Below are 72,089 nucleotides of genomic sequence, written 5' to 3'. Positions count from 1 at the left end.
GAGCAAAGACACACAGGTAGGAAAAGGCATGGCATCTCTGGGGAAATTCAAGCCATTTTCATTACAAATAACTGGTATTTCATAATATTATTTCTAGTGCTGATGACTTACGATTTCATTTCTTTCCATTGGTTGTATATCTGTGGACACGCCAATAGAGATCATCTATAGAGAGCCCCTGTTCTGTAGGAGGTATTGGCTTTGGGACAACTGTTATCCTTCCTACTCTGGTTTTCTCAACATTGCTCAGGGGAAGTGTGCAAGAGGAAACCTGGATTCTAGTTCTGGCTTCTGACATTCTTTACATCCTATTGCAACGCAAAATATTCATCCATGCATGCATGCATTCCATTAGTACTTCTTGAATACCTACTCTGTGCCAGGCACTGTGGTAGGCACTGAGAGTACCTAGGTACCTAGGTGGATAAATCATAGATTCTACCTTCAAGGAGGTCCCCATCTAGTGGAAGATATATGCCTTGAATGTAAACACCCACAAGCACAGCTACAAAACCACTTAGTCCAGTTCTTAGTGCCTAGAAAGCATTCAGTAAATGATCGTTGTGTTTAAGTTCTATTGGGCTCATAGGGCGAAAGCGATGCATCTTTCTGGAGGGCATCCACGAAGGCTTCCCATTGAAGATTACTTCCTTTCTGATTCGCACTCTCCACAACCATGACACAACAGGATTGAGACTAAACTCCAGGTTGTCTCAGACATCCTTTCCTGCCCTTCTACGTCTCTACAGATTTGTGGTATGGTTTAAGGTAGAAGGATGGGTGGTGTTCAGTAAAAGGTTAAGTCATCAGGCCTGGGGCACCCAAACTGCACATTTCAAAAGATCTCCAAGACCGACCTTCAGCCAGCTCCTGGGCAATGATCTCTGAGCCCCCGGGACACCCACCGCTGTGGCCTTGGGCCGCAGCGGACAGTTTATGCTAACAAGCCGACTCAGGTTGCACGCCTGTTTTTGGTCTGCCTGGCACTTTGAGCTATAGTGTCTCAATTTGAATTTTAGGGGGGGTTGGAATCTGAACTGCTGAGGTCATTTGCACAGCTGTTCCATGCCTATGTGGCTGACCCTCCCATAAAAGCTCTGGATGCCACGTCTTGGGTGAGCTTCCCGGAGTGACAATATTCCATACACGTCACCCGTCATTGCTCGGAGACTGAAGTGAGTTCTCTGTGACTCCGCCGAGAGAGGACAACTAGAATCTGGCACCTGCTGATGGATTCCATGCTATGTGCCTCTTTCTCTTGCTCATTTTAATTTCAGTCTTTCCACGGAAGCTGTAATGTATAACAGGTTGCCTTTTTGATCTGTGAGCCCTTCTAGGGAATCATCAATCCTGAGTGTGTTCTTAGGGAGCTCCAATGTAAGTGACTAGTTTTTTTTCTCATAAAGCCTTCCCCCGTCCTTTAATCCAAGTTGTTCTCTGCTTCCAAGCTACTCGAGAACTTAAAGCATAGTCTACGACACATGTATGAATTTATATCATTCAGTTTTTTAACTGCTTCACCACTGGGTACTTTATCCACCAAAGCCTTAATTCTACAAGGCCTAGCTTATATCTTATATTTTGCGTAAGTCCCACACAGCCAGGACTGGACACACAGCACCCTCCCAAAGCATACTTGCTACAATGAAGTGAATTGCCGGGCTGTATTTGAGAAAGTCATCAGCAGAGGAAAGGAGGACTCTTGCAACTTATCAATTGAACATATTAAGGAGAAACAAACCAGAACCTTTGCTTTGGTATAGAAGGTGAACAAGTTGGAAAGTTAAAGGATCAAGGGAGATGAGGCAGGTATGAGAAGAAATCTGCCTAGAACGGAAACAAGGAAAACAAATAGGACACGTGTAGCAGAGAGATGACACGAAGATTATGTCGGAAGTTGCAGGATGAAAGGGGAGGTGAGAGGAATGAAGTCACAACAATAAGCCAGGTCCTGGTGGACACAGCTGTGCCCTGGGTGGGGGGGCAGGGATGGTCTCTGTTTTTAAGGATTAGCAGGCAGGAGACAGGGACAAGGCCAGGAAGCATGATAAGCCTGAACTGTCTTGGGGCCACAGCTGGGTCTGGTGCTATTGGACCTTCTACTACTGTGGGTGAGATAAGAATGGATTAAGCAGAGGTGGAAAGAGGTGAGGGGGTTTCTAGCAGGTACACATTCTAATAGGGTCAAGTCTGGGGTAGAGGGAAGACTGTCACAGGCCAGAGAGGTCTTCAGAGGCTTCCACATCCAGCCCCAGGTGCAGGCTGACCGAGGGACTCCCCGTGCCTGCAAACACTGTGTTTCTCTCACAAAGCTCCTATGTGTATGTCTGACCCTGCCAGCCTACCCAGGGCTCCGGAAGTTAAGGGACTGAGGGACCAGCATTTTTTTTCTTTACTTGGGAGCCTTGCCCTGACCTAGTATTGATGTCCTATTTCTGACTGCCAATGCCTTGGACAAACCCTTAGATCTTCCTGAGGGTAACCACAGGCAGGTCTCCTACACCATCTCTGCCTGAGGGTATTCTCCAGCAGGGGACATGCTTAGGCAGCTCACAGCACAGCCTAGTACAGGGGAATTAACTCCTAGGAGCCAAGCTTAACAAATGTAGCTTTCAAGTTGATGGATAAATGCTCCCGCTTCCTTGACCCTCAGTGGGACAGGTCTGAGGTGGGGTCTACTGCATTTAACACAACCTGCACATTGCCATACCCTTTAATACTTTTAATCTTTTCCTTATCTCAGTCTCCATCCCTAGCAGTGCTCTCTGGGATTCATTCCCAAATGAACTACTTTCACTGTAATCCTTGACTCAGGGGCTATTTTTAAGAGAAACACAGCTAAAACAGCATGCCTGGCATGAACGATAAGAGAAAGAACACAACAATTTTTGAGTGCTTACTGTAGCTAAAGACTTCACAGGTGTGACCCCCATTTAATCCTCACAACAACCTGTCAAGGTAAGTGTTGTTATTACCCTTATTTTATAAGTGAGGAAGCTAAAGTTGAGAGAAATGGGATGGCTTGGCTCAGAGTGCTTGCTAGGAGCTGGCAGAGCTGGGGGTCAAATGCAGGCCTGTCAAATTCCCAGTCACACCCCTTTCTGCTGCATTACACAACGTTTCTGGTCAGTGGTGCCTTTGTGAGACTGGTGGTTATTCAAGGTGATATTCAGGGTGGATTAGAGGGGAGGACACCACAGGCCAGAGAGCCGTTCGGAGGCTTTTATAATCAGCCATTGTAGAGGAGCCTGAATTAGCCGTGTCATGAAAGTGTACAGGGAGGGGCCGACTCCAAGATCAGGGAGGCAGGAGTGTCTGAATCTGACAATACACTACAGCTCACAGTAGTCACATCACGGCACCAGCCCAGGAAACCTGCATCGCTGACCCCCTGAGGCAGAGCCTTACGCATTGCACAGAGCATGGGGTCATGAGAAATTGGGAGTGGAGAATCATTAGTGATGGTCAGCAGTTACATCCACATTCTGCTGAAACGGTTCAGACCCGAACGTGGACCTATGGAGGTTTGTGTTCATTTGGAATCTTAGCAGGGTGTCAAGTTTCTAGCCCTCTTCAAAAGTCAGAACAATGGGTCAGTATTCCAAAAGCCTCTGTAGTGAGTCTGGATGGGATATTGCCAGTGTAAACCAGAGACCAGGAGGGAGCTGGACCTGCAGAGGAGTTCCATGGAGGAAATGACCAGCTACTGGGCCATCCCTGGTTGGGGCAGGGGACCATCTGGTCAACCCATGTGCAGAAGTCACCTGAACGTAGTTGCAAATCAAGTAGTTGTTGGAATATATACTTCAAGGACCTGTCCAATGAGTGGGATATGGATAATATTCCACAGGGAATATTCCATGCTGGGTAGGTAACTATGACCCCAAGATAGCATGTCTGTTTCAGAATGTGACCAAAACCAGCAATGGAGAAATAAGGGTTCTGAGGAGAGGTCTTGACAAAACTTATGTAGGCAAGACGTCAAGAATCCTGCTGTGTCTAAAAGGCATGAGGAAAGGGATCCAATCCCAACGGCATCATTGGAGTGAAAGCCAAGGCCCTGAGTTTAGCAAACAGTGCACATAGAGGGTGACTTAGGTAGAAGGGGACGCCTAAGTCAGATCACAGCAACCAGACAATTGTTACTGATCCTCCTAGTACCCTACCAACCTCAATGGGTTCAGTTACATGGACCTAGGGAAGAGTAAAGGTTGAAAACTGCAGCAATGACCCACTCGCCATTCCACTTTAAGCAGTAAAGTCTCAGCTAGGGTGACATGGCATTAACTCTCAACCGTATAGCATCCCTACCTCTATAGAGCTTGTATGTACTACTTCAGGAGAGGGTGCAGGTCTGAGATCTGGTCTGCCAGCAAATCTGAAGACTATTATCATTCAGTATGTGCTCATATGAGATTGAATGTGAGATGAAATGGCTTACTCGTTCATTCCTTTGTCACTATTTTTTGATTATCCCTCTTCTACCATGAATGTTGCTAGATACAGTAGTCCCCCTCATTATTTCTGGTTTCACTTTCCATGGTTTCAGTTATCTATGGTCACCTGTGGTCACCTTTGGTCTCAAAATATTAAATGGAAAATTCCAAAAATAAACAATTCATAAGTTTTTAAATGTCACACTGTTCTGTGTGGTGTGATGAAATCTCATGCTACCCCACTTCACCCTGCCTGGAACGTGATTCATTCATGCTGTATATGCCCCCCTTTCCCACCCACCCCCTAGTCACCTGGTAGTTGTCTTAGTTATCAAATTGGCTGTCACAGTATCACAGTTCTTGTGTTTAAGTCACCTTTATTTCACTTAATAATAGTCCCAAGGTTAAAAAGTCCTGCTACTGGCAATTTGAATATGCCAAAGAGAAGCTATAAAGTACTTCCTTTAAGGGAAAAGCTGAGTGCAGTACAATAACATATTCTGAGACAGAGCAAGACCACATTCACATAATTTTTATTACAGTATATCCTAGTGTCACGGGGACATTCATACTTTGCAAAAATCATCTCTGAAAGACTGTCTCCAAAATGACAGGCTGATTCTTGGAAAAGTGAAAGTTAAACTTCATCGCACCATCTGGGATATTTTCAAGACCCCAGAGGTTAAAAGTAGAGGAAGACCACAAGAGCTTCAAGAAGGGGACTAGAGTTCTTTCCTAATCTACTTATCCTTAAAGCTACACAGCTCAGGGACTTCAAGATCAAAGGAAGATTCTCAGGAATTTACCAGAAATGTCTTTCTGGACCACCGTTTGGGAACCATTGATATACAGACATAAGAACAAGACTGGAAGATGTGCGATTCGGGCTCTGACTGTGACATCTGCACTTTCATCTCCACGTGACATTGAGCAATTTAGTCACCTTCACTATACTTGGCTTCCCTACCCTTGAAAGGATCTGGTAATGTGAAGGCTGTCCAACTCACAACATCTTTGTGAGGACCAAGGAAATAAAGGATGTAAATCTATGCTGTAAAATAATATGGTTCGTATATAAATATGCAAAAAATATGGTATCAGTATCTCCCTTTTCCCTTAAGACTGAACAATTTTCCAGTTTTTCAGTTTTTAAGGTTTTTAAACTCATTTTAATTAGAAATTTAAATCACCATCAAAAGAACCAACTATGCATATAGTTGCTCAAGGTTAAAAGCAATTTTTTTAGTGAGGACCCTGGGAGTGAGGGGGCATGGGCTGGGGACTATTGCATTTTATTATAGTCCTTCAGAACCTTTGATTCTTCTTATAATGCACATTTAATTCCAAGTAAACCATTTATAGACAATTAAGTATCAATTCACACCACCCCATTTTCCCTTTCCCCCAATATACTTATATAACTATTTTTCTAACTATTGACTTTTGTGTTTAAACACTATCTTTGATCCTTTGTTTTTTATTCATCAAATATTATTAGCCATAAAGCAACTTTTAAGACAATATATTAGCAACCTTGCCCTTTCTTTGCCTTTTTCACCCCTGCACCCCCACCAAGTTCCACTCATCAATTCTGTAATTTGGTTTTATATTGTCAAGACCGATAGCATTTGCATTTTGTATCAACATTGTTCTAAGCATTAATTACAGTGGAAAAAACAGCCCTAAGACTCAACTCTTTTAGTATATTGGGGATTCCTAGGCATCTGTTAACCTCAGCAGGTATCCAATCAAAGGACAAGACAAAAGAGGAATGGGATTTACACTTGCCCTCCATGGAGTGTAAAATGTTTTAACCAAGAAAGCTGCATTACAGATGTGATATTGAGGGGAAAATTAAACACCAACAACATTATTTTCCTCAAGAAGTTTAGGCCGGGACGTATGGAGTACTCTTCTGGAACAATAGCACTCTACAGATTTTCCTCTGGGTTGCTTGCCATGAACCCCATCCATGAGCACCAAGTGTGTATGGATTCGGTCAGAAGGCACCTATCTGCTCACCTACACTTTCCTGTTTGCACGGTAATGACAGGTAAATAGCACACATCAGTTAAACTCCTTGGAAGTTGGCTCTTCCCAATCACTGATGCCTTAATTTTTCCTGGAGAAGTGACCCACCCGAAAACAGTCACCCTGTCCCATAGTAAGTCCTATAATGTTTAATCACTGGGGTGTACACCTGAAACTCATATAATACTATATGTCAGTTGTAATTGAAAACTAAAAATTATTTAAAAATAAAAATAAAAACAGTCACCCTGGGCTCCATGTCAAAACCCTCTGTTTCTCTCGTCACCCACAGCTATGGTTTTTCTAGAAACAGCACCCGTACGGAGTTGTGTCATCGGCATTTGCAAATTTGTTAAGGATTAAGTTTTCATCCGATGTAATCTTAGCAAATGTATATACGTAATTCTCCACTGCTTCATGATCAACGGAAGCTTTTCCACCACAGATTATCAAATATTTTTATACCATGACATTTGCTAAGTTTCTGCATCCAACTTTCTGAATATTCATACTCACCTTGAATGTTTACTTCTTCATGGAATAGCCTGGCTGGTTCTAGGATCAACAAGCAAGTCAGCAGCAAATATTCACTTTATTTTTTTTTTCACTCTAAGAAAGAGAGAGAACATTTCTTAATGGACTGCTTTTGTGTACATGTTATTTCAAAGTATTTTTAGTAGTATATATATTTTTTGTTTATTAAGTGACTGAGTAGATAGCTCTGCTCTGTTTTTTGTTGTTACCGGGGTGACTCATTTCTAGCTAGATCCTTTCCACAGGTCTCTGGTATGTCTCTTTTGAAAATCTCTAAACGTATACATTCATCTCTGCCCCTTCTAAGAATCCTATCTAAAGCTGTAAATGGATGAGACACAACCAAACAAAACAAACCATGGACACACAGGGAAAAGAGAACACGCAATAACAGCATCAACATTTGGAAGCTAGAAAGGAAAACGAGTGATTGAGCAATACCCTTGATAGCAGGCTGGGAAAAGCTGAATTCTTGCCCAACAGTGGGTAAAACCAAGAAGCAGCCCTCTTCATTTCTAAGAATCTTGAGAGGGTTTTAAAAAACGGTTGCACCAAATACCTTTGAAAAAGAGTTCAAGAAAGGAAGATTACTCGAAAGTCCAGCTATAAAGTAGCCAAACTGTATGATACTGTTTGGTCCATGCTCCATCTGAACCCAGCAGAATGCGGAAGTCCTATTCTTAAGATGGTAGACTGAACCCACTGATTTAATGGCTATCAATGAAATGGCAGTAAAGGAATGTAACAAGGTAATACATGCCTGCCAAGATAATAAGAATGGACTCATCCCAGCACAAGGGAATGGGAACAGACCCCTCAAACAGTAAGAGGTTTCAAAAGCATTCAGGAAGGTGGAAAGCAGATGGCCTACATAGATGAAAGGGCCCTGGGGTGCTGCGACCTGTAATGCGTTTGGAGAGGGCTGCCCTGACGTCCGAGAGCAACACCTTTACAGAACATTGCAAAGGCTCTGGCCTTGGCCACAAAAGGTGCAACCGAAGCTGGTTGTGTGCACTAGGGCTAAAAAGAGGGGGGCTACACAAACATCCATTTGAGCAGCAATGAACCACACCCCAAATGCTCTGAACCTAGAAGAACAAAATGCCATACCTGTTCCTCTTAGGAAAACAATAAGATGGAATGGGGAGGTACTCAAGCCTGGCAATAGCATGAACTTCTGGGAGTTCTACAGACAGAAGCACCTCTGTGGCTAATGGCTGCATGCTACATCTCCAGGAGCGAGGTCATGGGTACCAGGATCCCCAGACTCAGGAAAGCGTCAGGTGCCCGTAAAAGGAGCAGAGCTGTGAACATCAAGAAGCAGTGTGGCCCTGGAAAGTGCTCATCAGTAGGGTTCAAAGCCTGGGAGGTCTCCCCAGAGGTTTTCTCTCTTCTTAAGACCCCGAGGCCTCTGCAGGACCTTGGAATTAAAGATAAAAGGCCCCATAATGGCTGTGATTGAATTTACTGCCAGCCAACCCGGCTTGTGTTTAGATTTAACCTGAGCTTAAGAAAATAGGTATTGACCATACATTTTTTTACCACTCTTGGTAATTTTTATTTCCTGGGAGTTTATAATTTTCTCATAACTATAACATATATTTCATGTTCTCTATATAACATGTAGTTTATGTTCTATAACATAAAATGTGTCACTGTATTATCTTATGGGTTTTTAATGTCTGCATGCTGAGCAATAATTTGATATTTCATTTCTTTTTTGTGTTTACTTTTATTTTTAAATTACAGTTTACTTTCCATATCATTTTGTGTTGGTTTCAGGTATATGGTATCGTGGTTATATAATCATATACTTCGCAAAGTGTTCCCTGTGATGTTTCTGGTACTCACCTGTTACCATACGTAGTTATCACAGTATTTGTTAGTATATTTCCTGTGTCATACTTTACATCCCCATGACTATTTTGTAACTACCAATTTGTACTTCTTAATCTCCTCACCTCTTTCACTCAATTACCCAAACCTCCTCCCATCTGGCAACCACCAGCTATGTATTTTAAGTCTACAGTGCAAAAACAAAAAAGAACTGTACAGAAATATTATATTTCAGTTAGTGACTTTTTAAAATAGGAATATTGGTTGAGTTAAATACAATTGAAAACACTAAGTATTGACTATATGTTCTAAAACTGAACCCAAAAAGAACTGTGCACAAATATTGTACTCTAGTTAGTAGGTCCATTTTCACATGGGTATGTTTGACCATTTTGCAACTACTTCTGTGTATTCTGGGGTTGAGCAAATAAGTTAATATATCATAGATACAGAGAGCCAAGTTGGTTACAGCTGGAGAAAGGAGTTATAAATAAGGGAAGAGGGAAAACTCTCGTGAATCCTGTGCTGTTCCACCGGAACTGGATGTATCAGGATAAACACATGGTTTTTAAATACACAAATACAGCTAGATATAGAAGTAGATGTAACTTTGTCCACTGAGAGGAGTCCAAGCAATGACATCCTAATAACCAATGAGCATCTCTTGATTTCCAAACATTCTTCTCCAAGGCTTCGAGAAGTGGTTGACTCCAGGGGCTGGTGCAGGGAAAGGACATGGTGGGTGACTGGTCACTAGGACGGGGCTGGGTTTTGTTCACCTGTATATGTCCAGCCCTTAGCACAGTACCTGCCTCTAGTAAAGACCCAATAAATACCTGTGGCTCAAATCAATGGATTTTAAACCATGCTCAACACGCAAGATTTGATTAATGATTATTGATATGTGATTAAACTTTCCTTCTTCTGCTCTGGCTGGCGTAGCTCAGTGGATTGAGCACGGGCTGCAAACCAAAGTGTTGCAGGTTCGATTCCCAGTCAGGGTACATGCCTGGGTTGCAGGCCACAGCCCCCAGCAACCGCACATTGATGTTTCTCTCTCTCTCTCTCTATCTCCCTCCCTTCCCTCTCTAAAAATAAATAAACAGAATTTTTTTAAAAAAAATTTCCTTCTTCTTCAGGATCACAAGCAATATAAAAAGACTAATTGAGCCTCTTTGTAGGCCAGCATCCAGCTTACAAATGTACCTTTGTCGCCTTCCTGCTCTCCTCCTGCAGAAAACAAGAGTCCTGACTCGGAGGAGCCTTGCACCATGAATCAGCATGTTGATGGTTAACCTGAAACCCAGGCATGTTCCCATCTCATTATGTGCTGGAGAATGTGCGTTTTTCACAAGGCTATCAAAGTGAGCCGCAGGAAAGCTACCAATGTGTTTCTGAAGTGATTTTTGGCAATCTTATTCCCATCAACTTCATGTGGTTCTGCACCTATTAACACATCCCTTTGAGATTCAATTTCCTTCCAAACTCCATCAGTTCAAAACCACACGGATCAAATGAAACACCAGGACCTTTCATCAAAATACTCCAATTAATTTCAACTAATTTCATTTAAGCTAGACAATTTCAAACACCGACGTCAATGGCATTCTTGCAAGGACACATATGAACTGATTTTGCACCCATCAGATTCTTTGCTTTTTACTCCTCTTACAAAGTGTCTCTCAACACGGTTACTATCACACCTCTGTAACTACTACAACATGTTCTCAATTCCTAATAATTTGAGAGGGCCAATGTGTTGCTATGACCATCTTAATCACCTCCCCCCTAGCAGCTATGGTTCCTCTGCTATCAATATTGTAACAGAGAAGCCAGAGCGGCCTCGGGACATTTATGGACGTGAGAGCAGAGGAGAGCAGACATTGTGGCTCCTCAGGTCTGGCTCAGTGCAGCGTGCAGGGCCTTTTCCCCCCATTGACATCTTTTCCCATCCCCCCCCACCTTAACGTAACCTTCTGCCATTGTAACAGTCCACAGTCTCTGATGAATAGCTTGACCCAGTAGTGGACATTTTCAGGCTCTTTGGCTTGGTGTGCGGAGGAAGTCTTACCTTTGGAATTCCTCCGCATTGAAGAAGAGGCCATACACTTACATTTCCTGCCTCCCCCGTAGCAAGCTCGAACTAACCTAGGCTCCTTCCGTCACGTGCATCTGGATGGCAATGTGGTTTGAAGGAGAGTGAGGGAAGAAGGTGACACACCACACCCACCACAGATGACAGGCAGCATCCTGAGGCGGCAGTGGAGGACACCCCGGAGGCTTTGCTTCCTGTGCAGCATCATCCATGAAAGATACGGCATCTGCGTCCACTGGATGGGCCTCAGCAGTCAGGTCTCAGTGGGAACATCCAGGGAGGGCCATTGGAACATTTTCCACCTGTATGGTCCCCGATCATTATTTTCTGACCTCCCAGAGGTTGTGTAAGACACATGATATCCTTCAAGAATTTCTTCATTTCCTTAAATTGACCGGAGTGAGTAAATCCTGTTGTGTGTGCTCTAAATCCTGACTGAGGCAGATCTGGTATCCCCACGTCTAACAATAAGGGTTCACTGAAAAACCATGTATGTGCCAGCCATTGTTCTAGACTCTAGCTAAGCATTACTGTCTGACACTGTATAGAACAGACATGGGACCTGCCTAACTAAGCTTGTGTTCTCATAAAGAATTGAGCAGAAAAGTTTGTCATTTTTCAGAGTCTGAGATTTCATGGGAATGAGTACTCACCCACCTTATACAGGTGGCACTTTGCTATAGTAAGCGCAACAAACACATTTTTTTCAAAAGGGGGATATCAGAGCATATGAGGACCGAGACACTTTGTGAATTCGGCCAGATGGAAGAGGTGCACAGGGCCAGGTATGGGGGAAGAGGCAGGGAGCCTCTCTGTAGGGCATTGCCATCCCCTCAGCACCTCTGTGTGCTCACCAGCTCCAAGCTCTGAACCCCTCTCTTTAGGGTTTTCATGAGGTTTCAGTTCAAAGACTCGACTGATTGAATCACTAGCCACTGATTAATCCTCAAAGGTGGAAGACGGGGGGTGAAAGTTCCAACCCTTTAATCAAGTCTTGATCTTTCTGGTGACCAGCGCCCCTCTTGAAGCTGACTAAAGTACCCCAACACCAGCCTTTAACATACAAATGACACTCATCACTCAGAGATTCCAAGAGTTTTAGGAGCTGTGTGTGCCAGAAATAGGGAGCAAAGACCAAATATTTATTTGTTATTATTCTACAGTGTTTTAGTAGATAAAGAAAAGGTTTTAGGAAATGAAAGAGTGAAAGCAACGAGGCACCAGCCAGGAAGCTACTGGCATAATCCAGGCCAGAGACGAACCTGTAGCACCTGGGCTACAGGCGTAGCAGTAAAACTGATCAAAGGGTCTCTGATTGGACATTCCTAAGATGGGTGACTACTAAGGATATGGAAGCAAAGGGTCCATTCCATTCTTGGGAAGTCTAAATAGAAGATTCTTTTTTAAGCAATTTGAAAAGGCATATCCATATTCTCTGGTTAAGAAATCCTACTCTAAATAATGTATTTTCAAGAAATATTTTAACCAAAAAAAAGGGAGAAAGGAAATGTGTGGAGCTATGTATTGTGCCATTAATTCTGAGGGGGAGAAACCTTAAAATCTGGTCATAGAAAGATGATAAATAATTATGGTACTCTAACTCTGTGGGTTTATGCAGCATCTAAAAACTTAGAGTATGAAGAAACAGTTCATCCTAGGAAATGTTTGTGTAGAATATAAAGCAAAGAAGATGACTATAAAAGGTAGGTCGGCATCTTAAAATAGGTCAGAACGTGAGCATGGCTTGGAAAAAAAAACATGGGGAAGTAATTGATGTGCTAAAGGGGTGGAGGGTATTTTTCTTAAAAACCATTTTCCATGAATTTTACAGGCTACTGGTTGTGATTTTGGCCTCTGAGAGATTTCGTGTTCCCTTGAGAGTGGTTCCAGGCCAAGGAAATCAAATGGCTCTCAGGTAAGTAACACATAAACTTGCCCAATAAATTTAACCCTAACCCTAAATGAATCAGAGGGAATTGCTCTTCTTTGGCATCATCAGTCTTTCTGCAGAACCCAAGGCCAGGGATGAAAAGGTACAAATATAAATCTGGAAACAAATCTTGAGGCCTGTATGTCATTTTAATGTCTCGGAGCAAAGAATGCACCGGTCCAACACTTTTCCCTTCTGTAATTCCCACTTCTCGACAGAGCAGAAGAGTCAGCTCACTAGGTGACCCCTCTCATTCTTCTCTGGTGCGTGAATAGCTCTAGCTTGGCATAACTAGCATTTCAAAGAGAAGTCAGTGAGGTCTGTTGGGTGTCTTGCCCTACAAAAATCTAAGTACAAGATCTCCTCAGGAACAACCAAGGCCACTACTATAAAACGATAGAAAACAGAGAGAAGCCTACAACCCTGAAGTTAAGAGCATATGACACAGGCCATTTTCAAACAGAATTGGAATGCTCTTTGGGAGAGGATGTTCTTATAATAAAATCAAGAAGGGACTTGATAAAACTTAATTTTATCACAATTTTTTTCTCAAATCCAAATGGCTTCATCAACTGCACGCCCTTGCTTTGTTTAACCTTGTAACATAAGCAAAGCAAGTATTTATTAAGCACATGGTGCTCTTAGAAATTGTTCTTTGAAATCAATGTGTTAGCTTGTAGGCATAAGAGATTCACACCAGCATCAATTAGAGAACGCACCAACACATATAAAATGAAATCCTGGACTTAATGGTGAAGGTGCATGGTACAGGGGACAGAACTCCCTTCTGAATCACACACTTGGCTTTACATTCCAATTCTACCAAGCACTAATGAAGTGATATTGGACGTGTCATTTTAATTTCTTTGAGCTTCTGTTCCTTTTTGTAAAACAGAAATAACAACAATAATAATCGAGCCTCCTATGTGTGAGAGAGTTGCCTCCTGCAGTGAAGTTCAGGTTTCAGAAAAATGTCTGGAATGAATGCCTGTGGTTTTGAATTTCAGGCAGAGACAGCTGAATACAATTATAAAGGTAATTGGCATATCCTGAGGCCAAAATAACTGCTTTTTTTTTTATAACAATGGGAGTGGAGGTACAGGAACTGACAAAGGGAGTATCCCTGAGTCCTTTTGTCACCACAAAGAAGCAGGTGACAGGAAGCAGTTTGGAGGAGGCTCTTGAGTTGGACGCCACTCTGTAGGTGTTTTTTGTTTGTTTGTTTGCCAAGGATCAGCATAGCCTGAAAGCATTCACTGTACACACAAGCTAGTGTCATAGAACCAAGGTAATCTTTGTTCTCCTGGCTAAATGCTATGGCCTCTCCCCACATGCAGAGAGGACCAGTCTACAGAAACTTACCACATTTAAAAATTGAGTATTTATTTTAAAAAAGTCACCCTTCCCAACATGCAATAGTTACTACATAAAAAAAGAAAAAAGAATGAATGACAGTAAGCTTCATGGCAAAGATCACTCGCCAGGAAAATATGGCCATGAAAACTGTAATGGTAGATAAAAACTCTAATCAGATTTAGCACCATAACAATGAATGAAACAATCGTCCCTTTAAAACAATGGATGTAAATGCTGGCTCAGCCTTAGCTCACTGGATGAACTGATGGTTCCCACAGCTGAAGATCCATTTCAGTTATCAAGCAACAGCAAAGAGACTTACTCTGACTTCAGATGCTAGAGAAAATTGAGGAGTTTCTCCAGGACCTCCCTGAGACACATGCAGCAAGAACCCCTCCGGCACCAGAGTCAGAGCTCCATATGCCTCTGCCCATGGGGTGGTGGGGGGGGCAGCCAACATGAGCCATTTCAGAACCAGGGCATGACTCTCTTGAAGCCCACAGTGATGATTTCTGCATGTTCTAACATCCCTGGGGACAATCCTTGACCAGAATTCAACAATACTCCCTGGTAAAGCCCTTGACATGCCCCTTGGAGACCTAAATAAGACTTTTTTCCATGGACCAGAAGGTGATCTCCTTTGATCAGGGAAAACCCACAGCAACTTCTGGGATGACAGATGTCACTGACAACCCAAAGTCATCATTCATGGATTGCCAAAAGACAATTGTCACCGCAGACAACATGACAATCTCCAGTGAAAGTAGCCAGGTGAAAATCCTCAGTGGTGAACCCTCTGGGGAGGCCAGGTGACTTTCTTGGGGTCCAGACCTGCGATGGAAGCCAGATGACCTTCAGAGGAGACCAGTCCTCTATGGGATCCAGATGAAGAACCTCAGTGATGACCAGACCTGCTATGGAGGCCAGATGACAGCTCTTAAAGGGAGCTATACAGTGACCTTCACTGATGACCAGATCGTCACTGAGGGCCACATGGCAACATACAATGTTGACCAGATGGTCTATGGGAGTTAGATGGTGACCATTAAGGAGGACCAGCTGGTAATCTTTATGGATGACCACACTCTATGGAAGTCATACAATGCCATGTCAATTGTCATCATTGCCATATCTCGGATTCCTGTACTTTCCAAGTTTCCATTTGAGCAAAGGACAATCCCTAGAAAAGCAAAAGTCAAAACTCCAGACCCAGAGGTGTCAGTTCCAGAAGAACCTTGACATTTGAAACCCTGCACTTGCACATATGAGTACCGTGAGAAATCATATTCAAAGTATTACCACCTCCAAGTCCAGGAGCACAAATACACTGGGGAGAAGCCCTACAAACACAAAGTGAAGGGAAGCACGTGGGAATTCTCCCTTTCGGATGAACTCAGCAGACACAACAGAACGCACAGCGGGGAGTGAGCCTACCTGTGTGCTCTGTGCAGCAGGAATTTCGCACAGTCTGGTCACTCAGGGCAGCATCGGAGAGTCCACAGCCTGGGACTACGAACCCACCAGCCCATGAGGAAATGAGTACAGTCAAAAGACTCTCCCTACTAAGCCTTTGTGTGTTAGGTGCTCAGCACTGTGCCACCACATAATATGTACTTAATATTATTTGTAAACTTAAAAATGGTATGAAGATTCAGTAATGCAACGTGAGTAAGTTCTCAAGTTCTTAGGAATATGCTTAATGAAAAGTCTTTAATATCTGTAAGGAGAAACTTGAAAACATTTCTAAGGGCATACACACACAAAAAACTAACACCAAGAAAAAGTATGATGTGTTCTCACTATAAAGAGAAGATATAATAAATACATTCATTTTTCCCACTTATTGTATAAATTTAATGCAGTCTAGATAAAAATGTATAAATTCACATTACCACAAATTTCAAATAGGCACTCTGGCTCTAGAGTCTCTATGCAAAGAGAGATTTTCAGTACATTTTAAAAATTAAAAGTAATGAAGTAGGAGCTGCTCGAATCAGACACTGAAATATTTTATAAAGACCACAAAAATTAAAATAGCATTCTATTGCCACACAGATTGTAAAAACATTCAAGCAAGATGGAGAACAGAACCAATGTATATTAAACCTCAATACACAAGTGATACAGGCGGCTTTACATACAAGTCGAGAAAACATGGATTAAACTGGATAGCCAAGTGGTGAAAAAAGCAAAATTATATTTAATTCCAACTTAGTTATTCACAAAAAAGTAGATTTCAGATAGACAAAAATATCAAAATATATTATACAATCATAAAAATTCTAGAGGAAAATAATTTTGAAATTTTGGAGGTTATTTTTTAAAATAATTTCTGCATTTTTAAGGTAAATATCTTTCTAAGTAAGGTATAAATTCCAGAGGCCATAATGGGAAACAACTGACAATTTTTATTAATATTTTTAAAATATATCACGAAAAGGAAAAAGAAGCTTTGAGGAATGAAATTGTAACTGGCACTCAACCATAAAAAATATGCATATTCCCATTTAGTGAGAAATGCAGACATCCCTGTATGATTAATACCACTCCCTAAATATCAGACTGACAAAAAGTAAAAAAAAAAAAAACCATCTAATAACACAATAGTTTGACAAATGCATTTGCAGTGGGATTAGAAGGTTATATATGCTCTATGAAGACTCACTTGGAAATATCTATTACACATAAAAATGTACACCCAGCAATTCTACTCCTTGAAATTTATCCTACAGGTATTCTTGCACTTGAAAAAAAAATGATATATGTATACTGCAGAATTATTTGTAGTAGCAAAAGTTAGGCAGTGACCTAAAATTCCATCAGTAGAGAATTTGTTAAATAAATTATTGTACTGCTAATAGCAATGAAATAATTTACAGCCAACAAGCGAATGAGAAGTTACTCTACATACAAATATGGAATAAATCTTCAAGATATATTGTTAAGTAATAAAAGCAATGTATAATGTGTGTACAGTAATATAGTATGAATCCATCTGTGTGTGGGTGTGTGTGGGTGTTGGAATATGCACTTGAAAACTCATAGACTATTCCAGGAGGCCTACAGAAGAAACTAGTAATAGTATTTATCTCTGGAGAGCGGAAATGGGTGTCCAGGGAACAGAAATAGGAAAAAAGAGCTGCTTTCTGCCCTCTCCCTGCTTTGATTCTGCTAAATTTTGCATCGTCTGGTAAAAAAAAAAATTATTTCTTAAACTATTGCCTCGGGCAATTGGGACTACAACAAGGACAGGGGAATGGGAGTTTTCATTGTTGTCGGTTTTTTTACTGTAAGCTCATTTCTGTATTGTTTGACTGAACACGGGTTATTTTTATCTTGCTTTAAAAATTAAGCATACAAATAATTTTAAATATTCTGTTCTATTTAAAATACTCTATCCCACTATTCAGCTGTTGATGCCAAGTTTAAGAGTAGAAAATATGTCACTGCAGCTAAACTAGTGACAAATGTGCAGCATATTATGGGAACACAGAAGAGAGATCAATTAATTCTGCAGTTAGATGGATGATCACCAGGAAACTCAAGGATGGGAGGTTCCGGTTAAGGGGCCCAGAAAGGATGTTAAGTTCCCCAGGCAGATACCTGGGCAAACCCCTTGTAGCATAAGGACGCACCCTTGTAGGAGCCCTTGTAGGATGCAGCATAAGCAAAAGCATGGAGATGCACAGCGCATGTCACTTTGGAGAACAGGGTGTGAGGGCAGGAAGGGCGCTAGAGGAACAGCCAGCCACCGGCTGGAAAGGAGAAGGGGAGTTGGAGGGAATATCCCAAAGGGCCTTAAATAAGGAATACGGACCTCGTTTAATACACCCGTGGATCTTAAACCCAAGTGTCATCCAAATTAGAAGGGGGAACTTTGTAAAAATACAAACCCCAGGCCCTTCCCACATACCACTTATTTCTGACTTTCTGATGCATAGACCTGGGAATCTGTAATTCACAACTAAAATCCGCCCCCCCCCCCCCCCCCCGCCTCCGCTGTAGACAAAGAAGAATCATCAGAGTCCCCCTTGTGGTGATTAGGAGCACGGTTCTGGTTGCAAGGGGAGAGAGACAGAGCCAAATACCCCATCAGGAGGTGATTAAGAATGAATCGTACATACAGTCTCACGTCTCATACCTGTCAGGCTGAAAATTAAGATCTCTGTCTCAATATTTAAAATTCCGAACACATTCTTGCCTGGGCTGTGCTGAAGATAGGACAGAAAAGGAACTGGGGGGAAAAGTAAGAGAAGGGGAAGGGCTGCTATTTAATCTCCTACCTTTGTTTTCCCCATTCGCTCCCTCCAAACATTCTCATTATGTTCATGCTGTGAATACCTAGTCAGGAAGAACACGAAAGACACCAGGGCGATCCAGCACACTTACTAAGGTTTTCCCGTAGAAGCAAGGATTCTTTTCCTGTCTTTTATTTAAAACAGCAATAACCACAACCCATAACCAGTCCATGTCCGGGGCAGCAAATTTTGTGTGACCTGGACAGCAGATTCAGTTGCTGTCATCAGGTCCCAGGCTGATGCTAATTACACAAGCGACGCTTGCCCGAAACTGGTGCTGATGAATCGCTCCAGGATCCTCCTTCGACTAACGTTTTGCTTCGTTTATGTAACACATCTGCTGAGCACAGAGAGATGAAGATACGTTAGACACAGGTCCTGTGCTCAAGGGTGTCCCCCTTCCCTAGTGACCAATACAGCTGCGGCGATTTCTTCATCCTGCCCTGATCCCAGCGATGAAGAGCCGCCTCAGAGTAGCAATGGTCCAAAGGGTGGGTCTTCTGTAGAGTAATCCTGGCTGGTTTTAGCCTGGACTTAAACACGGAATATTAAATTTGAGAAGAAGTTTCTAAATCATTTCGTCTAGCCTCCTCAATCTATAGAGGACAAAATGAAGATGCAGAACAATACACTGGCTTGTTTAAAGGTACACAGGAGGCAAAGGGCAAAACTCAAGGCGAATTCAGACAGCCTGACTTTAGTCCTGAATCTCACAGGCCGGGCAGTTACAATGTCACGTCCCCATGCTGTAACTGGCCTGCCTGAGTGGAGTGGGAGCAGGGGTAAGCATTACAGTCACTTCGTCTCTTGAGGAAGGTGAGACAACTTGAGAACTTTAAAGTTACTGGGACGGGATATATTGACACACAAGAGGGATACTATGACTTGAATTTATCCCTATGAATGTTAAATAATGCAGATTAAGTCCAAGATTTTTGACTTGATTATTGCCAATGACCTCACCCAAGCCACATAATAGTGAATGTGGTTAATTGTGCTTGTTCGCCTCTGTGCTAGCTCCAAACCTATAGTTTAACCATATTCCCTTATCTCCTTCTCAAGTTTGCATCTCAAGGCAGAAGCAGAGATGACAAATACACAGCATGCACGCTACCTCTGTCCTGGCCACTGCACTTGGCAGACATCACTAATCAATCATAGCACTCTTTCCCCTATATTGTATAGAGGCCTTAGAATCATTCCCCCACGCAACTCTAGACAATGGCTGTCAATCTACCTAGGGTGACAGATGAGTGCATGCATTCTGCTCATTTGCCTTCCTACACCAAAACTGAAAATAGAATTGCTTTAAGTTTAGAGGAGAGGAGAAAAAGTAAGAGGAGTGTTCTACTGGGTAACACAAAACAGCTGGCTGTAGCACTGCCCAAATCAGTTCAGAATGCCTCAATAAATGTTTACTGAGTGACGGCACCACACTGGATGAAGTGTATACAGATATGAACAGTCGAATTTCCACCTTCAAAAGTTTCCACAGCAGAGTGAGAAAAGTTTCTATAAACAGGTCATTTTTAAACAATATAGTAATGACTATAAATGAATAAGCTCCATGCCTTCAGGAAGGAGTCGTGATCTATTTTTCACAGTTCTATACGCAGTGCCCGACATCATGCCTGGCACAGACTAGGAACTCAATAGTATTTGCTAAATGGCCAAGGCAGAGATTAGAGTACTTAATTTTTCTGGAATAAATGGGCAAAAGCCTTAAGGAAAAAGTCAAACTTTTTATGAATCTTAAGAAATCATTACAAATTTTCCAGATGAAGAAGAACTTAAAGAGAGCTCCTATTCATAATTCCACTCTAATATTATGATGAAAAACAAAAAAGCCATTTGTCCTTCATTTGTTCGTAGATAACAATCACTCACTTCCCAAATGATTTAAGAGAGTGCTTAATGAATATATAATATAGTGAAAGGCATCACTGTTTTCATCAAAGCTGTTGTAATCCATCTTTATTTGCAATAGATACCCTAGAAATCCCCAATTCAACAGCGCTCAAAGATATCACCTGGGTACATGCTCACAGAGTGATCTTTTATCTGGTTTCTTTTGTGGAGCACTAATTAAAATCAATTAGGGTGACATGTCATTTACTGGCTTGGTTTTCCCAGAGCATAACAAAGAGAGTGAAGAAAAGATTGAAGGGTAATAATGTGCTACCTGTTTTTACTCCTGAAATTGAGGATGTCTGTCTCTAATGGATGAACAACTGAAATTTCAAAGCACTTGCTTCAAGCATAACTAAATGCCTTCCATCAAGCTGCGGTATTAGAGATTTGATTAACGTGCTCTCTTCAATTGTGCTTGAGCAAAATTCACTCCCAATGCTTTTCATGAAGAATATCTTCACCCCTTACCTTGAACTTTGATAAGCCTGTGATAGCCCATGCCCCTCTCTTTTGTGCTTAATGATATACTCTTTTGTGGGGTGTATGGTGTATGTGCACTAAATTGTGTGTCTCCAGCAAGCTTGCAGGTCCAAGGCAAAGAGATCAGGTCTCCTATTTCCTTCATGTCGAACACAAAAGGAAGGAGAGAGGACAAAGGGAATAAAGAAGAGGAGAAGGGAAGGAAGGAAAACAAGGAGAAAGAGGGGAAAAGAAGGAAGAAGAATGAGACGTGCACATATTGAACATCCATGATCTTCCCTGTGAGGGGTGTGTGCTTTTGTAGGAAACATGCCACTCAGTCCTTTTAAGAATACGGAAAAAATAAGCTCCTCTTTTCTCTCTGGAGATAAGGGCCCTGAACACAGATTGGTCACCAGCGGAATGGCAGAGGCAGTAGAGAGACCCAGGTCTGTCCATCATGTGTACTTCTCCCGAAGGCAGTCGCCTTGTGCCAGCCCTGCCCAGGCAACGGCGGTGGGCAGGCACGCTTTATACCATGAGGCTCTGACTTTCCCCCATCCCGTACGCACCAGTGACTGAGCCGGATTTCAGCATCTAGGGCATGGCCGTATCCTGTATGAAAAGAGTAAGCTATTCAGATTATTTTTATTATTTGACCTCAAAAATAAGTGAGTTGGTTAAATGTGAGACATAAAATAAAATTTAAAAAATGAAGACATTCCCTGTCAAGCCTCAGAGTAGAATATATTTAGAATAAAATGGAACCCACAAAGGACTCATATGGTTAAGGGTGGGGCAAACGTAGGTTTACAATTGTTTGCATGGAAAAGAATACAATAATTCATGAAGAATGATACAAGGATCATCTCTGTGTTTCATGTACTCACAGCTGTACACCTACTTTTCCCCTGTCTTATATATAAGGAAAAAACAGACAACATGATAGGTAGCAAAAAGATTTGAATGGACACTTCACTAAAGAATATATACTACATAGAGTAGCCGTGGGATGGATGTACCCTCCAAACTGCGACCACTTTTGAGAGTGAACGGGACCCCTCCTCAAAACTGTCCCAGAGCAGCAGGAGTGAGCCAGGGCTGACCTAACGAAAGAATGACATTAGTATGGTAATGACTTTTTCATAAAATTGAAAATCCTCTTCGGCTCTCTTTTGGTTAGCAAAAATGAGTTTGCAAAAGCGAAGTCGTGTAACTTTCAGAAAGTAGCGGACACCCACATTGGCTTTCTGATGATATGTCAGAAGGAAGATCAAAACTGGCATAAGTTTCTTTTTCCTTCTTCATAATTTCATGTCTAGAAAATGTGTTCTTACTGTAGATCTTTGCCACCTTAGCATACTTTTAGTTTCTTTTAAGTTAAGAACTTTCATCTTTTCACTTAAAGGAAGCACTTTGTGATTTCTCTTTGGCATATCCGCATTGCCAGCATCACTACTCTCGCATTTAGGGGAAGGTACTAAGTAAAATAAGGGTGACTTGAACACGAGCACCGTGATACTATGACAGCTGATCTGATAACAAAGACAGCTACCAAGTGACTAGCAGCAGGTAGCATCTACAGTGAAGATACACTGGACGAGGGATGATTCCTGTCCTGGGCAGGACAGAGTGGGAATCCCAAGATTTCATCCTGTTACTTGGAGAAACATTCCATTTAAAATGTGTAAACTGTTTATTTCTAGAATTTGTATCTACTATTTTTGGACTGTAGTTGACAGCACATAACTGAAACTGTAGAAAACAAAACCATGGATAAGGGCAACTAGTGTACTTAGTTATTTCTCCAGGAGGCATGAGAAAAAGCTACACACAACGCACTATCAGGTTCAGCCCTGAAGAATGGTCTCTAGTTTATTGAGACACAATGAAAAACTTTCCAAGGCAAAGAGAACACCATGGGAAAAATTAGGGGCACGTATGTATGTGTATAATTTGTTCACACTTCTTGTTTGCACCCAGTCAATAAAAAGTAGGAAAGTGTGAGTGACCAGCAGACCACAGAGTAAATACTCTACTGGTCTCCTGAATCATCAGATCAGCTCTGTCTACACAGTAAAAAGGGACAAAGAATCAGCCAGATGATCTATGTTACCAGATAAATAAAAGTAGCTGAGGATTAAGCACCCCAGCTTACTGATCTTCGGAGGTGGTGCTCAAATTGAGTTTCATGGAGCCCTAAGAGAAACCGCCACATACATCACCCTGGAGTGAAAGAAGGAAGGAAAGCTAACAGTGCCCCAAGGTCTCCAACCCCGATTTAACCAGAACAGCTCCTCTTTTATCTGTCTCCTGAATTGGAGTTTTCTGAGAGATTTTACTGAGAAAGTCATTTTCCATATAAGTGGGTAGTTACTCTACTTCTTTATAAGTAAAGTTTGTAAACAACTGACCTATAAAATACAAATTCACAGAGTAATTATATAGCCATTTACTACACTTCACGTAGACAAAATTTAATAGCAGTAAGTAAAAAACAAACTCTACTGACTTTTATTCCTTTGAAATTATAAGCTACCCTGACATCCCTAGTCTATAGCGAAGTAATACCTACTTGTGCTTTTCAAAAGAGAAGAAAGACATCTGTCACAATGGTGTCACAGATGAAGGAGCTAGTCAGTGTGCTAATTTTGGTTACCTTGCCTCACTCTCATATCCTCTACTGTGTGGGGTTTTAGGGGGTATTCTTTGTACTGGAAATCATGAGGCCCTTTAAACGTGTCTCTTGGTTGCCACGCTGTTTTGGTGGCTGGGTGTGAGAAATAAAATATGATCTCATGCTCCTCTCTCAGATTTCCCCATTTAGTCACAGCTCATGACTTTATCTGCATGCATTTACATTCTTTATTTCATTTATGAAATAAGTCAGGAGATTTTGTAGGCCCACTTACTGTGCTAACACACAGGATGCCCATGCTGTTTCCAGATAGTGTGTATCTTCAATTGATTCATTTCCTTTGTCCTTCCCTTCAACTCTCCTGGTGTCACTGTTCCTATTTTAGCAAAGGGAATTTCATAATTTTTAGCAAAGCAATTTTATAAGTTCTTAAAGCAATAGATGTATGCATATATATAATTAAAATGGACCAGTTACATATATGTGTACATATTTGATTATTATATAGATATGATTATTATATTATATATACACATATATAATTATATATATATAATTTGACTCTATCACCTGTAATTAATATTAGTCAATTTCCCCTCCCTCGCTTACTAGTTGGCTTCCTCAACTGTAAAATAGGAATAATTGTGCCCTGGCTGGCTCAGTGTGTTGGGCGCCAGCCTGCAAACCAAAGGGTCGCCAGTTCGATTCCTAGTCAGCGCGCATGCCTGGGTTGCGGGTCAGGTCAGGTCCCCAGTGGGGGGCAAGTAAGAAGCAACCACATATTGATGTTTCTCTCCCTCTCTTTCTCCCTCCCTTCCCCTCTGTCTAGAATAAATGAAATCTTTTTAAAAAAATAAATGAAATAAAATAGGAATAGTTGTATCTAAATCTGACAGGGTTGGTATAAAGATGCATCATATTTGTATAATAGGATAGCATGCTATAATTGATCTTCATTCCCTGCCCTTGTTCTTCCATGGCTTTAACCATAAACTGAGAGATTAATCTTCATTAACTGTGATTAGAACTGTCATATCCAGGTGAGTACTGTTTTTCCATGTGACTACCCTAGGAACCTGAAATTTATTTCAACAGTCTTTGTTTGTTCAACAAAAACGTATTGGCTACCCCTATCTGTAAGGGAGGCACTGAGCTGGGGAGTGAAATTGAATTATACAAAATCCATGCTTTCTTGCAATTTAAGGGAGACAAAGATCAATCAAAAAGTCACATCGTTGAATGTATAATTACAACTCTGGAACGAGTTTTGGCTGAGAGGAAACATTCCCATGAGGACTTATGAAAAGGCGCTGACCCAGCCTGGAGGGGTCAGGGAAGGGCCTCTGAGTGGGAACCTGAAGGATGAGTAGAAGTTAAGGAGTCACAGTGGGTTGGGGGAGGACCAGAAAGCAAAGACATCGACAAGAGGAACTTACAGACATGGGGACAGGAAGAACTAAAGAAAGGCCTTGCGTCAGGAACACAGACGGAGGGATGAGAGTGGAATGAGACTATTGACCAGTAGTGACCCATCAGAGCACCCTCTTTGGAGACTAAATATCTGTTTTCGCTCCGGCCTACACTGATCCACATCTTTCCCATGTGCAAGGTGAACTCCCCTAAACATGGCTGTGCCCATGTTTTCCATCTCACATGCTTCTCTGCCATGGGACCTTGACACTCCCCCATCAAGAAGGAGACTATATTTCTCTATCCCCTTGAATTTGAGAGAGCCCATGGCAGCTTTGACCAACAGGATATTGTGGAAATGATGCTCTGCCAGTCTCATGTGTAAACTTACCTGTCCTGGGAGCTTCTTCTTTCTGCCACCTCGGAAGCTAATTAGCACCTAAGAAGTAAGACTACCTTGAATCCACTATGCCGTAAAAAGTATAATACAAGATGTGATGTAGGAACAGAAAAAGGCCAAAGAATACCAAGACACCAGACATGCAAGTAGAAAGACATCTTGGGCATCTAGCCCAGCTGATTCTTCTGATGGCTCCAGCCCCAGCTGCTGCCATGTGAGAGGTCCCAAGTAAGAACCACCCAGCTGAGCCCACGCTACCCCTAGAACCCTGACATGTAATAATAAATTGCTGTTTTAAGTCTCTAAGTTCTAGAGTGGTTTGTTAGCAGTATGAGATAACTAAAAATGCGACCTATGTGATCTTGGGAGAGCCACTTAATCTACCTGAGCCTCAGTTTCCCCAGATGTCCCAGAAGAGACACAAAATAAATATTCCTTTACTATCTTTTTTCAAAGCAGTAGCAGCAATTTTATATTTGTTTTTTCCATTCTCTCGCAACATCTTTAGAGGGAGGATGTGCTTCCTCTTGATCTGATAGGGATGTAAGAAAGCGGAGGCATGCATTATTGATGTACCCGAACATCTCACCTCTTGTTGGCTGACGTTAACCTGAGTATCTCTTGCACTGTCACTTCTATACAAAGATGAGAGACCGGCTTTCTGAGCTCCACCTTACCTCTTTCATCTTAATGGAAACCTCAGAAAGAAAGACACATTGCATTCAAATACCTTCCCTGGAATCCTGGGCCTTTCAAAACCCTGTCTTTTGCATATTTGTCTGCTGTTAAAAGGGGTGACTTCTTCCAAACCATTGTCAGCGTGAATACAAAAACATGATGCATTCTCAGGACGATGACCATTAGAGGTACCTAGTATTCAATGAATATTAAATGATGCCGAAAAGAAGGATGCTTTGCATCATTTTTGTTGGAAAACTGTATTTCAAAACTTCTTTTTTCAAAGGATATTCACGGAAAAATACCACATCATAGTCATGAGGATGTTTGGTTAAAAATGTAGATTCCAGACACTAATTGAATCACAATTTCTTGGAGTGGAAGCCGGGAATTTGTATATTTAACAAGCACCCACAGTGATTATTAACAGCATTAAAATTCAAATTCAAGAACCACACTCTAAATTCTCAAGTTTAATTTGGAAACTATTAAAGGGTTTAAGATTGTGAACAAAAAGACCCAGGAAATTTTTAGAAATTCTGGTGCCTTGCAAACTTCTTTACGGAATGAATTATGTCTATGGACTTCTTCTGCCCTTAAGGATATAAACACTACAGATGGTTCACTGATTTTTTAAATCTGTTTTTACTTAATGTGTCTAAATGTGAAACAAAAATGAGACTATTTTAATTTCCAAGGCTTCAGTAAAAGTGTTTATTTAAATGCATGGCAAGTATTTAACGGTAAAGCATGATTAGTTCTTTCCCAGATTAAAGACGATAACTCCTTTGAGTTGACCAGGTTCTCTAAATGAAAGAGCACAGGATTTAGAGGATGACCTTGAGCAAAACAATTAACTTCTCTGACCCCCATTTACCTCATCTAAGAGGATTTCTATGAGGATTACATCAGGTCACCGTATTGCACAACTTAACATTGAAGTCTCTTGTGCTGTGCACAAGTTGAACATCTACACGTAGAAGTCCCATGAGTGAGTGAGCCAATGTATATGAAGGCTTGCCGTGTACTGTAGGCATGCTAGTATGAGATGGGGACGTGATGAAAAAATTAAAGCTTGATTTGGGCCTATAAAACAAGAACCTGAGAAAGAGATTGTGTAGATATAAAATGTGAAGCTGTTGCTCAGTAACATAGCTGCTCAGCCCGGAAACATATGCACATGTGTGCACATGTAGCCACCCACAAACATGCAGGCACCCACATTGCAGTTTCCTACCCATACCTTAAATGCATCCTCTTTCTTTCTGGAAAACCCCTTGATTTTTGGACAGACCTACTATTCCTTCACTCTCTGGACACATGGTCTGGGCAGGGTTCCACATTCAGCTATGAGGATGAAAAGCATAGCCCATGCTTCAGCCAACCAGCTCACCACCTTTGCTTGGGAGAAGGGAAGGAGTACACGCCCCAAGCTGGCCTAGCCAGTCAATCGCAGGCTGGTACGGGCGCTCCTTGGCGGGCCCTGGATCTCCTCTGCTGGACTGGAGCTGAGGTGGGGTGGGAAGGGGCTGTTGCTGCCATTTGATAGTAGGAAGAGTGAGCTCGGAGCTGTTCAGACAGGGGGGAACTACTTGGAGTTGGAGAACTGGATCCTACTATGCCTGAAACAGAATCGTCAGCTATGTAAATCAGTCCGTTCTTCTTTGTGTTTTTGCTTTGGCCAGTCTCAGTTGTTTTGCCATTGCTTGCAAGTCACAAAATGAATACTACACACAGCAGTGACTTCCACCGTTTGGCCTACTTATACCAGGGTTTTACTCTGTCTGTTGCTTGCCTCTATGCTAGTTTTAATAGCTTTGAGGCATCAGATTTAACTATGGTGAATATATAATTTATCACCCACAGCAGGACACTTTGGAGAGTGAAATGGGTACTATTTATACTTATGTCAGGACAAAAGCATAGTCCAAGGCAAACTGGGACATAGGACCATTCTAATTACGACCAAATGGTCAGACTGTTGGCAGTTTGAAACTGTAACCAGAGTCCATTTTTTAAGTGATTTGATCTACAAGACTCACCACTGTATTCCTAACACTGAGAACAGTCAGTTCAGCACAAAAACAGTTCAGCACAAAAACAATACTCATTTAGTTAATGAATAAAACATTTCAAAAACATTGCAGTGTATTCATTCACGTATTTTAGCAAACACTTGAGCACATTTTCTCTGCCAAGCATTGTTCTGGGCACAGACAGTGCAGATCTGAGTGAGGTAGGTAACAACCCTGCCCTCCTGGAGCTGTTATTCTTGGGGAAAGGGACCAGACAATACTCGAGTAAGCGAAGGAGTACTTTCTGGTAAGGGTCCGTGCTGGGGGAGAAATGAAACAGAATGGCATCCGAGGAGAGAGTCATTGGCATGTGAAATGATCAGGGATCATCTCTCTGCAAAGCTGCCATTTGAACTGAAATGGAGCCAGCCAGGCCGAGAGTGAGAGGGGCCCCCTGGAGCCAAGAGCAGTTCTCCATCTGCTCCTCTGCACCGCTGCCCAGCTCCCGGCGTGCCCCACACGGCCACACAGGGCTTGGGCCTCCAGCCGCTGCCAGTGGATCGACCTTGAGGGAGTGCCAAACGGGTGCTGTCAGCATCTCAGGATGGGAGAGGTTAGAGCATCCTGGGATACAGGGCGGTGCAGGGAGGGGCTTCGTGGAGCAGGAAATGAGATTTAGGGTTACTGAGCAGAGCAGTGGTCCAAGGCTTTCCAATCAGGCTCTGGGATCAGGTTCTGGGTTTGACTATGGGCTCTTCTGCTTATCAGCTTTGTGACCTTGCGCACATAATCTTTGTGGAATTCACTGTTCCATCTGTAAGACTGGGATAATAATAATAGTGTCCCAATATGTACTCAGGGCTTAGCACAGCATCCGAGAAACAGTAAGTGATCAGTAAATATTAGCTGTTATTATAAAATACTAAGAAGAGACAGTAACAACTTAAATAGGTTGCCAGCATTCTTCCTCGGGAATCTCACTGTATATTCGGTCATGGGAATTCTCAAACATACTCGTACCGAATGCCAGGCTCTGAAAGCTTGGTGGAGATGTTCTTCCATCAAACAAAATAATGGCAATTTTTCCCAATGAACAGGGAAAAGAAATGAGTTTAAGATCACATTTTTTTTCCAATTTCAAGTTTTCCTCCCAGATATATTTTTCTTAACCTGTGGACACCTGCTCCCTAAAGTACTGGCAGACGAGGAAACAAGAGAACGGGCCACAGACAAACATCACCAGCAAAAGCTCAGGAACAGCTGATTGTGTTTAGACCCACAGCTTGCTCTTTTCATGGACACGTGCACTCAGGTTGTGGTTTTTCCGTCCCACGCAGACAGTCAGATTGTCTGGAAGTAAAACCGTTCCTGTCTCATATCCCACCATTAAATATACCAGTATTTCATGATGTTCTTTCAACGGGTGCCACGTCTTCCAGATGCTCGATCTCCTAAATAAGTCCGAGAATCACTCTGCAGAAAGTTATTAATTCATCCTCCCACGCTGCTAAGAGCTGGGAAGTTGAATATGGCAAAGATGTAAGAGTGCTGCACACCCCCTCCCCCCAAAAAAAGTCAGAGGAGACGAGGGTGCAGTTATCTCCTTGAAGAAGAAAGTGAAACCCAGGAGGTGGTTGACAATGATCTGCTCATGGTCACTCAGGAAGCTGACAAAGACACGAAAACCAAGAATGACATCCCAGGGACCAATATTTCACGCAGGTCTCTGCTGTGTGCCTAAAAATTACTGAGCCTCCTAGGAGCAATGATAATAAGCAGTGTGATTTAAGAAGTCTGACTGCAACATATTTCGAGGTTGCTAGGCCCAGAGGCATAGTAACTAAAAGGGTCTCAGAGCAGCAGGCAGACAGAGTCCAGCTCTTTTCATGGATGATACCCAGCTGGCCACGAATCTCCTCACTGCACCCTGCGCATCCGCCCAGGCCGCTGAGCCTGTTTACTCTAGAAAGTGCTCTCATCGGCTGTGACTGGTGCCCAGCTCAGGGGCCGTTTATTCCATGGAGTCTGATTGGATCTCTCCCCACTCCCAACATCTCTAGTGATGGCTTGTACCTGTGTCCCAGTAAGATCCACATGAGAAATACCTCGCTACGCCTGCATCCGTTTTTTTATTGCTGCCCTAACAATTGACCACAAATTGAGTGGTTTCAAACAACGTGTATCTATTATCTTACAGTTCTGCAAGCCAGAAGTCCAAAATGGGTCTCAATGGGTTAAAATCGAGGTGTTTCTTTCTGGATGCCCCAGGAAAATTTCTGTTTGTTTTTTTGTTTTACTTTTCCATCTTCTAGAGACTGCCACCACTCCTTGGCTTATGGACCCCTTCCTTCATCTTCCAAACTCGCCTCAGAGCATCTCTCTGACCCTGCCTCCATCATCCTATCCCCTTTTCTGTTCACGGCTGTAAAATGGTCTCTGTTTTTAAAGATCCGTGTGGTTATATTGGACCCACCGGGATAATCTGGGGTACTCTTTCAATCTTAACATCACTAATTTAATCACACTTGCACGTGACTCACCTCTGCCACGTAAGGTAGCATAGTCACTGGCCTCGAGAACCAGGAAGCAAACATCTTTGAGCGGATTAATCATCCTACTCACAGTCTGCCTTTGGCTGAAAAGATTGTCCCACGTGGGAAATATATTCACCCCACTCAAGTTCCCCTAAAATCTCAATCCATTACAGGATCAATTCAAAATTCGAAATCTCACATAAATCAGATCAGCTCAAAAGCCCCAAATTTCAGTGTCTAAATCATCTAAGTAAGTAAAGGGAAAGCTCTGGGTATAATACATCCTGAGCTACAATTCCTTTCCATCTGTGGGCCTGTGAAACTCACGAAGCAAATCATCTGCTCCCAAACACAATGCTGGAAAGACATAAAATGACAGTTATAGACATTCCTGCTCAAAAAGGAAAGAACGTGAATGGGAAAAAGGAGTCAAGCAATTTTGAAATGCAGCCAGGAACATTCCATCAGGTTTGGAGGCAGGTGACTAATCCTCTGGGGAGTGTGGCTCCGCCCTCTGGGCTCACGGCTCTGCCCTCTGGGCTTGAGGTTTCATCCCTTGAGTTATTCTTACTTGTTTATAGAAGGCAGTGCTGACTTGTTTACTTGCTGCCAGTAAGAAGTTGAAGGCTGACAGCCTTCTCTGGTTTAGCACTCCCCTTCAGTCTAAGCTGACAATGATTCTTTTTGTTAAAAGTTTTTAATAAAACTTGGAGTGATGTGCCATTTTAGTGAAGAGTATAAATAAATAGTTTTTAAATAAGAAATGTATTTTTTTCTTTTGGTAAAGTTTAATTTTTAAGTCCTTTTTTCTTGTTTATTTTTCAATTACAGTTTACTTTCAATATTATTTGGTATTGGTGTCAGGTATACAGCATAGCGGTTAGACCGTCATGTACTTTACAAAATGTCCCCCCTGATATTTCCAGTGCCCACCTGGCACCATACACAGTTCCTCCAGTATTATTGACTGTATTCCCTCTGCTGTGCTTTACATCCAGTTGGTGCTTCTCAACCCCTTCATTTCCGGGTGAAAGAGGCAACGTGTTTCTGATGGTATAAAATTCTCAAGAACTTTGTAGGTCTCCTGTAAATGTCATGGGTTATTCACACACGAGTCTTATCTGTTTTCAGGGTCTTCAAAACCTACCCAAGGTTGACTTGTGTCTTTCTCCCCTGACAAACAGATTCAGTGCAGGGATGGGGCTCACCATCCCCTTGGGAGTATCACCATGGTTCAACTCTCTCACTTGCCTTTGAGCTACTCCTCTGGCATATGTATTAAGACAAGGGAGAAAACCTATGCTTATACCATTCTTTATTCATCACTTTGCTGTTATTTATGGTATTAAAATCGATGCTTCATGAGTCCCTGGGGCTCTTTGATTTTGATACTCAAATCCAAGATTGTAACCTAGAAAAAAAAAAACACTGTTCTCTCCAAAAGTGTGGCTTCTGAGACTAAAAGCCTTGACTCTGAGTGCCTGAAAGTTCATTCAGCTATTCATCTGACTTCACCATTTGCATTAGAGTATTTAGACAGTTCTCACCGATGCCTGTGTGTGGGAGGATGGTGCTGGGCCAGGAGAGCCCAGCAAACAGGGCATTCATTACATCTGTTGATAACCAGATTATACACTGAACTAAGTTATGTGATTTCAGTTCTCTCGGTAATTCTCAAGGTGGGAATTAGTATTTCCATTTTACCACTGAAAAAATAAATACACGAAACATGGACACTTGCCCAGGTTGCACCACTTAATGAACCAGTTGTGTGAGTAGTCAACATTTAGTCTGTCTAAATGGAACTGGAATGAGCAATTCTTACAAATGTCCAAGCCAGATAATTCCCGCCAACCCTCAATTTTCCACATTTTTTCAAATAAAAATAGGGTTCATAGTCCCTCACCCACAATTCAAGAATCCAAAAAGCCTTGAAAACTAAATGTGTTGTTATTGTCGTTTGCAAGTTTGGTGCCAAAATAAGACCTGCACTGACATTTGGTGCCAGTTTTTTCTCATCGCTTCTATTGGTCACATGAGCCTCCACTGCCGGCTGATATTTGCTGTTGAATTTTTGGTTGGGTTTTTTGTGGCTTTTTAACTGCACTCTGAAACTTAAAAAAAATAAAGGTAAAGAAACCTCGATGAATAATAAAGAGAAGTGTTATTTTTATCCACAGCAAAGAAAGGGGAATGAGTGCAGAAACTACGGTGTTTCTGTGAGATCACTTACCATTGACTCTGCTGTAGGAACCACCACCAGGTGCAATTGACTGAAGCTGAAATACAATTTGTTTATGTTTCACAGTGACGATGACAGCAAAGAATTAAAGAAAAATGAGTGAAACATTGCCTGGAGGAAAATGTGAAGATCTGGAATTAGGATTCATTAGACTTAAAAACTATAATTTTATGCCACTGACTTGCTTGCTACCCTAAAACCAGCCAGGCTATTCCATGAAGAAGTAGATACTGAAGGTGAGTATGAATATTCAGAAAGTTGCAGAAACTTAGCAAGTGTCATGCTGTAAAACATTTGAAAATCTGTGGTGACAAACTTCTGTTGATCATGAAGAAACTGAGAATTACAAGCAAAAATTTGCTAAGATTATATCTGATAAAAACTGTAATCTTTTTAATGCTAATGGACAAGCTCTTTCCTGGTGCTGTTTCTAGAAAAAACCTCAGCTATGGCTGACAAGGGAACCCTCGTGGGTTTGTCACTGAGTCCGGGGTGGCTGTTTTTAGATGTGTCAATTCTACAGGAAAGATTGAGCAGACAATTCTACAGGACAGAAAGGGCCAGCTTCCAAGAACTTTAGGTGATGTATGCACCTTACCTGTCATTACTGTGCAAACAGGAAGGTGGAGGTGAGCAGAGAGGTGAGCAGTGTAGGTAGGATTCTCACTGAACCCACACACATTTTGCTCCCATGACTTGAGTTCATTACAGGCAACCTAGGCTAGAAAAAACTGTAGAGTTTTACTGTTCCTGAAGAGTACTCCATACATCCCCAGCCTAAACTTCCCAGGAAAAATGACGCTTTGGCCATTTAATTTTTACCGTGATTGTACATCTGTGAGAGGGCAGCCGTGCTAGTCAAGAAATTTCACACTCCACCGAGGGCAAGCATAAATTCCCCACCACCTCATGTTTTCCTTTAGCTAAATTCTTGCTGCAGTTAACAAAGACCTAGAAATCCAAGACAGGCTAATGGAGCTCATTTGCCATTTCTACAGTAGTTAACGCTTGGAACAATGTTGAAACATCAACATTGCCAAATAGGCTTTAGACTAGAGGGATATTTGAAAATGAACCTGCGGATAAAGACTTCAAAATGATTTAATCAGTGGTAAGAATAGAATCATGCCAAACTTCCTGGATGACACTAAAAGTTCACTAGTTGAAGATGTAAATGAGCCAGAAGCTGACATAGGAGTGCTAGATACTATTATGCACTGGAAAAGTGATGGAAAAATGTTGGAAGTGGTCTTGAATGCAGGGAAGCATGAGCTCAGTACTGACCACAATGATAATGACATTGTGAACCCAGGTAAAAAATTCCCACAGATGACAGCTCAGCAAAGACCTCAGGAACAAGGCTGTACCTCAACAGGAAATGGAGAATCTTCTCTCCTTCCGCCCCTATTCCTCCCCATTGACCATAGATTTCATGAAAATATGCACATACCTGCTGAGGTGGAATTTTTTATCTTGCAGGTAATTCACAGAGTTCACTTAAGATGTGAACTACCTCCATCAACTCAACTTATTTCTATAATTTACAAGAAACACCTGCAAGATCTCATTAAGGGGATGCGAGGTGCAGAGTGAGTGAAAAATGGGATATGGTATGTTCCTAAAATAAGTACATGGAGAGGAATGTAGTACAGGGCGAAGGCATCAGTTTTCCAGCCATATTTGCCAGAGCCTGAATCCTGGTTTGACCACTTGCTAGCTGTATGACCTGGGGCAAGTTACATCACCTCTCTGAACTTCATTTCCTTTGCTGTAAACTGAGGGTAATAATAGAAACTATCTCACAGAGTTCTTACCAGAGTTGATGAGTTCAGGCCACTTAAGACAGTGCCAGGCACATAATAAACATTATGAAACAATAGCTATTATTCTTATCCCCCTTGAGGAGGTGATGTTGAGACAAGTGCTGAACAATTGATTACCTGGCATAGTTCTGATTTCCTGCTTGGCTGCCAGCAGGTACAGAATGATAGAATGATAGTTAGGTCATAAGTTTTCTGGGTGCTCTGACAGGTTTTCCTGGGAACTAAATAAGTGATGGCAAAGAAGGAAGAGCACTGGGCTAGGTAGGAATTCAGAGTCTGGGTTCAAGTTCCTGTGCCAAAGTAGCTGCTGTGACTTTGAACACATCATTTTTCCTCTCTGGGTCTCAGTTTCCTCATCTAGAAAATGGCCATGTGGACACTTTCAAGTCTTAGGAGATATAATATCTCATCCCAGGTGTGTAGCTTCCAAAGGCATCACTGTACCATTGCAAGCAATACCTGCACTGCCCTCATTAGCCCCTGAGACCTTCTGCACCTACCTGCAAGGTAACAGATTCGGGGGAGCAGGCCTGGACTCCTCAAGTCTCCATGGCGGAAGTGGTCTTGCTCCTGCCATTTTCCTTCTCCCCAAAGCAGAGACCTCGTGCCCTGCACACCCACTTGCTTCCTGCCTCCACCCCTCAGGGGACTGGCACGTTTCCAGGAGCGTTCATGGTCTCCTCACTGTAAGTCATGAACTGACCTGCCCATGAGGTGTAATTCAGTAGCTCATTGTGGACAATGGGAACCAGTGATTTTGCCCTGAAGAGGTTCACTCAGAATTCAACTAATTGGTTATAGTAATTAACAGAAATGTACCTCATTACTACTCACTTGGGAGCAGACTGGCTAGAATATCGTAGGCAGCTGCTCATACCCAATGCCATGGACACACACACAAGTCCAGCAGGCATTCTTATTAGCACGCGGTTCTGTCTGCTATTCTAAAGTCGTGTGTTTTCAAGCCCCACTTCAGCTTCATAAATAAGCCCCGGGGCTACACCCAGGAATCAGAAAGAGGCCCAAGGCAGGGACCTGCCCTTGAGGAAACCCCAGGAGAACAGTCTCAATCTACTTGTTACCCACATTCTCTTTGTATAAACAGAAACCTCCTTTTCTGTCCTAATCCAACATTTCAAATTAAATTATGAAGTGGATAAAGCCAATGCTAATATATCGCATGTTTTTTTTTTCTCATAAAAATCAAATCAAAGAAATGATATGCTTTTTCAAACTTGGCTGTCCCCATCTCCTAGGGACTATGACGCACTCCCCAGGGTGACTTCATCCCCCCTACCCAGGGCAATTGAGAATCACTGACCTGGTTGCTCTATCAGATCTTTCAGCATAAAAGATAAATGTTCCCCCCACCCCCAGAGCTTTCTCAATTTAGATGCAAGAGGAACCATGAGTCAGTGGAGATAATGCAGGTGTCAGTGGTGGGCACACCTAGGTCCAAGTTCCAGCGGCTCTGCTCTCATTTCCAAACTGAAGAAATGGCCAACACCCACCTGATGGGTGGTTGGGAGGATGACAAGACATGTGTGGACTGACAGCTGAGGTCAGCAATACACACGGGCCTTTCCTCATGCAGGGGCTGCATCAGGCATTTCACATGCTCATCTACTGCGTGTGATGATGGGTCATCACAGCGACCCTATAAGACAGACACACTATCCCATTTTCCATAAGGGAAAGCTAAGGCTTAAGAATTAAGTCTCTGGCCCAAAGCTCTCAAGGTATTAAATGACCAGGAAGGAAAGTAGATCGAGATCTGTCAAACCCCACGCTCAGTGTTTTGGACCTTTATGTTTAGATGCCTCCCAGCATGTGTGGTAGAGCCCTTCCCTCTGCTGGCAAAACTAACTACTGACGGTGAGAGCCACCACGATGCTACTATTTCTGTAAGAGCAGTTACATTAGCCTGCTCGGGCTGCCATAGCAAAATACCACAGGCTGGGTGACTTCAACAACAGAAGCTCTGGAGGCACCCGTTTGGTGTCTGGTGAGAGCTGTCTTCTTGGCTTAAAGACAGACTTGTTTCTGCCGTGTCTTCCAGTGGCCTTTCCTCAGCGTGGGCATGGGAAGACAGAGAGAGCAAGCACTGGTGTCTTTTCTTATAAAGACACTAATCCTAGCAGGTTATTTAACCTTAATTACTTCCTTAGAAATAAATCTCCAAATATGGCCACACTGGGATTCAGGGCTTCAACGTAAGGATTGCAGGAGAGACGCAACCTTCAGCCTGGAACGGAGAGAATGTTGGATGAGTTCACCACTCTATCCTCTGTCATAGTGCTGTCTGACACTGAACTGACACTCAGAAAATACTGGCAGAATAAATGAATGAGTTCACAGATGAACACAAAATAAACTTGAATTAATATAGAGCACTCATTCTAAACCTTTTCACCAGCAGGAATTCATTTTACTAATTTCTTCCCATGAGCCTTGTGCTTTGATAAATGTTGTCTTCCAAGCTGAGACTAGTAACAAATTGGTTTCTCCCATGTTTAATTAATCAAAGACAGACAAATTGCTAACCAGTACTTCTAATCAGCATGAAATATGTAGGCTCTGTAACTAACCTGAGGTGTTTACAAATAACCTGTTGGCTTAAGTGCCCTTACTGCGAGCCAACGAACAATTCATTACTCCTAAGAGTGCAAATTCGAAAACTGACTTATGAACCCGTCAGCCTCTGGGGAGCCCAGTTTGGGAAACGCTCACCTAGTATGATCAATATCATAAAACAAAGTGACATCTTATGAAAGCTTTCGGTTCCAATGCGAGCAATTAAACACGTACATTTAGTCAAAAGTGTCTTCGAAAATGCATTAAATCACCCAGACGCAAGGTTTTGTGTATGCGGTCTTCCGTAGGAATAAGTGTCTGTAAGTGTGCAGTGTGTGCAATAATACACAGCACATCATCAAATGTATTTGTGTCGACCACAACTGGAGATTGTGTTAAGTAATTATGTATAATTGAATATTCAGATGCATGTATGATTGAATTAAATATTAGAAGTGCATAAAATGTGACTCCATCATAATAGTTTTCATATATACAAAATGATGCACATTAATGTTTAGATTATAAAGAATAATTAAATAAACACCAATGTGCTTCCAACCAGATTTAGGAACTAGAACATGCCAAGATTTTGTATCCTATGTTGCCCTCCTTACCGGCATTCCTCCATCCGCCCTACCCTAGCTCAGCACTATCCTGCATTGTGCTTTGTTTTCCAACTTCACCACATGTTTGCACTACTAAACAATACGTTGCTTAGTTTGGCTTGTACTTAAGCTTTATATAAATGGCATCGTATGCTATGTACTCATGTGATTTACATTATGTAAATGTGGTTTTGCCCAACATTATGTTTCTGTGTCTGTGCATGTGTCTGTAGGAAGCAATTTTTCAGCCTACAGTGTTACTTTTCCTGAATTCAATCATTTTTGTCTAATTTGGCCATGTCATACAAATGCATCAGCTTGGAAAACAAACACTAATCGCTGCAACCAACAATCCCTGATCAGAGTGTTATTAACAAATGAAAAGGTTTCTTTTGTACTCATGTCAAAGTCCAGAGCAGGTGGGCAGCCCTGCTGGGCTGCTCTCCTCCAAGAAGCATCTCAGGGATCTGGGCTCCTTCCATCTTGCGACACAGAGATCTTTAACATTGGACTCCTGGCAGCCATGGAAAAAAGATAGAACCAGAAGTCTCTTAGAGTGCAGGGGAGGCTGAGAAATGCCTCCTGGTGCCCAAAAAAGGAAAGGAAGTTGCTGAATTCCCATGGTCTTTGTCACATTCAAAATGCTATAAAAGAGTTCACCAGGCTTAGGATTGGAGGGTTGGTGTGAACAAATTTAAAAGTTATCTAATCTAAAAAAGAAAGTTATCTAATCTAACTTTCCATATTTTATCATTGAGCCAGTATTTTTTTAGCACCAACTACATGCCAGGCAATGGTTGAGTGACCTCTATGGCATCTTTGATAAGGAACTTCCCAGCCTCTGTTTGAATACTTCCCAAGTCAGGGAGTTCACGGGCCCCAGGGCAAAAACAGCGGGGACTAATTACTATTGATAATGCACGTATCAAGCAGTTGTTCCAAGTAATGACAAGCGCCAGGGTGTGTCTGCGCTTGTGCACAACTGCAGAGGACTCAGGATGACCCGCAAGCTACATTTGTTATAGGGGTCACCCACACTGGAGTCATCTGTGATGATGACAGTAATTCTATATTTTAAAGATGACACCCCACTATGACTTCTCCTTTTGGTTCGTGTTCCAACAAATTGTCATATAATGTTTTCCAAAGTTTGCATGTATTAGATGCCTCCAAATCCCAAAATAGTTGAGCCAGCTGGGTTTCGCCTTAACCCAACTGTTCCCCAGTTTTTCTCTGTGCTCTGCCACACAAACACTCACAACGCACACGTACACACACGTACGGAGTCCAATATGTTATTTCAGCTCTTATTAAGATTCCGTAGCACTTCCAATACCTAGCCACCTAGTGCAAACACACCGCATCTCCATCATGGATATTCCCAAGAGGTATGCTTGATAATGTCAACAAACTGTAGATCATGATTTTTATAGGAACACAGGCATACACATTAAGGCGGGGCGGGGGCAGGTTTTCAAAAGAAGCACCTGCACAAATAAATCTCATTCCCAAAAAGTACTGCTGCAACTTTTCTTCCCTCGAAAATACTTGGAACTCAGTGAATTTTTACCCCTGTGACTTATCTCTTCTGTTGCCCTTGAGTTTGGAGTTTGACTGTGAAATCGAATAACCATTTTGCTTCTGTATGTATATGTATACATCTCAGGGAAATATTTTAGGGTAACAGCTTGAATTCAGTGGTACTAGTTATGTTCAGTTTAGAGGCTGGCAAACTCCTTCTGTAAAGGGCTAGATAATAGATATTTTAGGTTGTGGGTCACTACGTTCTCTGTTGCAAGTACTCAACTCTGCTGTTAGAGCATGAAAGCAGCCAGAAATGAATGGATATGACTGCGTTCCAAGAAAACTTCATTTATAAAAGCAAGCCGTGAGCCAGCTTCGGCCTCAGGACCGTAGTTTCTGACCCCCTAGTTTACGCCGTAAGTGCTGTAGCCCTTGAGAACGCAGCAGAGTTGGCCCAGAGCTGGGTCAGCTGCAGATAGAGAGCCCCTCATCAATCCTCTGAGTGAAAGAAAATGAAACAGGAAAGGAAACCTGAAACCAAGCAGGAAAGGGCTCTCCTGGCTTTCTTTGAGCTTCACTTACCTGAGTCTCAAGTTGGAACATTGTAAACTTGTGCAGGGTCAGAGGGAAAGGATGTGCTTTGCCATGGGCCACATGGAGGCACGTGCAGACTTGGCAAAGAGAGGGAAACCTTGAACTTCCCTCCAAACCGAAAGGAGAGTGCACTGTAACCGTTGAACTGCTTTATCTAGCCTCCTACTATTCATTTCTGCTCCCTCGTACCTGCCCTGCTCTATTGACTTTTACTGCTGCTGTCTCAACGGCATGGATCAAAAATCAAATTCCTGATTCATCCCCCCACACCAGCTCTTCCTCCCATCACCTCCATTCCTCTCCACCTCCCTACTCCAAGCCAGCGCCACCTCTCCCGTATCACATCTCTCAGAGACCTCATCCAGTCTCCTGACTTCACACACCCTCTGTCTCTGCATGACAACTTCCAGATGGACACCTCCAGCCAAGCGAGGCCTTCCCCTGAGATCCATACTCACCTTTTCTACTGTTCAACACCTCTACCTGAGCCCTAACAGACATCTACAATTTAACATGCATAAACTTGAACTCCTTGTCTTCCTCTTTGACTCAGCTTTCCAGTAGTTTTCCCTGTTTCAGTACGTAGGAACGTGGTCCTTCCAATGGCTCAGACCAAAACTAATCTGTATGTGTGTCTTGCTCTCTCTTTCTCTCTCTCCCTCTTCCTTCTCCTATCCAACCAACCAGCAAATCCTCTGGCTCTACCTTTAAAGTAAATCTGAATCCCAACAATTCTCACCGCCTCTGTCTTGCCATGTTAGCCCCTTGCTTTCTTAGACAGTTATACTAACCCTCTGCTCTTTGTTCCCAACTTTGGCCCCTGCAGTCTGTTCTCAACCCAAAATGCAGAGTGTTATTTTAAAACTGAAGTCAGATAATGTCACCCCTCTACTCATAGCCCTTCTCCCTCCAGACTATTTGTCTGATAAGCTTTGCCTACACAACTAACTACAAAGTGAGAGAGGAAAAGAAATGGAGGGTCCCCGTGTTCATGGTCATTAGGAAGTCCCAGGATGCTCATTCCCGTCTGGGACTTAACCAGAACAAAAACTTATTTTTGCTTACAGTGTTCACCTGCTCTGATTACAGCCAAATGCTCTATCTTTTGTCTTTCTTTGGCCAGTTCTCTTGGATTTATTACATGATTTGTTGGTCATTATTGTGACTCAAACTAATTTTACAAGAAGTAGGTCTTCATTGTCTAAATATTTCAGGACTACACACTTTTAGTAAATGTTACTAACTAAATCAAGCTTTCTAGTTCAAAAATGCTTTCATTTATTTAAACCCATTTTGGGCCTCACAATATTGATTAAAATACAGCTAGGATGATTTTTTTTAATGTTTACTACGGTCTTTGCTTGCAGTGTTATCTCCATTGATTATCAAAAGAAACTTATGAGGTAGCTACTATTGTCCATATATTTCAGACAAGCAGCTTGAGGCCAGAGAGGTAAAGTAACTTTTCTAAAGACACACAAGACTAAAACTAGAATCCAAACTTGGATCTGTCTGACTGTAAATCCTTCCTCTTTTTATCTCCTTATAGTGTTGCTGCAAGGGAAGAATGGTAGCACAGTGAATGCAAAAACAATGAACTCTCGAGCTGACTTAGTCACTGCTGAACTCCAGCCGCCGCACTGCATGACTGTATGTGAGTCACGCTGCCTCTCCAAGCTTCAGCTTCCTCGTCTGAAAAATGGAGCCGTTAATACCTGCCACAGGCAACCGTGAGGACGGAGTGAAACAAAGTAGGTAAAATGCTAACTCTTCTTACTTATCATTATTTCTGATCTGATAGGTGAGAAAAGGTGGAAAAATGAAATAAAGCGAGCTTAAGCTAAATTGCTATTAGTGGAAGACTCAAGAAGAGCTTAAATGTGTGAACATTTTGACATTCCACATCATTTACTGAAATGGCCATTTCACACGATTCAACCTGATAGGTCCTCTGTCGCAAGTTCTATGTTCTGTGTACTGGGCTGTAGATTGGACCTTAGATGAACATTTAAGAGCTGTAGGGCTGGCAGCTTTTAGTACTTTTGGTATAAAGATCGATCTTTTAGGATCCTCTAATGATCACTGTCAATGGGAAGAGGGAATGGGGGCACTTCTAAATTTCACCACAAAGTATCAGCCTAGAGCAACACACATTTGCTGTCTCACAGTGTCTGAAGGCCAGGTGTCCAAGCCCAGCTCTGCTGGGGGATGTGCTTAGGTGCCCTCAAGGATGCAACCACCGTGTCAGCTGGGGCTGCCGTCTCACCTGAGGCCCGACTGGGAAGGATCTATTTCCAAGTGTAGGTAGGCTGTTGGTCCAGTTGAGCTCCTTGTAGCTACAGGACTGAGAACTTCAGTGACTCGCTGATGGTCATCTGAGGACCACCCTCAACTCCTAAAGCTGTTTGTAGCTTCTCTCCACCTGGAATTTCCCAACATGGAAGCTTGCTTCTTCAACACCAGCGAGGGAGACAGAGGCTCCAGCAAGGTGGGCTGTACAATCTTATTGTTATTAGTCATATAATCACATCTGTGTCATCATGGATATCCCATCATGTCAGCCATGTGTGGTTGGTTAGAAGCAAGACACAGGTCCGACCCACACTCAAGGGGAACAGATTACAAAAGGGCATCCCAGAAGATAAGGATCTTGGAGACATCGGAAAAGTCTGGCCAGCACACAGGGGATGGTCACAGGTCACCATGGGAACAAAGGAGGGATGATATGGGGTTGTAGCAAATACTAGGAGATGTTAAAAGGTCAGCCTACAGCTTGCCGTAGGTTATCCGCTTCTGTCATTGACCCAACAAACTGGTTAGCGAGGTGGCAGATTCAAGCCCAGGGTTTGGAAGTCTTAAAGTTCTGCACTTAAGGTTTGTGTACTTTAGATATACTATAACTCAATAAAATAGTTCTGGAGTTTTCACTATTTCTTACAATTTCCAATTAAGTAGGCACAATTTCTTCTTCCCATGAGTAGTATGCTGGTTGTATAACCAATTTTTAACACTGTTAGAGGCCTGATTATTTTTCTTATTGTTTTAAATAACAAAAGAAATTCTAATTTGGTTCTTATTCAACCAAGCAAAACAAAAATCCTAATTTTAACATATTGTTACCCCCTGAAGAAACTGAAAAAGTCAAGCATGGTTGTTTCCTTTCAATGCTTGATCTCTGAAATAAGCTGACAAACAAATGATATATTTTGATTGAATTTATAAAAAAAAATGTCTTGCTACCAGCTATGTGGGGGCAATTATGGTGCTCCATTCAGTAAATGTGTTCTGGTGTAAACAACTGTGAAAATTGCATTTTTGAACGCTCCAACTGTGCCCGTAACCTACTCAGAAGCAGTAATTTATTATTTAGACTAATAATTAAAAGTAATTAACTACTAGAAGCAATTAGAAATAGTCATTTCTTCCTTAACATCATGCAATGAGCTGCTTTTTGAATGCACGTTTGAATATTTAGCAACCAGTAATTACATTTAGAGGAAAGAGAGAAATGTGGCCCTCAAGTCAACAATCCAAGATGCCTGGCACGTGTCAGTCTGGCCATTAACATGGAGGTTTGGCAGCCGCTGGGCAGAATCCCTCTGGGAGTGACAGTTCTGTGACACACGCGGAATGAGGCTGTCTCTGGATTCCATAGTTATTCAGTCACTGAGTGCATAAATATCGGGTACCTGCTAGGTATTGTGTCACCTGTGCTAGACACTGGTGACGTAAAAGTGAATGCTATAAGCACAGGCTCTCCCTCACTTTATTTATTTATTTATATATTTTTGTTTTTATTGAACTGGGGTGACACTGGTTAATACAGTTATATAGGTTTCAGGTGCACAATTCTATAGCACGTCATCTGTATATTGTATTGTATGTTCACCACCATAGAGAAAAATCTAAATAAATGTGGTATGTAGCATGATAGGGAAGTATAGGGTCCTAATGAAATATAGCCTAGAGAAGGGGTTTGGTTTTGGTTTTTAATATCTCACCAGAATTCTCTGATTGGCACATGAAAGTGTTAACTAGATGAAAAGGAGAGAAAAGAGTCTCTCTCGCCAACAAAACCACAGATGCAAAGCCCCTGAGGTGCAAGTAAGCTGGGGCTCCTCCAAGGAACTGAAGAAAGACCTCGCAGGCAGGAGTGGACAGGGCAGGGGAAAGAGTAAGGAGGTGGCGTGGCCCCTTCCAGCCCGGCTGCACCAGCCGCGTTCAGGAGTAGAGTCTCCATGTTAAGAACAATACAGAAGCATCGCAGGATTCCGAGTTCAGCAATGAGGCAATTGGATTTGCCTCCTTTAAAAGAGTCTTCATGGCAACTATTCAAGCTAGGACGTGAGAAGGCGAAAGAGGATGTGGGACCCCAATGGCAGGTTGAAGGTTACGGGAGCAGTGACCACAGCAGTGGCTGAGGGACGGAGAGATGCAGACTGAGCCGTGAACACTTAGGAGTAAGTAAACTTGGCAGTTTGTGATGATGGAGTGACTAAGAATGGGGAGAGGAGGAGCTGACTGGCACAGCTGAATGGTCCTGCAGCCATAAACTGACCTGAGGAATTACAAGAGTAAATCGGGCTGCAGAGTTGACTAATGGTGCTTTGGGGGGCATACTGAGCTCAAAGTGCCCAAATGCATCAAGGGAAGCTCTTAGGAGCCTGGATGACAGGCTGCAGGTAGAGGTATATATTTTGGAGTCCCCTCAGTATATAGGAGATCTACTTGAAAAAGAATTTAGAGCAAGGAAAAAATGGAATCGAGGACCGAGCCTGAAGAGATGCCATCTACACGAGTCGAGCAACTAAATCCTCTGCATCTCTCCCCCATCTCCCCAGTTATGTCTCAGGGTCCTGAGCAGCGACTCATACGTGCTGACCATCCTTTCCCTTCGGCCCCTTCCACAGTCTTCCTCTGCCCACAAGTCTTTTCAGGGAGGCAGCTCTGCTGCTACTTCCGCTGGTTCCAGCTTCTGCGAGCCAACTGCTGCTTTTCTTCCCAGGGCGGTTCTGTCATGCCCAGAGTCACAGACCACGAGGGAGCCAAGTGTGCTGTGCTCTCCACAGACCCCCCTGTGTTGATGCACCCACACTAACGTGCATGCGCGGATGAGACTGCCCCCTTGGAAACTCTGGGACAGACACTCTTTTCCTCTGGAACACGCTGCCTGCCTTCTACTTAAGGACCAGGCATAAATCAGCATGGCAGGTTTAGGGAATGGATGCCATGCTGGTCTCCAGTATCTTTCCTCTCATCTGTCTTAAAATCATCCACCTCCTGGGCTTGTGCACATGGAAACTTGGCTTGGGGCTGAGGACAAAGCCAGTTTCTGCAACTCCCTTTTGCTTCAGCCACACCCACCTTCTGAAAAAGTCACCGGTGATGGTAGGGAGCCAATACCACTGAAGTCAACAGGCATTTCCATAGTGTTTGCAGCTTACGAAATCAACATACTTGATCTTATTTAATTTCCATGACAAGTCTATGACACAAATGGCTTGGAAACCAAGGCCTGGAGATGAGGGTTACCAGAATTGCTAGAGCCACACAGCTAAGGTTGATGGAAGAGTAATAAAAAATGATACTTTATAACCCTAAAACGTTAGACACAATATACCAGGCTCAAAACTGCTCAGGCTAGGATAAAAGTCACCCTGGTCTGTCTCAGCACACCCCAGGAAATCCGAACTGGACGTGATGAGATGACGCAGGGCAAACGAGACAAGGCAAACTTTGATCACTCATGCTGATGAAAAGGCTGCAGAAATCAATGACAGAGTCCTAATTCCAGGAGGAACCTTCTGGGAATACTGAGAGATAATAAAACATAAATTCAGAGACAAAAACAAATGAAAACCCAATTATCTAGTCTCCTTTTGTTACTGTAGTATGAACTAGAAAAATCACTGGGGCTGTTTTCACAGTGTGCTCCTCCACCCCGAGGCTCCTCTGCAGAATCACTTAGGCTGCTGATTAAAATGCAGATTTCCGGCCCTGGCTGGCATAGCTCAGTGGATTGAGCTCGGGCTGCGAACCAGTTATCACAGGTTCCATTCCCAGTCAGGGCACATGCCTAGGTTGCAGGCCATGGCTCCCAGCAACCGCACATTGATGTTTCTCTCTCTCTCTCTCTTTCTCTCTTCCCTCTCTAAAAATAAATAAATAAAATCTTTAAAAAAATGCAGATTTCCTTAAAAGTTTTCCTCCTCTCCCCCCAGCCCTGAGACCCTGGTCATCACCATTGTACTCTCTGTCTTTATGAATTTGACTCTCTTTTTTTGAGCTTCCATATATGAGTGATGTCATAAGTATTTATCTGTCTCCGTCTGACTTAATCTCGCCTAGCACACTGTGCTCGGGGTCCACCCGTGTTGTCACACCTGGCAGGATTTCATTCTCAAGGTTGAATAACACTCCATTGTGTGTCTTCTTTAGCCATTCATCCACTGAGGACATTTAGGTTGTTTCCGTATCTTGGCTATTGTGAATAATGCTTCCCTATAAACATGAGAGGACAGATATCTCTTTGAGATCTTGTTTTTATTTTCTCTGGACATAGACCCAGAAGTGGAATTGCTGGATCATATGGAGAGAGCTTATTTAAGGGGACAGACTCGCAAGTATTGTGAAGATCAGACTTGCTAAGAGACAGGATGTTCATTATTCCCACCACAAAAAAAAAAAGAGGATAATTATGTGATGTGATAGAGGTGCTAGCTAATGCTACAGTGGCAATCACATTGCACTCTAGGAATATCCCAAATAAACATGTCGTGCACTTTAAACTTACACCATATTAAGTGTTCAAGATATTTCAAAGTTTTAAAATGCAAGATTCCTGGCTCTTCCCCAGACCTAGTGTCTCAAAATTTCTAGAGATGGGATCCAGTACTTTGCATTTTAAAAAGATATGCAGTGACCCTTTAGTATCCTAAAGTTAGAAAACTACTGAAATAGGACATTGCAAAACTATTTCACCTGGTAACGGAAAACGAAAATAGCAGCTGGGTGCAGGACAAACTAAGTTTTCTTAATATAATGGTTTTCACAGTGAGTAAGATTTAGAGCCCTTGGAGAAGTTTTAATCAATAGAGGCAGGTGTGGGGCGGGGGAAAGAAAACTAAATTTGGCTGTGGAAATCTTAAGTTCCTACCTTGCCAGATCACTTGGGAAAATCATTTAAATTCCAAGCCTCAGTTGCTTCCTCTCAAAATAGAAACAGAGGCATGGAAACATGGAACAGACTGACAGCTGTCAGAGGGGGAGAGGGTGGGAAGGACTGAATGAAAGAAGAGGAAGGCATTATTAGCCAAAGAACATATACGCGGAACCCATGGACACAGACAACGGTGTGGTGACGGCCAGAGGGAAAGGGGGCGGGGTTGGGTGGAGGTGGGCAAAGTGGGGAGAAATGGGGACATCTCTAATAGTGTCAGTGATAAAAATAAAGAAAAAATAAACTAGTGCTATAAGGCAAAAAAAAATAAAATAAAAATGATGAAACGAATTCCTGCCTTGCAAGGTTGTTTAAGCATTAAGTAGGATTGAGAGGGTGGAAATGTGGAGAAGGTAAAACTCTCTGCGTAGCAAAGCAATGTGCCTTCGGTGTGGTGTTTGCTTTTGTGACTTCCCATTCATGCACCACCACCAGTACATAACCTCCGCTCTCTGTAAACATCAAAATCTAGCCCATGGCCATGATGAGGTCTTGACAAGTTGAGTTGTCAGTGTCCTGAGAGCCCGTTTCCTGTTTAATTTTATTGAGAGAGAAAAGTGATGGCTGCAGGATATCAAGCATTTGTTGCCACGGAGGGAAAGTAGGTTAGAGCCACACAAACATTCTCTCTTCATTCCTCAGTGTCCACTGGCTCCTAAGATAGGCGCCTCTCTACCCTCTCCCCAACCCCCCCACCAAAACCAGATGATTCTCTGAAAAGCAGAAGTTATCTTTCTGCATTTTTTTAATGATATGCTAAACACATAGTTCTCATGAAGGATTTTTTAATTATCTGGTCTTAGACAACTCATTGCTGTACTAGTTACTGGATTTCTAAACGTACAACATGAGGTTGACTCTACTGTAAGGAGAGCCCTTAATTACCTGAGTAGTGTCATCGCTTCATCTTAGTGTGGACTTTGGACTGGCTTTCACCTTCGTTTCACCCAGCCAGTGTTCCCTCTTGTCCTCAAAATATCTTGTATGTGCATTGCATTTTTGTAGTCAATCCACAAGCATTTACCCATAATGAATCCTTCTTCTGAGAGTGGTTGAATTACTTCAACCCAAGATGTCTCTTTACACTCTTCCACTGTCTTCTTTTGGCACTAAGAATGAGTTTAAGTCAGCTAGGAATGAGTATTACTAGTTTCCTAGGGAGGCAGTTTAGACCACCCATGTGTGGTTATATGGATCTTATAGTGCAAGGAGTCTTGGAAAACTAAAGATGAAAGAGCAGGGATAGAGGGTGCAGACAGAAGGAAAAGATCTTGCCTGTACCAAGCACCTGCAACATGAAGAGCACTAGGCTAAGAACTTTAGACTTATTTCTTCATCAATTTAAACCTTCACACCCCTGCGCCCCTGCAGACTTTGATCTTAATCTCTCTTGGCAGGTCCCCACCTTTGCCTGCACTTACAGTGGAAATTTCATTTTCTTAAAAAATTCATCCAAGGAATGACAGGGTAAGAGTTTTTTTTATTTTTTAAGAACACAAACTAAACTCTCTATCACTTAACCCATATCAAAAAATGTATGCACTGTGATGGACTGGCCCCCTTGAGCAGATACCATGTAAATACTCACCAGAAGATTGGTTGCATACCGTCTCTTTGAATAGTTAAACTGTGGACTTTGCTATGTTGGCTGTCACTCCACTCATAGTCACCACAGAGCTGGAAGGGCCATTATAGATCATCTAATCTGCTTTCTATTCCCTTACTTTAGACATGAGAAAATTGGGGGCAGCCTGGCAGATAGGCAACCCAACAACCTCTCCACTTTCCTGTGCATCCACAGATACTTAAAGGGGTAGAGAAATTCCCATAATCCATCTTCCATTATTTTTAGGTTTTCTATTTAACCCTCTATTAGAACCTATTTTAATTGTTTATGTTGACTTACCCATTGTCTACATTGATTCTGGGGACTACTCAACACATTGTCCTGGGCAGAACTGAGACGCATCCAAACCAGCAGCATTCCGATAGCCAGGGAGCAAGATTGGCATGTCCCGTCCCTTAGCTGAAACGACACTCATTAGAGCTCAGCATCAAGGTTTGGCCCTTCCCAACACCACTTCCATTGTTCAGGGACATTTTCAAATATTGCCATGCAGAGCTCAGGAGTAAAAAGGAAGCAAAGATTATGGGATCATCTGTATCTTTCCAGCAGAGAAGTGGAGACCTGGTGACACCTACAGCCAATGACAATGCAAAACCATCACCATAATGTTCTTGGGCTACAAAGACTTGTCTTCCAAGTGTCCTCCCTGAAGGGGAGAGGAGTCACTGTGTGTTCAAGCCAAGGGTCATTATGTGGTAGATAAAAGAAATACACTGAAGCTGTTTCAAAAGTGCCTGGGGTCTTTCTTGGGAGGATGTAACATGGACACTCACAGAAAGCCTAACACGTGAACACAGACAGATCTCACAGGGCTGGAGCTGGGAAGCTGAAAATTTCAGCTCTTCTTTCTGTCTCTCAGTCGACAGGTGGTCTCTTTGAATTCTGCCTCCCCCTGGCACCAGCTATCTTCTCTGATTGGGACGCAGCCCCATACCCAAGGCTCAGCTCCACGTGACTCCCAGGTAAGAATTTAATATACTGACACCTCTGTGTCTATGCACTGCTACAGTGATTTACCTCAGATCACATGACTTTCTCTGGTCTAATCAGCAATGGCTGGGGATAGGTTATGAAACACGTGTGGCAAACAGCTCCAGGGATTATTAACCAATTACACGAGAAGAGATGTTGTCATGGCAATAGATTGCCACCCTCAAGGCAACAATATAAATGGATTTTCTGACACCTGCCATTCATGGTTCCCGCCTCCCCTCTTGCCTCAACTTCTCCTTTTCCTAAAATACCAGAGGAAGAATCAGGGATAGGCCCAAAACAAGATTTGTAATTTCCCTACATAAATTATAAGCTAATGACTCAGGGACAAAGAAAGTACATATGCTTCCCCTAACACATGAGCCCACACATATGTACACACACACTACCTATCCCAACTACTTAGCATACTCAAACACATTGGTAAACACTCAACAAATATTCACCGAATTAAAAAAATGAATGCATGAAATGTGTGTGTTTGTATAGACGTGAGTTCCTATAGGCAGCAGTTTTACCAGATTCTAAAGAAATGGTTTGGCTGTATGTAACTAACTTGCTGGCCCTTGCGTTAGTGTAAGTGGGAAAGATACATAGAATAAAGAGCATGGACTCCAGAGACAGACTTCTTGGGCGAGATTAGTGTGACCCTGGACAGTTTACTCGACTTCTCGGTGCCTCTGGGGCATCATCTAGAGAATGGAGATGAAAATAATAGTATTAACCCTAGAGGACTGGTGTGAGGATTAAAAGAGTTCATGTATGAAAATTTCTTAGAGGCTTTATGGCATAGGAAGTGCTGGATAAGAATTAGTTATTATCATTAGACTGGATAAGCGGGTTTTTTGCATGAATTCAAAGTAATTCAACAAATACTTATTGAGATATGTACATCACAGATATGTGTACACACATATCACAGATCTATATAGTGTGTGTATGCATACATATCTGTCTATCTAGTATGTATCTAGATACATACTAGAGACATAGTAGTCTATATCTGTGTGTGTATCTGTCTACCTACCTATCTAGTATGACCTTATGGGATATGATTAGGAATAGTCAAGAAATCAGGTGAGGAAGATAATTGCATAAATAACTAGCCCAAGAGGTTTGATTTTTTTTAAATGCTACATAAAAGTACCCACAAGGTGCTGAGAAATAAGGATAAGAGAAATAAGGAATTTATTCATAAATGGCTCAGAAATGTCAAATGTGAAAGAAGTTTGCCTGTTTGTACAAGAAATTAGGTCAAATCCGCATTAACATGAGCCCGTTCACAGCACAAAGCAAGGGTGAGAGGCAAACGAGAAACGGCAAAGGCAGTTTGTGAATCCCGACCCGAGAATCACAGGGCCTTGTGTGCGAGGTTCAGAATGAATTAGACCCAAAGAAAATCACGTATTCCTCTCCAGTGAGCATCCTGGGTAGAGCTACTTTTGGCTGGGACAAGCCCGAAAGGTGGCCAGGCATTAAAATAAATGAACAACATTTTCAGGCCACGAAAAATAAGTTAGCAACGCCCTTTCCCACAGCTCCATCCCTCAGAACCTCCCACTGCCCTTCCTCACCCCAGTTGCTCAGCAAATTCCAAATGCAGCCACTAGCTGTCTAGAGATGAATTGATAGGAGAGGTGGTGACACCTGTGGAGGGGCCCTCTGTCCCCTCCTCCACATACATACAATGACACTGTCTCGGGTCCCCTCAGATGTAGCTGTTCTTTACTCTCAGGGACTCCGGAAGAAATTCTCTTCCTTAGACTATACCACTCTGTTGGGCTTCTTCATGGGGTTCCAGAGTGGAGTTTGTCTAGATGAAAACTGACTTTTCAATCAATTCTCAAGGTCATTTCAGGACTGCTTTATTCCAACTTGGTATTGATCTGCCATGAGCCCTTGCTCTGAGTGTCTCTGTCTTAAACTCCAAAGCTCTGCCAGGGTCTGAAAGAGGAAATCAGTCCAAGAACAACGTATTTTAAAATGCCCCCGTCCCACTTAATAGAGTCAGAACAGAAAATGAGTTGGCTTGCGAAAAAAGTCGGGAACATTGTCACAAAGCCTGACTCAAAAACAATGAAAACAGCATGTCTCCAAGAAGTCAACACACCCAGCTCTGTCAGCTACCTGGATGCACGGCCTAGCAAAAACCCATCTCAAATAGCGGAAATGAAAATCAGGTAGACAATGTTGGTAATGTCCCTAGCTCAGTAGGGGCTCCAAAATTTTCCTCCTTCTCATTGTCTCTCTTTCCATAAATGAAATATCAGCAGAAACTCAGGGCCTAGAGAATGGAGCTATGGCTGTGGTGTGAACCAGGGCAAATGTGGTAAATTTCCATTCATTACTCATTCAAAAATATCTTTATTGAGTTCACCTCGATAGTAGGTCCCTTACTCAGTGGAACATCTCGGTATGGGTTGTTGTGAGACACATGAAATTTAAAAAACAAACATGGATTCTACCTTCAAGAAGCTAAAAGTCTAATACATGCTAAAAGTACTACATGCTAATACATTTAAAACATTAAGGTATATGTCAGATCATAATATGTGGTCTAGAAGATGTACCAATAATTACTTCGGGATTTCAGGAAGTAAGAAATGGTATGTAGCTGCTACAGATAAAGAAGGAATGATGGGCTGGAAGAAGAAACACACAGGTAGCCTGACAAAAGGACTGAGTTAGGGTCCCTGATAGGTGATTCCATCTAGAAGAAATGCATAAAGACATAGCTAAACTTCCAAGTTTTGAGGACCTATAATAAGTCAAGTGTTGTACGAAACACTTTTCAAACATTTTCTCGTTAATCTTCCCCCCAAATACTGCAAGGAAGATAGTGTATCTCCTGTTCCCAGAACAAGAAACCATCTCTGAAAGAGTAAGTGACTTGCCTGAGGTCACACAGTTAGTGGCAGCTGAAACTAGAATTCGAGCCCAATTTGTCTGATTCAAGAGCCTGCTCTGAATTGCTGTGCTGTACACAGACGGAAGAAAATGCACAGTGTGGATGACAAACAGGGAATAGCCTGGCTTGGCTGGAGTCTTAGTCTTTCCACATAAACGAGAAGAAACACTTAAGAAGAAAGGATGGGGAAAAACCCAAGAGCACCGCCAATGTTAGCTTAAAAGTCTGGGCCTTTGTTCAGTATTTCCAAATGAATTCAGGAAACAGACACCAGAAAGGTAGTCTGCATGTTTTCCATTAAGGAAGGCTTTGAGCACAAAGACAAAAAATGAGTAAGGGGTCTATAGCAGGAGTTTTCTCTTCTACCAGCAAATAGGTCAACAGTGTAGGCTAGGTTATGCCCCAGTTACAAATAACTGCAAAATACTAGTGGCTTAAAACAATATCTCTGCTCACACTGCATGTCAACTGAGGGTCAGCAAAAAATCTCTTCTTCCGCCTCGACTTCAATATCCAATGAAAATATCTTTCGAAAAGGAAAGCAAAAAAATACACTTGTCAGATGAACAAAAGATGACAGCTTGCATCACCAACAGACTTATGTTTCAAGACATGGTCATGGTAAATGCTTTACGCAGAAGAGAAATGACATTGGATGTGAATTTGGATTCACACAAAGAAATAGGAGCTCATGAATAAATATAAAAGATAATTTCTCGCCCTGGCTGGTGTAGCTCAGTGGATTGAGCACGGGCTGCAAACCAAAGTGTCACAGGTTTGATTCCCAGTCAGGGTACATGCCTGGGTTATAGGCCATGACCTCCAGCAACCGCACATTGATGTTTCTCTCTCTCTATCTCCCTCCCTTCTCTCTCTAAAAATAAATAAATAAAAATAAAAGATAATTTCTCAGTTTTCAACATATTTAAGGTATAATTGGTGGACTCCCACAAAAGCAATAACAAGTTAGTGCGGGGCTCAAAGTATATGCACAAGCAAAATGTGTGGTAATGTTACAAAAGATGGGAGAATGAAACTGAAGTGTCGTTATAGTTCCTACACATTGTCTGTGAAATGTATTATGTTACATGAAGATAGACCATGGTAAGGGAAAGCTGCATATTGTAAACCCCAGAGCAACCATTACAAAATAAAACCGATTATTTTGGATAATTGGACGAATTATGTCGGTCGCCATTGGATTCCCGGTCAGGGCACATGCCTGGGCTGCTGGTTTGATCCCCAGCTGAGGCGTGTGTGTGAGAGGCAACCAGTCCATGTTTCTCTCACACATCAGTGCCTCTCGCTCTCTTTCTCCCTCCCCTCCCCTCTCTAAAAATAAATAATAAAGCCTTTAATAAAAAAAGAAAGTGTCTCACCCTCACCACCACTTTTATAATGGTAAGTTTTTTTTTAAGTCAAACTAAAAGAAATCAAAGTCCTGGCGCCTGGAGAGCCCAGATGCTAAATAGAGAAACCCATGATCTCACCCTGCCAGCTGAGTCGAGAAACCATCTCGGGGACAGTGGTTCACAGAGCGTGCTTGCAGCTAACACACAGGCGAAACACTCAGGGGCCTGCGGTCTGAATCCACCAGTGCCCTGAGTGGCACGTCAGTCCCACCCTTTGCCTGAGTAAGGAGTATGGTTCTCAGTCCTAAGAGCCGTTAGGAGACATCGCAACAACCTGAGAACTGCACTGTGTTACTCCGGGCCTTCTCAAACTTTCAGTGGAAGCCTCGTGTGAAATCCCGTGTGCACACCTCCCAGGGCCATTCCTGGGGCCCCAGCCAGCGGTCAGCACTGCCCTTCCATTACTGAGGGCAGCCCAGCCAGCGTTTGGCCAGCTAGGGACTGGAAGAGCCATTTATTGTGAGAAGAACGTGACTATCAAACAAAGACTAAGAATCCTTTTGAATGGCACTTTTCCAGGTGAGCCAACCCTTTTAAAATGACCTAAACTGAAACAGTAGAAGTCACTGGTATCAGGGAAATGAGATCAGCATTACTGGAAATTCTCAGTGAGCACCCGACACCTCCCTTCCTCGACTGACTCTGAACAAAATAAGAAGGTCGTGAACAGCAGGTGGAGGGTCCAACGATCACCTTTCCCACCCTAACACCTGACAAGTCACCTGCTCATCGAGGTCTGGCTTCCAAGTTCTCCCTCTGGTCCACACAGTAAAACTCAACACCTGCGTAGAAAACATAGCAGGGGGCCTATCAGGACCTCATTGTCTGCAGAACTAAGACCCTATCTTCCCAGATGTGCTTGGCACTCCTTTCAAAACAAACATGTTTTTTCTTTTAAACTAGTGTGTGTGTCTTTTATGGGAGTGGCACGTGATGGAAGTTATTTCCATTGTTGGTAAGAGTGAAAGATACAAATGTGTATCCAGGTGGCCTGGAGGGACGAGAAGTCAGTCAGACCACGATCCTCAGTTCAAGGCAGAAGGGCATGAGGTCCTCCTGAAAAGCAGCCCCTCCAGAGCGCGCCCGGGGCTGGCGAGGCTTCCAGAGGGCTCGGGGAAGGCTCAGTGGACTGCAGAGGGTGCGGATGAACTGCAAATCCGCTTATTCTGCTGTTCCAGTCATTTAGCCTCCAGCAGTGAGTGACTCTCCCTAAATAAGCAACTCCAGAAGATTTAAGAGACAAAAGCATTTTGATCCATTCATTTTTAAGGACAGACCCTTTTCCAGTCCATTATAGCATCTAACAGAGACGCAGCAAAGACGGATTTGTTACTAGACTTCTCTTTACAGCGCTACGAATGTGTGTGGCTAATTATATAACCACCTGCACTTGTTCGGATGGGAACATCTCAGCTCCAGCTGGAGCAACCACCACGGCTAGAAGACGCTTGGCAAAGGCAGCTACTGGCTTCCGCAGCCGAGGATTGGAATGATTTGGCCTGTTTTCCCTTTCCCATTTCCGAACTACAGCTCAAGTGGACAGAAGTTGCCTGTACTTTTAAATATTTCTGCAAGGGGCGACGCTGGCTGGCAGGACTGGCCGTGTTCAGTTCTGGAGCCTTGGTTTGCTTCCTTAGGATTCAGGTGGGGGGGGAGGTTTGGGGGGGGATGGGGGAGTGGAATGAGCATTTGGCCAAAGAATGTAACTTTATTTGGTTTACTTATGATTTATTTTATTCCAGTTTATTGAGCTCTAAAAAATATACAAAGATAACAGATGTACCATCTATTAGTCATGTTAATAATAATGGCTAATAGGCTCGTACCCTTTTGAGAGAGGAGGAAACAGAGTCACAGGCAGGCGTGGACAGGAAGACCCCAGAACTGGGTCCAGGCACTGCATCCTCTCAGGAATTTTCCATCGTATCCCAGTGGCCTGTGCCGCTTGAGAGCATGCTGTGGGCACCTAGGGAATTTCATAGGTCACTGATGTTTGAGAATGTTCTGCTAGATTATTTTATGAAGTTGTAAAGTAGGAGCAGCAATAAGGAGAAAACAAGTTTTAGTTGATGTAAAGCTCTGAAAACCTGAATGCCATTACAGACCGGCTTTTTCCTGCTGCTAAGGAGGGTCTTCTCCCTGCTTGATGAACGGAGCTACAAAGCAAACCTGAACAGTAACCTCCCTCTGGTCTGGCTGTGAAAGACAACAGAGGTGTTAATTTTATGTGAACCTAAGGTCCAGCGTGCTTCTCTTGAGATATTGAAAACCAGCTTGAGGTTTATTGCTTCTCTTTGAAATGGTTGTTCCAACACCCAGCACACAGCTTTTTGGAAACTATTAGGCAGTTTTGAAAATATGATGAGGTCAGGCATCTGCTCGTACCCTCCTAGTGTTGGGACAATAGGCAAGAGTCTGCACTAAACACCCTTTGTAAGCCAACTCTTGGAGAGATTTATGGCCGATCACCCAGAGTACATCAAAGGCTTGCCAAGTGCATTAACTTCCAGTTTATCTCTTCCTCTCTATTCCAGTCCTCAGCTAAAATGAAAGGTTATCCCTATCAACACGACCATTGTGCCACACTCCCCAATTTCAAAACTTACTGTAAATCAAGACAGTGTGACGATGACAGAAAGAATGACTTAGAAACTAAGAAAGTGCAAAAATTAACCTCATATTGAAGGTCAAATAATTTTTTAACAACTTCCCCAAGGCAATTCCATGGCGAAGAGTAGTCTTTTTCACAAAGGGTGCTTGGAATAATTCATGAGGAATAACAGAATTTTAAAAACCTAAGACCTTTATCTTATGCATAAGCAAACATTAAACTTCAAAAAAATGGATAAAGACCTAAACACTAGAATTACAAAATTGGAGGGTGGGGGGCTGAGTCTTCCTGGGAACACTTGGCCAGGAAGTCAATGCTTTTTCGACCGAAAGAGGCTTTGCTAAAGGAAACAGACCACCCAGGAGCAAACGTGAGCAGCACAGCCACGGAAGGCAGGTGGACTTAGTGACTGTCCCAGCAGCCTGAAAGCGATGAGCCGGGGGCAGAGAGGAGAAGGGGAAACGTGGGGGTGCCCTTAGGGTAAAACAGGGAAAAAGGGGAGACAAAAGTATCCAAAGATAAGACAGTTTGGAGAAGGTCAAACACCTGCAGAAATTATTCAACAGAACTTTAAAGACAGAAAAAATTTTTCACTTTTTTTTAATCTGGCTTACACTTCACATGTGGTATCTTCCCAATTCCCCTCTAAGGCAGTTAGCGTAATTGCCACTTTGCGGGTGAGGTCTGAGGCCTGGGGGTGATCTGTGCGCGGTCCCATCACTGGTAACTAGAACCACAATTCAAGTCTAAGTGTGCCTGCCTGCACTACTGCCTGCCTTCCCGAAGGTGTTCCTTGCAAATACTAATACCCATCAGCAGGGAGCAGAGTGCCTGAAGCCTCACGCGTGCTCTCTTTAAGCAGGAATTGGCACTTCATTTGCTCAAGACTCCACCGCGTAATGTTCAGGGACGCCAGGCCACCCAGCAGCTACGCCTCCCCACTCACTATGAGCAGATTCGGGCTATAAATGCTGCTACCCGAGGAATTCAGGGCAGAGAAGTTCCCCAGGGGAAAGGAACCACGCCTGCTCAGGAGGATTTGCGGCCAGGACAAACAAAGCCCTTTCGGCGGACTATCTGGATGCTGAGTACGTTGCAGAGGGGCCCTGTGAAGTCGATGCCATGAACGTAAAAGGAGAACAGATGGGGAGAGCAGACGAAAACACAAACGGCACAAGGAAAGAAATCACCGACCCAGAGAACAGCCAACCGCCCCTGGCACGATTAAGTTGTAATATTTAGCCTAACTCTTTAGCAAATCTGTACAGTTTTATCTAGTCATTCTTGGTAAAGACCAAGGGACACCAGTTAAGATGGCAGTGGAAAGGACGTGTGACCTGCTGGTGACGAAACAGGTGCGCTGTGTTAAAGAGACGAATGGGGTGCCTCTGCACGCTGTCCCCTGGGCTGAAGGGAAAGGCTGGAGAATTAGACAGCAGGAGGCTGAGTGAGGGCGGGTCCCTTTAAACTTCAGTAACTGGTCCTCAGGAGTGTTCCTGTGATGATAATAACAACTCGTGTTCACCGAACACAGGCCACGTGCCTCGCCTGGGTTGTTTGTTTATCATCCACCACCTCAGGAGAACCCACGGTCACCCTCACTTAGAGGAGAGACTGAGACAGAGTGCCAGCAGGCAGCGAGGGTAAAATTGGCACAAGGTCCACTCAGCCTTCAGAATGAAGCCGTTCGCTGTAGCTCGAGACACGTCCCCATCACCCCCAGTGTGGTCTAATAACACATAGTTTTGCTCCTCGCCTGCAAATAAAACTGGCAGCAACTGTGGTTGATAAGTAATCAAGACATCGTTCTTACTTTTCTGGCATTTCCTTAGGGATCCGCTTTTAGAATATTCTAATTTCACTCTTGCAAAGTGAATTAATCACTATGGAAATGGTTAATTCATTGATAAGCATGAAGATCTTTTATTAATGAGGATACAACAGCCTATGTGACCCACCATTAGGAGCTCTGCAAAGAGAGACATCCCAGAAACAGGGAACAGCATTATAGGACGGTGGCCTCGGACAGCCGGCTGCAGGGTGTAGATACAGGGCAGCCACTCCCGGCACGTCCATTTGGCAAATCCCCAGGGATGATGCAGTGCTGGTCTCCTCAGACCTCATTTCCCAAACCTGCCCCTAGTGCAGCTGCCCGCGGAGCACAGAGTGGTCTTTGTCCTCACCTCGACTTCCCAGAGGGCTTTCAAGTGACTTGTGAGGTGGCCAAGCAGTTACTGGGCCTAATTAGCTCCCCACCAACAGAGGCACTCCCTCCCCAAACCCTGTGGCCTTCGCACAAAAGCTGCAAATTGCTTTGTGACCTTTGAAGCCATCCCGGGAAGTCCTGGGCAGCCCAAAGGAAGAGCTTCCTCGCTGTGCCTTTGGTGCCCAGCACCCTCTGATCAAACGCTTAGGCAAAAGGCAAGAGACCAGCCCCTGATGGGCAGTGGCTTTGGAGAGGCGCTGATGCCTGGAGCTCATCAAGGCCAGCTGGCCAAGGGGGCAACAAGGGGACTGCGTGGAGAAGCCCAGCTTCTGATGCTGGCTGTGTGGACCTGGCCATTCAGATACATCCCAGAGGCTCCGGCTCCTCCCCTCCTCCTTTTTCCCCTCCTCATTCTCTCCCTCCTTCCCCGGGCAGCTTTGGCATCCAAGCTTCCATGCTGAGAGGGCAGCAAAGTCAAGGACAAAGGCTTTCCGCATCTGGGGCCCTCCTCCACTTCCCCACCTGCCGCCCCTGTTCTCAGGCAGCCTGCATTCAGATCCTGGCTCCAACACCTTTTAGCAGTATGACCTGGGACTTGTTTCTTGATGCTCCAAGCCTCAGTTTCCTAGTCAGACTGCCTCAGCTTGCATTCTAGCACCACCACTTAATAGCCAGCAATCTTGGGAAAGTAACTTTGGTCTGTCTTTTGTGCCAAATGAGAGTAATAATGGCAATGGCACCTGATGCACACGCAGAAGCTGGAGTCATGGGGGGCCTATCTGTGAGCCTGGAGTCACGGTGGGAGGAACTGGGTGGTAGGAGCTGAGCCGTGAGGGCAACACAGACACTGCTGGCGACATCCTTCCTTGGCTTAACAGCAGCCAGCAAACCAAACAGCTTGGGAAGTGCAGTTTGCAGGGGTCCGACCCCTGTAGTACAGGGCAGAGCGGGGAAGGGTGGCAATGCATCTGAGCATCCACAGGCACAGGTCGGCACGCTGCCCCGTAGGGTTGTCTGCAGGGCTAAATAAGCCAGGCAAAGCCCCCAGCACTGGGGCCAGCACTGGGCATGTGTGTGAGGGTGTTTCCAGATGAGATTAGCATTTGAAGCCGTGGACTCAGTGAAGCAGGTGGCCCTCCCCAGAGTGGGTGGGCACCATCCAGTTTTTGGAGGGCCTGGATAGAACAGAATGGAGAACGTTTTACCCCTTTTTTCTGCCTCACTGCTTGAGTTGGGACCTCTCCAGCCAGAATGTACATCATCAGCTTCCCTGGTTCTCAGGCTTCAGACCAGTACCGAGTTATACCACCGGTTTTCCTGAGTCTCCAGCTCATGGATTCTGGGACTTCTCAGCCTCCAAAACGGTGTGATCCAATTCTCATAATGTATTATTTATATATACGTATGTACGTGTCTGCATCCATCCCATTGGTTCACTTCTCAGCAGAACCCTGACTGACTAATACAGTAGTCGCAGTCCAAACGTTGTGGGTGGTTATTAGGCTCTTCCATGGCATCACGGGGAAAGCATTCCAAGGACACACGCACAGAAGATTGCATGTGGCAAAATAGTTTATTTGTGTAGAAGGCTGCCCCTGGGTTTCTAACGCCCCAATTCTGTCCATCCTGCCATGGAGAAAGTCCAACCTTGTCCTCAGCAAGGCCAGGATGAACGCCGATATCCAGAGTTTCTGCTTCATATTAAAGCTCAGTCCTTCTGGAGCCCACGCAGTCTGCTGCGGGCTCTGGTAGCCGCTATGCCCACCTGGTTGCTGGCTCCCAGGCAAGAGAGAACATACGCTGGCTCCCAGGTACATGAGTATGTTAATGAGGACAGAGAGAGAGAGAGAGAGAGAGAGAGAGAGAGAGAGATCTTCTTTGTTCCCGTAGGATTATAGATCTCTGGTTTGGAAAAGACCAGAAGGTTTTTCAAAATGACCAATCAACTTCCCAAGCTTTCACAGGCTCCCCGATGGGCCCACCCCCTAGTTAGACTGACAGGCGTTTGTGGTCCAGCACCACCCCCTCCATTGCGCTTGTGCCTGCCTCCCCCGGCTCCACCCTGGCAGTCTGGGGCTGGACTGGGGAAGGGAAGAGTGGGAAGTTGTAGCTTCCTGGTCAAGCAAACAGGCTCATGCTCCCCAGTTTATTAAGCTCAATACCTAATCCCCTTTGCTCCTCCTTCTTTTATTAATAATCTAGCTAAATGCCAACAGTGACAAGGACAGTGGTGGTGGTGACAGAAGTATGCGCAGAGCTGACTCCCGTGGCATGTGTGGGTCCCTGCCCAGCCCGAGCAACTTTGCCAGCCGCTGTACTGCTGCTCTTCTGCATCCAGGCAGCAGAAGCCCTTTCTTCGGTTCCAGCTGCCACCCAACAACACACAAACCCACAAACATCCCCTCTGCCTTTTCATCTCCCTTGTTCCCAAAGCCGGGACTGTTGTCAAAAAGTGTCACAGAAACATGCCCACCAGGTTCAGCTTGCGGCCCACCACTGTTGCTATCATCTCGTGTCCCTGGGACACTGTCCTCAACATGGCCCCTCTTGGAAGAGCATGCCCCCCTTCTCTTTCGCTGAAGCAGGGCCGCAGAAAACTAATCTCTCCTCACACAAGTCAGCCATGAGGTGCAGGGCAGTAGCTAAGGGCATAGACTTTGGAATTAGACCTGAAACCTGGCTCTGCCCTGGCTTGCTATGAAACAATGAACAAATCACCTAATCATGCTGAGCCTCAGTTTCCCCATGTGTGCAACAGGTGGTTCTGATGATTAAAAGAGAGGGGTCATAGAAAACAATTAGCACAGTTACAGTGATACATTAAGTGCCTAATTCATGTTAGTTATTATTTCCTAGTGTTGTGTTTCTTCCGCCTTATCATTTTGTTTTCTTTTTTGCCTCTCTTAGGAGAAAATGTGTCCCTCCATCTTTGCAAGCCCACACTCACCTCCTGTCCTTCAGTAATGTTGTTTAATGTCTCTCCATCACTTACCTCAACTGTTTTCAGTATTAGTATTTCCTCTTTTCCTTCCACGTCCACATGACTTCTCCTTTTGTCATGTGATTGACTCAATGATTGACTCAAAAAATGCAGTAGAAAACACAGGGAAATTGCCTTCCTGAGTAACAAAGAAATACGCATTAAAACAATTCTGAATACTACATATATCTACCAAAATAATAAAAACAAATCTACGTATTCATTCTTTTCTTTTTTCAAATGGCCAAGCACCCTCAAGAAGACAGAGGAAAAACAAGTTTGGCGGTGGCCCTCTACAGTGACACAATCTTTGTAAAAACAATTTGGTGGGTGATGGTGACCAGAGTCACACAAATGTTGGCACTCTTTGACCCCCAAAATAACAATTTGGATGTGTTATCCAGAGGAATTAATTCTAAAGGGGAAAAATTGCTCTGCGAGGGTGTTTCCAGCTGCCCTGAATATTGCCACTTGAACCCAGAAGCAGCTATTGCTCAGAGACTGACTAACCTGCTCAAACACCGTGGTCTCGGGGGAAGATGTGGTCCTGTGAGGTGGCGGTTACAGTGGAAGAAAGGAGAAAGGCATTGTGATCCATTGTTACCACAACTGCCTCCAAGAACTCTCTACAGGCCTGAAATGGACCACAGGGTGGCGTGAGGAAAAGCAAGTTGGAATCAAACAGCCATAAATGAAACAATAAAAAAATTGTCTTTTAAAACCGTACAATGGAAACAGACAGTAGAATTTTGATATAATTCATGCTGGAAATGGCTAAGCATTATTTGCTCTCACTTCCTTCAGCAGATATAAAATCACTGCGGTCCTATTTGGTGGGGACTAAGGAACAGTGACACAGAGGAACAGTGACACAGAGACAAAAAGCGCCGGTCCCTGCCATCAAACATTCAGCATCCCAGCTTACTCAACAGAAAATCTCTCTATTCACAAAGAGGAAGGCAAGATTTTCTCTGAAACCCCCAAGATGACTGGCACCAGAAAAGTTTGTTGTTGTTTTGTTTTTCTTGAGGAGGTATCTCCTGAGCTAACAGGAGAACTTATCCAAGCAGAAAGGGGTCAGATAGCAAGTTCAGGCAGGGAGAGCACTGGAGGGCAGATAATTTATGTAAAGGAGTGTGGTGCCTTCCAGGAACTGCAGGTGGTGCAATAGAGCTGCGTGGTGGCCTCCTGGAGGGTGGAGGGAGATCAGGCCAGAAAAGTAAGCAAGAGCCTGATCATGGACAGGCACGTTGTCAGCTGGAAACTGTAAACAGAAGGTTCTGGAAAGTCCTGAAAGATTTGAATAAGGCAAGTGATGAAATGACAGCTGCAGACAAGGTGAGGAGTTAATGGTGTTTAGATGACTGTTTAGCATGAATTGTTTAATGGAATGAATATGTAATTGAGGAGAAAAAAATTAAGTTATTCTAAAAGAAGACTTATTTCCTTCCCTTCTGCCTACTAATATTCTTAAGCCACGTACCCTTTATCCTGAAATAATAAAAATACATTTATGCAACCACGCTGCCTCCTTTAGCCACCCCTACCCATCTTTTTGGACAGGTGGCTGATGTCTCCAATTTCTATACTTCCATCTCAAACTTTCCCCTGAACCTCCATCCATCAGGCTTCTGCCCCTGTGACCCCAATGGGCCAGTTTTCTCAAGTGTCTCTGTCAAACAAGCCACCAGTTTATTGTTGCTATGAAACAGGAACCGGGTGAAGTTCTAGGATGGAAGGGGATAGGCGGTCTGGTCCCCTCCCTCCACGAATATACATGGCACAGCGGGTAGGACAAGTTCAATGCAGCGATCAGCCGGGGCTCACTGCCCTGAGGAGAGAAGATAAAATGAGCTCAAATCTCTATGTGTTTATCTCCTCCCCACAAGATGTCCAACAGTGACTCCAGAGATCTCACTCCAAAGTCATGGCTCTCTCTACTTCCTATACTGCGGAGGCTGTCTCTGTGTGTCCCCTCAGTCAAGCGGGCGGGGACATTCAGATGGGACACTCAGCCCCTGTTAGGAGACTCCCTCTCCCTACCAAGAAAAAAAGGGAAAGGTCACTCAGCACCAGAGATTTGCACACATCATGAAATTCTCTGCAGAATTTGTGGGGCAGGGAGGAGAGACCCAGGAGATGTGCAGGAGGAAATCGTGCCGGCAAGTGGAAATTGTTGCTGAGTCCATCAACCGTGGGAACAGGGCATGCAGGGCAGGGAGTCACTGCCTTTCCATCACCTGCATGGTGTCTCCATCCATCTTCTGGCCCCTTTCTCAGGTCATCACTCCTTCTCTCTGGGGAACTCCAAATTTTCTCTCCATTCACCCTAAAAGTGGCATGTTCCTGGGATTTCAGTTCTGCCTGTCACTAACTCCGCAGCTTGGGGGCAGGGTGGGGGGAACTTCTGTGAGCCTCAGATTCCTCTTGCATAAAATAAGGGTAATCATCAGTATAATATTTTAAAGCAATTAATGGGCTTTTCTCTTTTGCATTTCTGTAAACACAACCCGTGTCATCAATCTAAATGGTCCATCTGCCATGCCCTGGGTAGAGGGTAGAGGTAAGAAAATAAAGATAGGAAAGAATTATGGTAGCTGATTTGAAACCAGACAATAGTATTGAAATATAGGTTTTGTCCAGAAAGAGATTTTTCTAAATCCCTTTGCTTCTCTCCTTTAACATATCAGGAGTTCCTCTGGTGTAACTGATATACACTTTATATAAAGGAGTCCCAGTCCAATAAGGAGAAAGCACTGGAGAGGCCTGTCCTTGGTGCAGAGGACAGTGAAAGATGGGGAAGATGGAAGGCAGAGGTGCAAGAGGGACGTGAACCGCAACACGCCTAGCATCCGTCTCCGAGGCAAAGTTCCAGAGTGGAGGACAGGTGGGGGCGTGGGGGGACTGGGAGGCCAGTTAGGAGCTGATTGAAGTAATTTAGAAAGACTTAATGGAGACCTGGACCTTGATACCTGCCATCAGGGATTTAAACACAGAGAGAGAAAACATGGGTATTAAAAAGAATTGCCAAGTGTTGATGAATGTCTGGGTATCTCTCCAATGTACAAACTGTCTGTATAAGCTGCTTCATTTGTTATTTTTGTGATCATCTTCCTAAAATTCTTTCCTCTCCTGACTTCCATGCCCTCATACTACATAACCATTCTGCCTCCTCGTCCGTGCTGAAGAGTTACTTTGTTTTTTTATGGCCTAAGAGGCTAAAGAAGTTTACACAGGGGGAATGGCTGCTTTGCTTCAGGCTTATGCTGGTGTTTGCAACCCATCAGACACCAAACTTTACAAGATTTTCTTTAATCTTGTGAAAATGTTTAATAACACTACCCCACCCTGGTAAAATTTACACAAGAGTATTCTTAAAATTACTTACATAAGTTATTGTCTTGTGGAAAACTATTACACAAGAATATAACTTAATCCAAAGAGGAAAAAAGCTAATTTAGACTGTACTGTTGACATTTAATCAATATTTGGTATGGTGTAGTACTAAACATATCATCATTAACAATCATTACCTGAATGCAAGTTGGTGATGAAAGAGGCTACCCACTGCTTCCTGCCCATTCCTTTAGCCAGCTTAATAAAAAACAACGATCTCTGGCCTTTCTACACAAAGAAAATGTGTACAGAGCACAGCTTGGTATCTGGTGGCATCTCAGGGCACGTGAGAAATGCAATGAGGCGTTATGGTCTCTGTATTGCACCAAGAGAAACACCAAGGGTCAGCGAGATTACGTGGGTTGGGATGCAAAGAAGGTAAAGAGACTCCCGAGTGTCTTTCCAGGAAATACATTCCTATTTCCCACCATGTGGCCCCTCCCACATCCTCTGTGATTCCCGAAAGATTATGAGGAAGAGCCCCAAGTCACAGCAACCACTCACAATGTCCTTGGATGCCCTTGGATGGAACTGCTCTGGGCTGAGACACTTGAACATTTCAGTTTGTTTGCTTGTTTGTTTGTTTGTTTTCAGGCTTTCTTTACTGGGGCTTAGTCGTATGGGGGTCTGTGACACGTCCCATTGCTTCCACTCACTTTGATGGACAAGTGCACTTACTAGACCTCTTCTGGTTGTAAGTAACAGAGAGCACACTCCAACTTCATTATGCAAAGGAAATAAGAGGTTAATCAACCTAGTGGAGAAGAGCAGACATGTCACAGGTTCGGAAGACACGAGCCCCACAGACTGGAACCTGCCCGGACAACCGCAGTGGTTTCCATCCCTGCCTCTCCTTCTGTGCTGCCTTTAGCCTCCGCCACGGCAGACTGGGTTTTTGTACTAACAGGAAATACGGTCATTGCGTGGTCCCACCTCTTCCGTCTTATGGATTCGGGGACTTGAATGGACAGCCCTCTCAATCTCCTTTGCCCCCAGTGCAGAAGTTCCGTGGAAAGGATCCATTGGCCGAGCCTGGGCCAGTAGTCCATCCCTGTGCCAATCCCCCCTGCTGGGGAGCAAGACAAGCTACATATTTATGGCGACCCCTATGTAAATCATTTGGCCAAAGATATAGAAAATTCCTAGAAAAGGGGGTTGGATATAAAAGCTCCAGGGTTGGCCACAGAGAAATAAGGCAGAATAGACACTAACATCTGTTTCCCTCTGCCACTTTTTACCACATCACTGGACCCAAGCTATAGGAATATATAAATATTTCTTGTTCTCTTTCCTACTCTACCTATAACTAAACTCGACGTTCAATTTTTATAGCACTTTCACAAAGCCTGGTTCTGATGCAGACGTACTGATTTTTATAGTTGTTTGCCTCATTTTCTACATTAGGATCACTTGCAATTAAATCGTCAATGGTCATTCTGCACACCTCCCGTATCCACGGCGCCGTCTCCCTACTTGAAATCGTTGGTCTGAAAGGCATAACCGTATTTTCTCTGAATGTTTAAACATCCCAAGCTTGATGATAAAAGGCACTTTAAGTGAATAAATCAACGTATCTGCTCATTTATTCCAAGAACACTGAAGCGACAGGCACTGGACTGCATCCTGGGAGTGGGGAGCTTGATGGGGGAGAAGGAAGCAATACCCAACCAAGGTGACTCTTCATGTCTGTGGGAGCCTGGCAGGAGGGGCAGACGTGGGCACCAATTAAATAAGGTCTGGCATGTGAGCGCTGGCAGTGATGCAGCCCCGGCGTGTGGGAGGAAGGAGGCCCTAACTCAGAGAAGGCACTGAAAAGGAAGGGCAAAGTCCCTGAACTGATATTAAAATATACATCTCCTCCCTTTCCATCTTGTCCCACCCAAGAGACTGCTAGTGTCACAAGATCCTACAGTCACTAACCTTGGAAGGTCATTCAGCATAAACTTCTACCTAGGTACAGATCTCCTTGGCCAACTTGTCTCTGCCTGGAGGCTCCCCACCATCCCCGCCATGACACAGACCTCACTGAGATTGTAAGACAACAGGTTGGCAAAGTGCAGAAACCACGGGGTTCAGGGCCAGACAGACCTGGGCTCAAAACCAACACTTTCTAGGTATGTGACTGCAGTCTGGCCACAGAGCCTCTCTGAGACTCGGGTTTCCTGCCAGGTCAGTGCCCCTACTACTGTACAGGGCAGTTGTGGGCGGTGGCTTCGACGGCTCACCTCCCTGAGGAAGCCCGTTCCATCGTGGGCCAGATGCACTAGACAGGAGCTCCCTGTTTGATTAAGATCACTTAATGAAGCCCTGGCTGGTGTAGCTCAGTGGATTGAGCACGGGCTGTGAACCAAAGTGTCACAGGTTCGATTCCCAGTCAGGGTACATGCCTGGGTTGCAGGCCATGACCCCCAGCAACCGCACATTGATTTAAAAAAAAAGATCACTTAATGATGCACTCTGTACGCACTGGTCCTGATGTTGTATTTTGCACAGGAGGGGGGAAAAAAGAAGCCTTTTTCTTCCCCTATCTCAAAGTACCTGAGACTGGACTGTAATAACATCACAATGGCCTTTCCCACAGCTGTCCTGTCCCTGAGGTGGTCAAGTCTCCTGGCTTATGGCATCCCTGCAAAATCTTTGTATTTCTCCAAATTCAGCCCTCTCAGCCCTCAGAGGATCAGACTGGGAGCCCTCATGCTGTCTGCCTATTACAGTAAACAGGCTTTAAATTATATCTTAGGTGCCACAATTTCCTTGTCGTAGAGTCACATGAAATGGAAGTGTCAAAAGTCAGAGAAAGTGTGACTGTTTGACAATTGAAGGTAGAACCGTAAGCTGCAGGAATTCGAACCAGCCTATGGGGTTACATAGTAGATGTTTCTGTTACAAGAAAAACAGTGTAGAGGATCTCCCACGTCTCCCAAATCAAATTCATTGTGATCTGATACGATGCCAAAAGGAATCCCATTGACAGATGTAAAATTTTCAGATTGCAGGCTCTGTGGCTGAATGCCAACCTTTCTATTCTCTTAACCGACTTCAGCGAGACAGAGCAAACAAAATGAGGCCTCTTTCTAAGAGAATAAAAAGTTCTTACTGATCCCTGTATGATGCAAATTGCTCTGGCCGATGGTGGACTAACAGCCCAATTACTTTAACATGTTTGCAAATCATCCACCAAAACAGTATGCCCTGTTATATACAAGTATGTCATCGAATTTCACTTTCTGTCCATAAAATATATTTTCTAGGTGGGCGAAGGAGGGCAATCAGCACACCTTAACGTCATTTTTAAAATATAAAGGGAAATGGAGCCATTCAGAAATAACTGCAGACTTCACATTTATCCATTTGCCATTTATCTGCCATTGTTGTGTATCTCAGCAGGTAAAAGAGTGAATGAATAGCTTGTGATAATATTAGGAGTCATAGAAAAAAACCCACGATGGCTGATTACGCAGTATTTTAATTCGAGGTGCTTCTTGGGAAATGATGTGTTCGTTTGATCTTTCCCTTGGAAAATAATGGAGTGGGGAAACAAACATTTTTGAGAGCTCCAGGGGCAACTACTCAAAAACCAAAGCGCTGAGCCAGCCTGCATTCAGGGAGAGACACCCCGGGGACCGACGGTGATCTCATGGTTTCGTACTATTTTCAGAGCCAGCCCACCACAGAGAAACAAAGTCTACAGCCATAATTGAATGTAAATGTTGTTGGAAAAAAGGTATTCCTGAATGTAAGAAGACGGCTGTAATGTGAAATGCCGTCAAAGAAACAGGCTGGCATGCAGGTCACTAGATACAGACTCCAGTCAGATGCCTAATGAGAAAGCCAGACAGACGTGAGACCTTCCGAGCCAATTGAAGGAGGCAGCCCTGCAGGGGGCGGGGGAAGGCGGGAACAGCCCAGAGGGGGCTCTACTCTGCACCAGAGCTGCTTAGAGAACCGCCTGTATGCCACCTTGCCTGAGCAAGCCAGCCTGTTAGCCTCTAGGCACTTCTTCTGCGTCTGTAAATGAAATAATGGTAATATCTAGCTCAAAGGAAAGCTTTCAGCCCAGGGCCAGGTACACAGGAAGAGCACAGTAGTAATTAGCTATTAGTCTAGTGATAACAAGTGCCCCTTAGCCCCAGGCAGGGGGGGCCTACATGATTGAGAGTGTTCTCCCTATGTCCTAAAAACACTACTGGGTCTTGGGCGAACAATGTTATCAGGCAGGGTGCATCAGCCTTGGAGCAGGAATACACCAAGTGCTCCATTTCTCTTTCGAGATGTTCTCCACTTCTCTATTTCCACTCCGCTGTGTGGGGTTGACCAGATGCCTGCTGCATCTCCAAGACTTTTGCCCTGTAAATTGTCTGGGAACCTAATGGCTAACCCCTAGTTCTAGGAGGGTGGCCCAACAAAGGAATTGTTCAGGATGGCTAGTGTGGTATTTGTTTTGTGGAAACCGTGCAAGATTTGTCCATCGGCATGGTGCTGACGTGCTGATGTGGGGTGACTCAAATTGTTTATGTAGATAAAGGGTTTGTAAAAAATACCCTCTGAGGCCCCTGCCCACCTTAGGGGCAGCCCTGGTAGTAAGATGCTGCCCATAGCATCCTGCTTCTGTTCCCATTCCGGAGGAGGACTCAAGAAGTTCAGAGGAAACATAGCCAGGAAATCTTAGACGATCCAGGATGCTACAAAGGCAAGTTATTCCAAGCCCCCTGATTACTTCAAACCAGCAGAGCACATCAGCTACTGGTGAACACTCCTAAACCTCAGCCAGCCCCGGAAGATCTTTGACGCCTAGATACATATTTTAAAAGCTACCACTCATCTGAAAAAAAATGAAATTAAAATGACAATTCCACACTTTGTCTACCAGAAAAACTTTCCAAGAATGACTCCAAATACTGACCAAGGGGGGTGAAAGAGGCACACTTTCAACCAGATTGCTGGTTGTTGTTCGTGTAAAATTGCTCAACCTTTGGGACAGCAATTTTGTAACACATGTGAAGGGAATTGAACATGCGTGTGCCCAGTTACGTCACTTCAGGGAATCTAACTAAGGAAATTACCATCAACATAGAAAAAACTGTCAACTTTTCTCTACATAGCAGTGTTCCTCCACGTCCTTTATTTTCCTGTTTTGTAAGAACTCCTGGAGAACCAAGTAAAACTTGAGTTATACATTAGGCTACTCCTAGTGACAGATATAATGGATTTAGTCATAATTTTATTAGCGCTAGCATTTATTGATTCTTTATTAAATGCCAAGCCATGTGTGAAGTACTGTACGTGAGCTAATTCATTTAATATTCACCACAGCACTAACAAGTCTACCAGGTAAGGTCCCTTCAACCTCAGGAAATAGGAATCCCAGCTCCACTGCTTAAGCCATGAGGAAGGTTATAATAACAACAGGAAACCGGAGGTAGGTGATAAAGTGGGCGGTGCCATCCAGCAGGCATCCAGGTGCTCCCTCCTGTCATCCTCTCCTCCATCCCCAGGCAACGTGGTCCTTCGTGGTCACAAGATGCTCACTCACGTCCAGGCCTCACATCCAGACCTAAGTATCTAACAGAGGTAGCTCCACGTCTCCTTGAGCAGAACGCACTTCATGCCCGTTCCCAGCAAGTAGCGTAGAAAATAGAGAGTAAACTTTTGCATGGTCTCCATAGCCTTTACCTCTCCCTTGCCCTACAAAGAAAAACCCTGTATTTGTCCATTGAGATTTCCCCACTCCTCCCCCTCTCCTCTAGCAAAGCAAAATTCCTGCTTGAAGGAAAAGAGACTGAAGTGATTTACATTTAAAAAATAGGAATGTGGGGAAAGACAGAAAACTGCTTAAGAAATGCAAGGAAGTAATTCTTGGGGGTGGTACCCAGAGAGACACTGGAGCAGCCAGGAGGTCCCAGAGAGTGGGAGAGAAAAGGCAAGGGGATCGTTACAGTGTTTCAAAAGATAAAGCGGACCCTCTCTTTCTGAGGTTCTCTGAGGAAGTCAAATAAAAACGGATATAAATTACTTTTTCATAATTTTCACTTTGCATCTTTTTGTTGTTGGAACGGTGTGTCCATTGGCATGAGCCCTCTCTGACACAGAATCAAATGAATCTCTGGAATAATGAGGACTACAATTGATACTATGATGTACTCTCCATTGTCAATGCCTGTGATGCACAAATTCAATTCTTAAGACAGATCATAGCTCTTTCACTCACTTAACCAACATTTCTTGAACACTTACCGAGTGTCAGGGATGTATTGTATTGCGTTTAAAAGTACTAGAATATTATAGTTTTCACACAGGCATACAAAAGTCAGTCCCAGTGAAGCATAAATGACATTGTGGTTTTCAAATAAAGATTTAAAGGCTTTGGAGATCTGGAGAAAGGCTAAGTGTTATTTAGCAGTCAATGTGACAAAACATTAAGCTTTTATCCTTTATGACTCAGACTCCTTCTCCTGTACTCCCTCCCCACTCCGTAGAAAAACATCCTTGAGAGGAACCTGTGGTGACATTCTATCATGATGTCTATACTTAAGCTTTGTCAGATACAGAAAAAAATTACCACCCGTCACTCAGTGGCTCAGGGACCGCACGCCCTGAGCGTCCGTCAGCGGAAACCTCACACACAGCTAGTGCCCGTTTGCAATCGATGAAGATCAACGCCACGAAACAAGAATTACACAGAGACAAGTGCCCTAAAAATAATGCACCAGGCTGCCCCGAGTTTCCAGCCTGGCTCACTCTCTGCAAAAAGACCCACTGTGATTACCTAGTGACTCTGATGGGCGTGATAAACATCCGACAAAGCATTTCC

Source organism: Phyllostomus hastatus, unplaced genomic scaffold (genome assembly GCF_019186645.2).
Source record: "Phyllostomus hastatus isolate PE091 unplaced genomic scaffold, TTU_PhHast_1.1 phas_scaffold_21, whole genome shotgun sequence".
NCBI lineage: Eukaryota > Metazoa > Chordata > Mammalia > Chiroptera > Phyllostomidae > Phyllostomus > Phyllostomus hastatus.
Note: the sequence above shows the minus strand (reverse complement) of the source record.